At 43.6% G+C, this 72089-nt stretch overlaps 1 non-coding gene across 1 annotated transcript; it reads right to left on the minus strand.

Annotated features, from left to right (window-relative positions):
- Positions 1-29073: 29073 nt before the first annotated feature.
- LOC116988184 lies at positions 29074-29265 on the minus strand. Its single transcript, XR_004415884.1, has one exon. It is a non-coding gene; the product is annotated as a U2 spliceosomal RNA (small nuclear RNA).
- Positions 29266-72089: the final 42824 nt, after the last annotated feature.

Consider the following 72089-nt stretch of genomic DNA (forward strand, 5'->3'; position numbering starts at 1 on the left):
CGCCTACTATGCTTGGTCTCGCTGAAAAGAAGGCCACATCAGGAGCATCAAATGCAGTAGATGAGGTTACATATATGTCATGACATGATCAAAAAGGTCACAAATAACATCACGTATGATAATTACGTGTGCTATTATTGCATTTACCATTGGGGTTGGTGACTCAATGCAACATGGCACAGAAACAAGTACATATTACAAAAAATGGGCATAAAAATGTTCATCATAATGCAATGAATTGAAGCGATTTGACTGGGAATGGAGTAAGGACCCTGGAAGTAATTATTCTTTGTGCATTCACCATTCATCCCATTGGTCTCTGTGGGATCTTTCTCTGCACAAATTGCTGCCACATTTCACACATAACAAAAAAAAACTCACTTCAAAAAGATTGTGCAGTCATGAAGGATTTATATCAGTGATAGGCATTTTTTTCTTTCTTTGAATACCCCAGTCAAGTACTTGGACATGTCTTATGGTGCAGAATTAGGTTACTGTCAAACAATCAAATGCATTTAATGTAACAGCTGATTACCCAACTGGATAAAATAAAACAGGTGGACGTAGGAGTCATAACTGTAGTTAATTTAACTTGTGTATACACCAAAAATAAGCTAAGTCTGGACATTTAGGCCAGGGTACGGCTCCAAGAGCAGGGTTTTTATCCAGCTCAATCTAATTAGCTTAAAGCCTAGATGTTCCACTCTATTTTACTTGATCCATTCCTTCTAAATAGGTTAGTAATGACTTTATAGAAATGCTGATTGTGAGCTTAAGGTTAAAGTTCCTGACCTACTTGCTGTCAGGATGCGGTGAAATGACTAAGTGCATTTTGATTCCAGTTCTCCCTGGGTACTTGGCAAGCGGGTGTGGGGGTGTACAGAGGCCTGTGCCACTGCTCAATACTAACATTGACCGAAGGGGACAGAGAACGCCCAGTGAGGAAAGTACAACTGTTTTGCCTCACAAGAAATGTTTATGGCCCTGTCTCACGGAGCGAGTCCACCCACGAGTGATCCCGAGTTTAAAACAAATCAAACTCGTGGTAATCACGTAGAATTAATGTAGCGGGAACGTCGGAACTCGTGGACGTAACTTAGCGACTCGTAACGCTAACGGCAGGTACTCAGGAAACTTGTTAACTCGTGAAAATCTTTCAACATGATGAAAGATTTCCACGAGTCAAATTTACTCTTGCAGTAAAAATGTTTAACTTTTAAACTCGTTGTAAGAACGTAGTAGCCCGTGAGTTTACCGTAGTGACACGTGAGTGACACTTCCTTTCCCTCCCAACTCCAGTCCCGTCCCGACCCCTGGGACACTGAAGGGAGCGACAATCAACTGCCACGGATACAAATAATGTGATACACCAGAAAGGGCAGATGCTGGTTGACAAAAAGTGAACACACAGTGCTGGAGTAACACAAAGACGCAGCAGAATTTTGGAATCATCATCCCGTCACCCATTCCTTCTCTCCAGAGATGCTGCCTGTCCCGCTGAGTTAAAGAGTGCCCACGGTAGACTCACGTGTCACTACGGTAAACTCACGGGCTACTACGTTCTTACAATGAGTTTAAAAGTTTAAAATTTTTACCACAAGAGTAAATTTGACTCGTGGAAATCTTTCATCATGTTGAAATATTTTCACGAGTTAACAAGTTTTCCGAGTACCTGCCGTTAGCGTTACGAGTCGCTAAGTTACGTCCACGAGTTCCGACGTTCCCGCTACGTTAATTCTACGTGATTACCACAAGTTTGATTTGTTTTAAACTCGGGATCACTCGTGGGTGAACTCGCTCCGTGAAACAGGGGTTTTAGGTTAGTTAGTGCCAGCTATGGAACCGCAAGGTTTAAAATCTATCTTGCTCATTTACATTGTGCTCAACTTGCTGTTAAATTCTAAATCAGAGCTTCTGAATGTTGTTATAGAGTCCTTTCCAAATCTTCAGATGCACAAAGATCAGACAGAATGAACCTAAATATAAATATATTTTGGAGAAATTATTCTCTGCCCAGTATCTAAAGTAATTTCGCTGGTTGGACAGTGTAGAATTAGAAGGTATGGGAAGCTGAGAGGGGAAAGATGATGGTTACAAACCCCCAACATTGAAGAGGATGGGCTGGGTAAGATTATAGAAAAGTCAATAAATCTTAACCCAACCTGTCCTGAAACAGTTCTTCAGTTTTAACAGGCTGGCACAAAGTCTGTTGAATGGTAGAGTGAGCAACCTGCTTCTACAAAGTGATAACTCATTTAGATACAGTGAGGGAATCTTGGATTTGTCCTCTGTCCCAGGGACCAAGATTTGTGAATCCTGGCAGCTCAAGCCAGGCAGGGCAAGCAACATCGACAAATAAATGTCATTATAGCACTGGTTGCGGATGAGAAGAAGTGATGCTTTCTTACAGTGCTGTGGCTAAACTGCTTCATCCCACCTGATAAGATCCCATTCCTACACCCCCTTTAATCATTGACCATGTCTATGATCACCCATTCATTCACCATGATCATCCATCCCTACCCATAGTAATTCCTCCTCAGTATCTGATATCTTTTCTCATGATGACTGATGCCGCACAATCACCGACCCCTCCACCTTTAATAAAACATGGAAAAAAATACCGTCACTCAATGGATTTAAAAAATCGATGGAATTCTTGATTCCAATGTGTTGTTGTGCTGAACACCATGTGCCCTCCTGACTGAGACTGAAATAAATCATGGAATATTGGAATTGGATGAGAAGGTAGAATTGGATTTATTGAAAGGTGTATCTGGTTTAGCGCTGATTCCTTTTCCTGATTCTATTTTCTTACTCCTTTTCCAGAAGAAAGTTTATTGTGGCCACCAGAAGAAACGGAACACATTATCTGAAGCCATTCTTGTTCTTTCTTCAAACACTCTCTGGGGAACAGAAGCCAGTTTACTAGGTTCAGGAACCTCAGCTTCAGAGTCCTGTCTTTGGCGGTGCAATTTCAAGAAAGGTGCATGAAACGATATATAAGTTTAGATGTATCCTAAATATGTAGCATGCAGAGACGGAAAATAAGGATTCTCCAAAGGAGATACTCTAACAACATTTAATAAGTATCTGCATGTGCACTAGAATTACCAAGGCAGAGAAGACCAAGTGCTGGTAAATTTGTGTTGATTTGTGTTGAAGGTCAGCATGGCTGAAAGGCTTATTTCACATATATATATAGATGGAAATAAAAGCTGAATCTAGATGTACAGAGTCTCTGGCCCAGCACAGGTGAGTTGAGGACCAGAGGACATGGTTTAAGGTGAAAGGAAAAAGGTTTAAAATAAATCTGAGGGGTAACTTCTTCACACAAAGGGTGGTGGGTGTATGGAACCGAGCTGCCAGAGGAGGTAGTTGAGGCAGGGACTATCCCAACTTTTAAAAAACAGTGGAGGGATATGTAACTAGGACAGATTAGGAGGGATATGGACCAAACATGACAAGAAGGGATTAGTGTAGCTTTGACATGTTGGCCAGAGTGGGCAAGTTGGGCCGAAGGGCCTGTTTCCACGCAGTATCACTCCACGACTCTCTACGAGTCTGGAGGTAAAATGGGACTTTCTTTTAATTCAGCAAACATTTATGATTTGAAAAGCATTGCTTTAAGGACAGTGGGCCAGATTCAATAACATTGTCCTGAAGAGAAATGAATAAACTCTTGAAGAGGAAATACGATGGGGTCTTGGAGAAACAGCAAAGAATAGGATTAATTGAAGTTCTTTAAAAGAGCTGGCCAGACATGAGGGACAAAATGACCTCATGCTGCTCTGTATCGTTCTACAATTTTATGATTCTAAAAATCGAAAACAGCAGTCTTGAAGAAATGGATGCTGTAACTAAATAATTGTTACCAGCAGAACATTTTAGCGCAATGTCATGCAAATTAAAATAAGCTGCTGTTAGGTCCACAAGCTCACTACTCATCATATACCACAAGGTTTAGGAAATCCAAGTAGTCCTGATTTTGAAAGGAAACCCCTGCAGAGAAAGCGACTGACATTCCTGGCACTACTTTCACTGCTCTTGGTATCTTGGCCAACGTTCTTCTCCCCAAACACCCAGAGTAGATTAACAGGTCATAGTTCTCATCACCATTTCAGTGCTGTGTAGAAAATGCCCAACACATCTGCGTATGTGACAGGCATCATAGCTAATTTGTACAAGAAATGTTACGGGGCCTTTTCACTGGGCATATGGAGGCACAATAGAAAAGCACTCTTTTATCCGGCTGCTTTCAACCCACTCTCATGAAACAAAGTAAACTAAACTGTTCTGATGTACATTCACATTAGGGTCATCAACTTGTTTCACACCAGACAGGGAGACTGAAATCGAAGATTACTTGCTGCTCATGAAATTTTAATTGATGACATTGATATCTATCCAAGCCTCAATTTACTAGGTATGGAAGTAACATTATAAACCTTGACATATCACATTTTGAGATGATGATAAAGTTTTCCCAATTTATACATCAATAAAATCTGGTAAAATCAGATTAAGACAATGTCAAATCACATGAGATATACTTCCTTGTGTTTGTAACATTTTGCATCTCTATATTTGTTTCCATGAGATGTTCTGCTTACTTTCACACTTCTTCAACTTACACTATTGAATGTGAAATTCAACTAGGATTTGTTTAACCGCAGTTTCACGGAAGATAGGACTGTGACTTTGTTGGCACCAGATGCGTGGTGACTCTTGTGTATTGCCCAGGTGAAGTCTGCTGTATGATTTTATTAGGATGTATGCAAAACAAAGCATCTCACTGTACCTAGCTACATATGACAATAATGTATCATTGAGCCGATTCATCATTGAATTGTGTGCAATACCCTGCAAATTTACACCTTATTTTCCATCACGTTCCTTTTGGAATCATTGAAGCTGACAGGACGCATGTCCTGCCTCAGGAATGCCACATCAGACAGCTGCTTCAACCACTCAATGAATGGTGTTTACATCAGTCAGTCCGTTCCTTTTTCTCTCACCCCCATTCCCTAAAGCAATATTTATTTGCATTAAAAAAAAACAAGTGCCAGATCTGTCACACTATCTCAGAATAGGTGAAAAACAGATCAGCCATGATCAGATGGCAGAGCAGACTCGATGGGCTAAATGGCCTAATTCTACCTGTCTGACATGATCCTATGAATACCTGCCATTACAGTATCTTAAAGTATTCACATTCATCACATTTTGAGTAAAGTTACATTTATTGACCTAGTCTTGCTGTAACCTGGACTGTTGAGAAAATTTACCTGCGTTACTGAAGAGAAGTTATTTTAGAATGCCCACAAACTAATTTCCCTTCATTGAAATCAGCCAATATTCAATCAACGGACTTTTCACCAGAGTCCAATTACACTCATTTCAGTCTTTATGACCCACCATCAGGTTTAGTTAAAGCAATTTAGTTTTTCATCATGTTGACCAGCAAATAGCAGCCTGTCATTTCAAAGAATGGCTACAGCTAAGGAATGATTTACAAGGACTGACATCCCATAAATGAGCAGTCTCATGTGTTGGAATGCAGCTAACGGCAAGAAACTCTTACAGTGGGAGAATTAGACTGGCTATACATTGACAAGTGGTGTGAGCTCTGAGCAAAAAAAAAAAATTAAAATTGAATTAAAATTAGCTGACAGCTAATAGATGCTCAGAAAGCACAGGTGACATGTATTTCCCCTGCACTGTTTGTGTCATCATTCTCCCTTTGCCTTGCTTATAACATTGTCTTCATTTATTCCTCATCTATGAGCTTTCTGTTTGGTGGTTTCTGCACTATTTCTGACATCTTTCAAGAATAGCAAATTTGGCTGATTTCCTTCCCCCACAAACTAGTGTTTGAGTCAACTAAATAGCAAGAACAAGGAAAATGCCCAATACTTAGAATGGAATCATTTGGCAGTAGAGCTTAGTTAAGTTGGTTCAGAGATACAGCCCATCGGCCCATCAAGTCTGCGCTGACAAGAGATGCCCGCACACCATACAATCCTACACACAAGAGACAATTTACACATTTTACCGAAATCAATTAACTTACCAAACTGAACATCTTTGGAGTGTGGGAGGAAACTGGAGCTCCCGATGAAAAGCCACGCGGTCACAGGGAGAAGGTGCAAACTCCATACAGACAGCTCCCATAGTCAGGATCGAACCTGGGTCATTGGCGCAGCAAGGCAGCAGCTCTACCGCTGTGCCATTGTGCCACCATACCGCTCGTGAGTGCCATGAGGTGGAGAGCAAAGAGCAGCCAGCCCAACAACCAAAAGGAGACAGCAGCTAGGAACACCTCCGTAACTCCGGGAGGGTGCTGCAGACACTGTCTTCACCTCAGGCCCGGATTAGATCAGGTATTGTACTGGCAATGTATGACCAAGCATGGGATAGTCTGCTGGGAAGGAGGTACATCTAAGTCAAATTTGTGAAGCATAGGAGAGATTTTGAGTAAAGAAAGATTATTTGTTCACCATCTCAGGCCGTGCCAAATTGCTTTGGAAATGGCAATATATATTAAATATATTGTAATGTAGTAAATATAGCAGGTGATTAGTTTTCAACACTTAATTCCCACAATGGGTTAAGTGGCAAGATAATAAATGTTGTGTCTTTATTGATATAAGCCATGCCCACTGAGGCAGCTCTACTGCTCTTTACATGGTTCCATGTGATCTTTATGCTCAGCTAATGCGAGACAATATTCAAATGGAAGCTCTCCTGCCGATGTAGCACCCCCATCAGTGCACACTAAACCTCACACAGGAATGCACTCTCCTGTGTCTAGAGTGGAACTTGATTGTTCTAATCCAGTCTGCTCTCTGCTGTGCAGTTCATGGTATTTGGGGCATAGTCAGCAGGGGTGATGGGTAAATGCGTTTGGAATGAGCATCCGTAAAATAAGTTAGAATTTGAGTCATGACAAACAACTCACAACAATTCTGAACAAAGTGAATGAATAGATTTAACTTGTCTAAATGACCTAAAGTGTACTTTTTTACAACGTCTTCAATATTTCCATCATTGTTTTAGAATTATATTGCATGCTTCAGAACTTTGGAAATGCTGAACCCAGTTACAGTTTTTCATTCTTCCACTATTGTTGGGGAACAAGAGAAGAGTGTCAGAACATATTAGCCGATTTGACGCAACTTCCATTTTGTTCTGTCACATCTCATCACATTCCTTTCCACCATTTCCAGCGGAATCAGCAATGGAAATTTCAAAGGATTTCAGCTCCAGACAACTTTCACATTAGGAGAGGAAAGCAGGTGGAGCGAAATGAATAACTTTAGTAAATCTTGCATGAAAATATTCATCTTGTGTAACTGATGCATCGTCTTTTCCCCGAGGTTCAACAAATTCACTCCGTAACACCGCTTCACCCTCAAGAGGAAAAGTCAACAGCTGATTTTATTCACCTTTGCCCAGAGGAAATGCCTGTTCCTTGGGTGCAGAGGCAAAGGAAAACAACTGTAATGGAGATTGATTTTTTTCATGCTTCTTTATATTTAGACTGTGATCCTCAAGGGCACCCTTCATAGGAAAAGCAATTTTGATGGCAATATTGTAGAGGGAACAAATTATGTAGAAGTTGAAGAATACTGATCATTCAGAAGTGACCTGTTCTCCCCAGGGATATTCATCAACATAACCTATACTGAAAGAGATGACGCGCCTGGCTTTTCTATTTGACGACTTTAATATAAAGCATTGTAATGCAGAGTAGGGAACTGCCATTTCGGCGTAGCGTTTTTCTAAATTACAAATGTGGCTAGATTTCCAAAGTATTTATTTGGCTGTGAATCCTTTTGGGATGATTCAAGCCCATAAAAGTTTCCATATAAATGCAGGTGTTCCTTTCTTTTCCAATGTACAAGTTAGAGAGTCAACTGCTCTTCTCCCCTCAACAAGACCAATGTTGCTTTGACTTCCATCATCGGTATTGGTATCCAGCCCCATTCTCAGCCACTTGTGCAAGCACATTTTGAATAGCTGTCAGAGAGAAATCGCAGATTGCTCTTTTGGTGAACTATTGAAGGAAAGTTTAATGAATGCAGAATGGTTAAAAATACACTTGCATAGTTTAAGTTTTGCAAAAAAAATCTGGATTCTGTTCATCCCTCCAGTGTGACGTCTATGTAGAATGTAAACTCTCCCGTGCGATGCTGCACCGCGTTATAAGTAGCTTTGATTATTAATGCAGTTATCATGGAGTAGAAGATCCTTACCCCAGGTTTGTGTCTGAAGCACATTGCCCAATGAGAATGTGGAGGGAATATTTTTTTTAAGGATTAATGTTTTATTAATGTAAATGGGTGGCTGGTTGATGTTGGTTGGTGGCAAAAGGGTCTGTTTCCATGCTTCATCACTCCATAACTCATGGAAAAGGCAAAAGCATCATTTTCACTTCCCAAAGCAGTGTTCATCAGAATGTTGGCATCCACCAGCACCGTCGGGTATTAATTTCAATGCTACATTTAGAGGATTGGTCACAAATAACAATATTTGGGCTGACTCAAACAACGAAAATACATAATTTTTCTTCGAAGAACGCCCACTCCGATGTCTCCGATGAGTGGTCTACACTACACCCTCAGCAGCGCAATATTGCAATACCTCCAGACACCGTGCAGAACCTCCCACCCCACACACACTGAGGAAATTATTGAGAGTTCAACTTTGCATACTTCTCTCTTGTAATTCTCAATCTATTGCATTGTTTTCCAGGAGTGCATTGAAAATGGAGAGACAGACCATTCAGCCCAACCAATCTGTGTTGGAGAAAGCATTCAGATCAATTTATCTGTTCTATTGCCAAACCCCTCACACCCCCTTTCCTTCACCCTCCTTTGGGTGTGAATTCTGCAGCTTCACTACTCCATTTGCACGTCCTGAAATATCTAGGTTTTGGCCACATACTTTCACTGTTTCCAGCTACTCTGCAAAAGTGCTAGATTGCAAACTGTTGAAAGCAATGAAACAGAGCCTTGTAATAATTTGTGATCTCATGTAAAGCCAGAAGCTGCTGCACGCATTCCTTATAAAGGCAAAGAATAGCCTGTTCCTTTCCAATTATCCTCCAAGTCTCCAAGGCATCTGATGTGCATTTCACAACTGGAAAAGCACTGTCAGAGCCAGGGGCATCAGCGAGACTCCGAGCAGCTCTGAAAGCTCACAAGTACTCCCAGATTGTGTTCAGAAGCCCACAAAATTGCTCGGCGGAACATTAGGGATACATGCTCCTGAAGACAATATATATTCATCAATTCAAAGGAGGCAGATACAAGGCGAGCAATGATCAAACACTGACACACTTTCTCTATTGGCATAGTGTTAAGTCAATGCAGCTCATGTATTCTTGCCAACAGAGAAGCTGGAAACAGTAACACGCTATTCCTCAGCAGGCAGAAGAAAGGCACAGAATAAGAATCCAATTTTTAAGATAAGATAAATTCAACAAATAAGTATCCCTATATAATATTAAGATATTAATAAGCTGTGAAGATTCAGAGACTAGATATTATCTTACAGCAGGGGAGTTGACTTTGGGTTGGTGATGCTGTTTTGATGTAAGGTCCCTCAGTTCCAGCTGCATTTATTAATAATTGCCAGATTGTGAGGCTGGCTGCTGAGTTGGTAGCTGCCCTGAGAAGGGTCAGCAAATTGAATTGAATTGAATTGAATTCCTTTATTGTCATTCAGACCTTACGGTCTGAACGAAATTTCGTGCCTGCAGTCATACATACAATCATACAATAATAAACAACACTAAACACAAATTAACATCCACCACAGTGTATCCTCCAAGCACCTCCTCACTGTGGTGGAGGCAAAAATCTTAGGGCTGCAGTCTCTTCCCTCCTCTTCTCCCTCTGCGCTGAGGCGATTCCCCATCGGGCGATGGCACAAACAGTCCCGCGGCTCACCGAACCCCGCAAACGGGCCGGCTCAAACACCGCGGCCCGGGGTGGTCGAAGCTGCCGCCCTCCAGTCCAGTGGACGCAGCCGCTGGATCGCGGCTGAACCCCGGACTCAGGTCACCGCCGCCAGAACGCCGTCCCAGCCACCGGAGCACCGTTCCAGCGCCGAGCCGGATCGCCCTCACGGGAGTGCCATTCCACCTCGGGCTTGGCCGCTCCGACAGGAGCGCCATTCCACCCTCGAGCTGGGCCGCTCCGACGGGAGCGCCATTCCACCTCGGGCTGGGCCGCTCCGACGGGAGCGCCACAGCCCCTCATGGGAGAGTCTCAGCCCCTCGCCAGGCTGCCCTCACGGGAGCGTCACAGCCCCTCACGGGAGCACCGTTCCAGCCCCGAGCTGGGCCGCCCTCACGGGAGCGAGCCCAGGGTGAGTCCTGACTGGCTGCCTCCGGAGTCTCGAGGTCGCCAGCTCCGCCATTAGGCCTCAGCGCAGTCGGAGGCAGAGAAGGGGGATACGACAAAAAAGTTGCATTCCCCCGAAGGGAGAGACAGCAAGCCCCGTTTTCAACCCCCCCCCCCCCCACATAAACACAACCTAAAAACCAAAAACTTAACTAGACAAAACGAAAAGAAGCAACACAAAAAAGTAAAGACAAACGGACTGCAGGTGAGCCGCAGCCGTTCACCAGCGCCGCCACTTCCGGTTGGAGTTGGGAGACTGGGGAGGGAATGTAGAAGTTTGTAGATGTGAAGAGGGAGTGGCTGGGAAGAAAGATCAGAATTATGAGATGGAAATATTTGAAATAATAAATGTCAATGAAGAGATGAAAAGACAGAGGCATATATTTTATGAATATTTTGCTAATGTATGTACGTCTATTGAAGGGGATGCAGGAAGATTACATTCAAATTTGCCTTGTCCACAGAAGACAGAGGGTGGTTGGGCATGGGGTGTTCTTCTGACAGGAGGCCTCTGACCAGTGGTGTTCTGTGCAGATGGCACAGAAATTGGTGGAGTTGTGACCAGTAATAAGGGTTGTCAAAGGACAGCAAGATATAGATCAAATGAGAAGTGGCAGATGGAGTTTAATCTGGACAAGTATGAGGTGTGGCCTCCAAAGGAGGTCAAATGTAAGGGAAAAGTAGAGAGGCAAAGACCATTAAGTTTTAAAGGTCTCAAAGGTCTTTTATTGTCACATGTACCAATTAAGGTACAGTGATATGTGAATTACCATACAGTCACACGAAAAAAAGCAACAAGCAACACAAATACATAAAAGTTAACATATACATTCACCACAGCAGATTCCCCACATTCCTCACTGTGATGGATGGCAAACAAGTCAAAACTTCTTCCTCTTTATTTCTCCCACGGTTGGGGCAGTCGAACCATCCGGCGGTCGAAGCTCCTGCGTCGTGGTGAACGAAACTCCCACGTCGGGGTGATCGAAACTCCCACAAAAAATTGCATCTCCGTTGAATTTCGCGCAAACCCACCATCTCCCCCCCCCCCCCCCCCCCCCCCCCCTCCACATGCACACATAAAACAAGCTACATTTAACACATCTATCTATACTATTACTAAAACTCTCATCTTGACCACTTCCGGTCTGCGTTGTAATTAAATTTGCGCAAAAAACGATCCCCCATACCGCTACGACTTTATGCCACCTTACTCACCATTCTCCTCTGCTGCGTCAAATACATTTTGTTTTCCGATCGGTGAAATAGTACAAAAGTAATGGTTTAAAAATTGTAAAAACCGCCCCTTCTAAAACCCACTGTCAATAAGTCAGTGAGGAGAATAAAAGGCTGAAGGGGCGCAGTGTGTTGAGTAGCTCGCAGGGAGTCAGCAGCTCACAGATGGCTTCTGCGGCGACCAGCACGAGCAGCTGGTCGCCGCAGAGTTGATGAGTTGAACCGGAGTGGGACCGGGATCTACTGCGTGAGGCCGAATGCTGAAGGTGCGGGGTGAGCAGAGTACGAGCACCCCCCCTTCCCCACAGTTCACCTTCCCCCTCCAGCCCACTCCCTTCAGCTGCTACCCGCTCCCACCCACTGCTAACTGCTCTCCCCACTCCTCTCCCTCCCCCTCCTCTCCCCACTCCTCTCCCTCTCCCCCTCCTCTCCCCCTCCTCTCACCACTCCCCACCCTCTCCCCCTCCTCTCCTCCTCCTCTCCCACTCCTCTCCTCCCTCATCTCCCCACCTCCTCTCCCCCTCCTTTCCCCCCTCCTCTCCCCTCCTCTCTCCTCCCCCTCCTCTACCCTCTCGTCCCCTCCTCTCCTCCCCATCCCCCCATCCCCCTCCTCTTCCTCCTCTCACTCCTCTCCCCTACCCCCTCCTATCCCCCCACTCCTCTCCCCCTCCCCTCCTCTCCTCCCTCCCCCTCCCCCCCTCCCCCCTCCCCCTCCCCCTTCCTCCTCCTCTACCCCCCTCCCCCCTATCCCCCCTCCCCCTAATCTACACCACTCCCCCTCTCCCCCTCCTCTTCCCCCCTTCTCCCCCTCTCTCCCCCCTCCACCCCTCCCCTCTCCCCCTCTACCATCCCTCGTCTCCCCTCCCCCTCCCCTTCCACTCCATATTAGTATACCCCACATTCGTCTCACAGAGTCTTTATCCCTGGGTGAAAATGAGAAATACTACAGGGCATTGCTTCAAGGTGATAAACGTAGAGGTGATTTATGACTTTTTTTACACACAGAGTGGTAGAGTGCTAGTGAGGTGGTGGAAGCAGATATGATAGCAATGTCGAGAGGCATTTGCGACAGGCCTGGGTGCAGCACATATTGACTGTGCCGACAGATGGGATGAATGGCTTGATGGTAGGAAGAGACACAGTGGGCCGAGGAGCCTATAGCTGTGCTGTACTGTTTTATATTCTGTTTACTGCATGGAACTGTCCTCTGCGTTTCATGTAACAATTTAATATTCTCTATTCTTTCACTTCAGAATACTCAGGAACAAACTTCATGTAAAGTTTTATCTGCTTCTGGTAACCCCATGACTCCGTCTGCTGATGGCTTGTCTTGGTTGCCTATACTTCTGTCCGTAAACTTTCCCTTACTTTTGATCCGAGATTTGGCCACATAATCAGAGGTACTTCTTCGAAATATAATTTCATGATCTGATCTGAAAGATAACCACTTACCTCAATTTTTATCCCAGCTTGCACTGTAAGTTCCCACAGGAGAGATCTTTCACAGCTTTCACAGTCTTTGCCTGTTCAACTGTATTAAACAAAAAAAACATTTCTAAGCTTGTATAATAGGTGTAACAGGATTCCCACACAAAACCAAACCCAGCTGTCATTGCACAATTTTGGTGCATACCTACACAGGCAGCATCTCGATTGGAAACCTGGAGCTGTAAGCTTTAGATGCTAAACTCTATTGGCAACATGTCCACCCACACAGATTCTGTTCTGCAGCATCCTCTCATTGCATCCTCTTCAGGCTCACAATATAGGAACACGGAGCACTAGGAGGACATTCAGCCTGTTAAACGAAGTCAGGGAAAGAGCCCTCAAGTCGTGGCCCTGTTTTCACCAATGTTTTCACCGCTATGCACATGAAGCACAAGAAGCGCAAGACAGACACCATTGTATGCAGATGCTGAGAAGTGTGTTCAACTCTGGCTGAACAACTTCTAATCCTGTGTGAGGACTCGATAAGAAGAAGCCTATTAAATTAACTCATCCTTTCGGTGAGATTGACATTTAAACCCCATACCCTCCTCCGGCAAAAAATTATATTCTCGGAATTACTAGCATGAATAAAACTAACAACCACTGCTTTTTGCATTATGGACTTCTCGACTTGTACCACCCCATGTGCGATGAAGTGGCTAAGCTTTGCTGTCAATTGGTCAGTCACATATTATTGTGCAGTCTTAAGCCCCTGTCCCACTTAGGAAACCTGAACGGAAACCTCTGGAGACTTTGCGCCCACCCAAGGTTTCCGTGCAATTCCCGGAGGTTCCCGGAGGTTTTTGTCAGTCTCCCTAATGGTCGAAAGTGGTTTCCGCTTCTTCTATGTTCCAGTGATTATTTCAAAACATTCAAAACCAGCCGCGACTAAAAATAGGTTGCCGTTTTGAAAATCGGTAATTTTTTAGTTGAAGCCGGTTGCGATGCTAGTTGAAGGTGGTTTGCCAGAGGTTGCAGGTAGTGGAAGGTCTTACCTACTTCTATGTTCCGGAAGGTCTTACCTTCCACTACCTGCAACCTCCGGCAACCACCTGCAACCTCCGGCAACCACCTTCAACTAGCATCGCAACCGGCTTTGACTAAAAAATTACCGATTTTTTAAACGGCAACTTATTTTTAGTCACGGGCGGTTTTGAATTTTTTGAAATAATCGGCGGAACATAGAAGAAGCAGGAACCACTTTCGACCATTAAGGAGACTGACAAAAATCTCCGGGAACCTCCGGGAACCGCACAGAAACCTTGGGTGGGGCGCAAAGTCTCCAGAGGTTTCCGTTCAGGTTTCCTAAGTGGGGCAGGGGTATAACTAAACTCAACCACTTGCAAAGAGGTCTCTATTTACCCCATGCTGCCAATTTAAAGCTTTAAACATTTTAATCAAATCATCTGTAGACCTTCTCTACGGGCCTATCGTATCTAAGAACTTCTCAATTAGAGCATAGTTAACATTCTTGCCCCACTTCTAATATAATTCTCATTGGTTATGGTGCTGACACTGCATTATGTATGGATCTGACATTTTCTTCTCCCCTTTAAACCTCCTTAGTTATAACGTACAACATCCAATTTGTACTCAACTATTATTTCTGTCATCCATGTTTATGGAACTAAGTCATTTAGTCCTCCATGCTTCCTCGGTTTTCATTATATTAAGGTTCAGATTTATCCTACTTTGGTCCAAAAGACTGACTCCTCCCACAATTACACTGAAATGCACGAGTTTTGCCCACTCATTTGATCCACCTTTGTATTTTTATCCTTTTGGCTGTGCAACTCATCATATCACCAATCCGTGTGCTATTAACAGAATAGGATGTATGTCTACATTGAGCTCATTGGGCTGTTGTTGGGCAAGTTGTTCCCTCATGTGGAATGGTCCAAACAGCCAGTGAACTAATCATGTTATGCGGCTGCACATCATTATTCCCCCCTCGCAATTATGGAAAGTAGAAACATTACTATATTTTCCAATTCTATACCTTCATCTAAATTATACCTAATATCGTATTTTGAACTGAGGTAAGATGTTTCACTTCTAGTCTTGCCATTTGCCTTTGAAAGAAAGCAAAATGCTAACTTGGAATAGAAAAAAATGTAGAGCTGTGGAAAAGAGCCAGGAAATAGAATGAGTTGGAAAGCTCTTTCAAAGAACAGTCTTGAGCATGGACTGAATGGCCTCATCTATGGGGATGGATTTACAATTCTTGCTTTTCTGGCTTTTGATGACAAATAAAAGCAGAATATTCAGTGACTGCATCTTCTCTGCTCTGTGAGGTGTCGGTGTTAGGATCATCTGTCAGCTGTGATGCATGGTATGTTATAGCCTAGATGTTTTTGCCAGCTGAATCTGTAAGATTTGACAGTGTGGATTCATCTCATCAGAACTGGATATGAATAATAATAGTCTAGGTCAGCTTTTTTCCACCTTCAACCTGGAATGTGAGCAAAATTTGACATTTCACAATCCTTCTCAAACTACCTGAATTAATGGATAAAAATCAAACATCTTCAGAGGCTGAAAATCTGAAATAGAAACAAAAAATGCTGGAAACTACCAGCAGGTCAGTCAACATCTATAGGAAGAATCACAGAGTTGATATTTCAGGTTGAAGAACCTTTGACAGAATAGATGCTGCCTGATCATCTGAATGTTTCTGGCATTTTATGGTATTATACTTGAATGACTAAACATGGGTTTACAACATTGTTAAAAGCTGACGTTCAACGATTGCCAGCCTGAATTCCTGCTTATACCTGTTTATTGATTTTTTTTTTTGTTGGATCAGCTTGTGATGTGACAAGTGTTCTGGTCCCAACAGGGAATCTATTAAATTCCATTAAATGATCAAGAATATTAAAATAAAACTTGTCACTGTAATGGTGGTGAAGAAAATATGGGATCGTTGTAAAAAATAATTACATTCACTTTTGGCGCACAAGGAAGGAAATCTACCACCCTAACGAGGTCTGGCAGGTTTATGGGTCCTTATCAAAGAGGAGAGAATCAACACAAGGAATGTACCTACAGTACCTGAACTCATTAATCGACCAGTTTTAGTGCATCTTCCCATCACACTATTGGAAGGAATGACCGCTCTACGGCCTTGTGGAATCAAAGACATCTTTTTGTCCCTGTACGCCAATATCATTATGTTAAATTGATCTTGTTGTGTTTGTCACCTAGTGCAGATCTGTATTGTACCACATACTGTAACAGCACAGCCATTTACATTACTCTTTCAAGCCTTCAACCGCCTCTGCATTAGTCAAGGGTTTAAGAGAATATGTCAAGAGTGGGTCCAAGTATAATGAAAAATAACCAGACAAAGCTACAATGTTGGACTAAATGTTTGCTAAATAGCAAATGCATATCTAGACAATTCACAACCAACCTATCAGATCAAAGTTCTGCAGTCTTAGCCCAGCTAGTTTGACAGGGAGTTGGCAGTTAAGCAGGGAACCGTTGTAGAATGCTTCAGGAACATTCCCATATACATGATGGCAGTGTCCCAGTGTGCAAGTGACAAAGATAAGAGTAAAGTAATGAACATTGAACATACAACAGAAGAACAGGCCATTCGGCCAATAATGTCCATGCTGCAACCACCATAAAGGCCACAATCTAAGGTCTTGTCACCATTGGATACACAGGTTGGGTCCTCAGCAATAGCCTCTGGAACAAGTTATGTGTGTATTGTGTAAAGAAGAAACATGAATTACATCTATACATTGTTAGAGAATGCATTGATTTCATGGTACAATGGTAAATGTACATGGTACATGGACACATGGTAAAGAAAGGTGTATTCATTTTAATTGTTTTATATATTTTTATGAATATGAGAAATTAAAAAATTAGTTCACATCCAACCATGGCATCTGAGGATTTAACTTCAAATTTAAAAAAGAATCTGGATTTATAGTTTTTCAAAAATTAGTCTCAGGAATGGCAAAAATAGCAATAGTAGATTTCCCTAAAAGCCCACTAAGCTTCAGACAAAGAAATCTGCTGCTTACATGGTCTGGCCCAGGTAACCTGACTTGATTGACTCTTAAATACTTGCTAACTACTTGTTAACTACTTATTGTCAAAGACTAGAGGGAATACCTTTAAGGTCCGAGTGGGATAGTTTCACGGAGATATGCGGGACAAAATTATTTTACACACAGTGGTCGGTGCCTGCAACATACTGCTAGAGGCTGTAGTGAAGGCAGATCTGATAGTGGCATATAAAAGGCTTCTTCATAGGCACACACACATGCAGGAGATGGAGGAATATGGATCATGTATCAGCAGAGGAGATTTGTTCATCTCAGCATCATGTGTGGCACGGACACTGGGGCTCATAGGGCCAGTTCCTGTATTATACTGTTCTGTTTTATGTACTTTTATGGGCAATTAGAGATTTACATTATTTATCTGCTTGGCCAGTAATATAAACATTCCATGGACAAACCAATTTAGAAAATCCATCTCATCTTCCTCCAGTGATCTTCATCATCTTCAACTAATTAATTTCACTCCACATAATATGGAACACTGTTTATTATACAGGTGATGGAACTGGAAAACATGTCACGTGTAGCTGACTATCATCTTTACAGGGACAAGTAGAGGTGGGCATTAAATGCCAACCTTGCCAGCAATGCCCATCATACCTTGCAACAGAATGAAATCGACTAGTTAACATTGTTAATTATTATAAATTGCCTGACTGTTTCGGATCCCTGCACAAAAGTGTTTTTTTTTTTCTCTTCTAGATTCTTTAATGAAAGAATCAAGAGCTTCATCCCTATTTACTAGTCCAAAGTACCGTAATTATTCTCATGAGTCATCGGATTTCCTCTATTTTCTCTGATTCAGCTGTGGCTCAGCTGGTTGTGTTCTTGTCTCTGACTCGAGAGAAGTCTGGGTTCACTCCAGGGAAATAATTGCAAACACTGATGCACCACTAGAGCCTTGCATTGCCATGGGTGCCATGTCCTGGATTGGATGTTGAAGAGGCCCATGAATTTGTCAAATGGAAATAAAGGCACTAAATTTCAAAGGATTAAGGAAATAATTTCCAGTGTCCTGTCCAATGTGTATTCTTCAATAAACATCAATGAGAAGCACAAAATGACCTGGTTGTTGTCGCACTTTGTCTGTGAGATATTTCTATGTGCACATCGGTACTCATTTATCCTACATTACATCACTGACTACTCTTCAAAGGTACTAATCAGATGTAACATGTTTTTGGATGTTTTTCCACAGAAACTTTCATTTTGGTGATGGTTCTGTACTTAAAGTTAAATAAACTGCAGGGTGGAGTTGAGGAACAAAGGTGTGGACTAGTTGGTGGCACTTGCATAGATCCAGCATAGTTTCAATAGGCTGAATGGACTTGTTGTGCTGCTTGTTTCTAAGGTCATTCTGGGATGTAAATTCAATGTCAATTCCATAACTTAGTGAGCAAAATCCAATAAAAAACTAGAAGGTTTAAACTATGTTCAGTTAATTAATTCATCTCAGCTTTAAAGAGTTTGTTCAAATGTCTAACGAAAAACATTGGTAGAATTCAAGCCTCCTGCTTGACTTAATAGTAACGACCAATATGTTCTTTTGTGGCCACAGAATTTTATCTCAGAACTTATTGAGATACAATATTATAATAAGATACAAAGATTGCCATTTTTGTACAGAGTTTTAATTGACATCGCTGTGAGTTACAAGCAAGGTGGGGCATGTATCTGAATATACAACAAGCAATGAATTATACATTAGGTAGAATTACTTTACCCAGATAACAGAAGGTTACATTAAAGTTTGAGGAGGGATAACTAATAACAGAAACTACTAATTCCTCTCCTGATAAAATCTGGAAAAGTTCACCAGGAAAGAAAACACCATGAGTGAAGATTAGTCATGTACAAATTGTGTGTAGAAAATCACTGTCACAATTGTAATGTATCCATCCGCCTTGGTTGGCAGCGTGGGAAGCAATATTCCTTAGTTTGTCTGAATTAAAGCGAAGTCAGTACATGTAGCCACATTCAATAACGCTTTGTTTGGTGGCATTCTGTATTAGTTGAAGAGTGAAACAAAAATCAGATAATGTTAGAAATACGGATCAACAGCGAATCAACCAGCACCTTAAAGAAGAATGTGCAAGGCTATGTTGGCCACAGTCATCAGGTGAACTTTGCTTTCAGTTTCTCAGGTTTTATTTCAATGTCTTTGGTGAAATATCGACAAGATCTATTAAAGGTGAAATATCTTCAAGATCTATTCCCCATTCGGGCACATTGGACATTGAGCAGCACCCACTGCGAGCACGGGGAAGGTAACTATGGAACCCGCATCTGATTCCCTATCTAATTTTGAATAAATGGAAGACAAACATGTTTGAAATTGCCCAAACTTCTCTCCCAGGAACATACAACTGTAAAACAAGCCATCCCCTGTAATCCTGGTCACCAACAACCCAGCCCATTACATACGTGATGGTGAGTTGTCTCTCACAAGTAAACCATGCAACAAACAGAAGTAACACAGTGTGCAAGTGTGTTGTTCATTGTCGAAAGCATCTGATTGGAGAGGCTAGATCTTGGGCATCCCATACAAGAGATTAACAAATAATTCTTGCAACTCTAATTGGAGTCATACACTGTGGAAATGGCACTTTGACCAATCAAATCCACGCTGACCATCAAGGACACATTTATGAAATTCTTGCTTTGTACTGGCCCACATTTCCAACTAACACATGCCTACATAGTAGAGGCAGTTTACAGTGGCAATTAAAACTGACCTCCCCACACATCTTTGGCATGTGAGAGGAAATCGAAAACCCTGAAGACAACTCACACAGTCACAGTGAGAGCATGCAAACTCCACACAGAAAGCCCCAGAAGTCAGGTTTGAACTCGAATTGCTGGAGCTAAGTGGCTATATTTAAAAGGGAGTTAGATGTGACCCTTGTGGATAAAGGTATCAGGGGGTATGGAGAGAAGGCAGGTACAGGATACTGAGTTGGATGATCAGCCATGATCATATTGAATGGCGGTGCAGGCTCGAAGGGTCGAATGGCCTACTCCTGCACCTATTTTCTATGTTTCTACTAGTTGCACCACTGTATATTTTGTTCAATTTACAATGTGCTTCTAAAGGGCATGGTCAAACAAGACATGGGTCACATAAAACAATTTTAGGGTAGGTAACAAGCAAACATGGTTACAATAGGTTTTAAGGAATACCTTGAAGATGGAAGCAGAGGTTGTGGGGTGGAGGAGTTCAGCCTAATTCTGTGATTTAGGGTCTTGGCAGTCGAAGGTGTGGCTAGATGATGCAGTCATTAAACAGGGGAAATTGCAAGAGGCCTGAGTTTGTGGAACAAAGATATTTCTGACCAGCCAGCAACCTCCCTGCATTCTCATTTGCTGTCCAACTGTTGATGTTAGATTAGATTGTCTGAAAATGAAAATGTGACAGGGGTCTTGGAATGAAGAACGAGTGCGCACGGAGTGAATCCAAATTGGTACAAACAAGCTTGGAACTCAAAGTGAGAAATCCTTGCCTTTTCATGCAGGTGATGGCATTTTATGAGGTACACAATACATAACTCCTGGGCTTTTGGGAATTTTGCCAAATCACACAGCCATCTCATGCTGCTGATTAAATTGCTTCCTCTGTGGACAGCTGTTTAGTTTCTGTTCCCGATATCCCCGATGACCATCATAGAATTATTGCAAAGTGTGCAAGTTCAGCAAAGTAAAACGAGCCGTGATGTTGACAGCCACTGGTTCCCTCGTACATTGACTTCACAGATGTGGGCACTGCAACCTTTAGAACCTGACGCGAGTCAGCATAACCTGGACCAAAACTGTTAGCATTCCTCCATCTTCCTCAATTTAGTTTAGCTTAGTTTAGAGATACAGAGTGGAAACAGGCCCTTCGGCCCATCAAGTCCGCACCGACCTGCAATCCCGGTGCATTAACACCATCCTACACACTAGGGACAATTTATAATTTTTCCTAGCTAATTAAAACTACAAAACTATATGACTTTAAAGTGTAGGAGAAATCAAGAGCACCCAGAGAAAACCCACGCAGGTCACGGGGAGAATGTGCAAACTCCGTACAGACAGCACCCATAAAGTCAGGATGGAACCCGGGTCTCTGGCGCTGTAAGGCAGCAACTCTACTCCTGCACCACCATGGCACCCACGACAGCATAGATGTAGAGAAAACATAAGCTCTTTTAGTAGCAATCAAATTTCAGAGCCACAAATACAAATATAAAATCATCACTGATAAATCTAATTGGTAATTCAGCACTGTTCAGAGATGTAATAAAAGGAACTGCAGATGCTGGTTTATACTGAAGATAGACACAAAATGCTGGAGTAACTCAGCAGGTCAGGCAGTATCTCTGGAGAAAATAGCTAGGTGATGTTTCAGCTTGGGAGATGATTTGACTCTGGATCTTGTGAATAATCCACTTGAATAAGTAATTGAAGAAGCACATAGAGATGGAAATGAGAGGAATATGTAAAGGAGAATGGAATGGAAGTAATGATGACAAGGCAAATGAAAAGGTGGGGGAACAAGGCTAAAACAAACACCTCCGTCTGAAGAAGGGTTTCGGCCCGAAACGTCGCCTATTTCCTTCGCTCCATAGATGCTGCTGCACCCGCTGAGTTTCCCCAGCAATTTTGTGTACCTCCATAGATCAGTTGGACTGAGTTGCCAGCTCCTCTATTTTATATCCTGTGTGATTTTCAAAAGCATAAGGAGTTTCCATTAAAACCATGACAAAAACCACCATGAAAGTCTCCTCATCACCGAGGTGGCAACGGAAGGGAAAACATAGCCGGGAAGCTACATGGAAACATTTTTTTTCCCATGCAACCATTTCTTCTGTTTGCCATTTCCAAAGTAATTTTTAAGTGGTTCTCTAATTCCCAATCGAAATTGTGTTATAACTAATTAGGCCCATGTAATACAAGTAGCATTTCCTAATTCATCAATCTCATTATATCCAATTCACATTGTGGAAGCACATGTTCTAGCAGAACCATCTGTACAAAATTAATGGAACTCGCTATGCTTGCCCACACTTGGCTAAATGCTTAACTTTTACGAGTAATTCCTAGCTATTCACCATTTGACGCTTGGCTTTGCATACTCTGTTTAAATATGGGCTGCCAGCCTGTGTCCATGCAAGGCAGCAAGAGAATGCTGGAGGGCTTGAGATGGGGACATTTGCAGCTAGGGACCCTGTTAGGCGCTCCCCCCCGGTGAATGCTATGTACTTACCTGTGAGTGCAGGCCTCGTGGCTGTGAGTCTGGAATCAAGGGGTTAAAGGCTCCTGTACCCGATTGGCCAAGCTGCGTCAGGTGACGGGTGACTCATCTGAAGCTTAAATACCAGAGTCTCCCAGGATTCTCTCTCTTCTTCGTCGACCCTGACTTGTGAGCAGACTGCTGGTGTGAGCTGCGGAAGGCCTGGCCACATAGCATAGAACTTTGTGTACTTTCACCATTACTTGTTAACAAATATTGAATTGGGACGGATAAGGGCTGACCTTAGTGTTTTTGTGTATTTTGTTTCAGGGCTATATCTCTTTAGGCAGGTTTTAGAGTCTCCGGTTCGACGGTCCATCACGTGGCTGGCTGGAGCACTTAAATTGTTTGTCAGTCCATCCATATCCCTGACTGGGTTGTTTGAATCAGGTTTGGGTTTTGTGTTCCATTGAATAATTAAAACTATTTTTGAACTTGAACCTGGTTTTTGAATTATGTTACGCGGCTCTGAAGTACCTGCATTCAGGAATCGTAACAGACCCCATGCATCTGGTCCTATGGACGTAACAGAGGGAGATAACTGAATAAGAAGGTAGTGGGTAGGGAGGAGGGGTGGATGGGAGAATAATGGTAGAGATGACAAGCACAATCAGGGATTGGGTGAAGTCGGAGTGATTGGACATCAAAAGTTAAGCATTGAGAGGGACTACAAGATTTAACAGCAGGGACATCGCCCATTCAAGAGGATTGGATAGTGAACATTTTTTATGGTAGCTTTGCATATCTTATTATTCCTGACCCACAAACAGCGCACAAACATTTTATTTTTAACTTATTCTCCCTACATCCTTTCTTGTTCTGCCACTCACTTACGTACTAAGAGCAATTATCTCACTGTATATGTGGGATGTGGGAGGAATCCAAAGCACTTGGAGGAAACTGATGTGGCCGCAGGGAGAACTTGCAAATTTCACACAGGCCAAGTTCTCAAAGGGAACAGCATAGTGGACAACTGTTAGAACTGCTGCCTCACAGCGCCAGAGACCTGTGTTCAATCCTAACCTCAGGTGCTGTCTGTGTAGAATTTGCACATTCTTTTTTATTATTATTTATTTATTTATATATTATTATTTTTTTGAAATAAGTACAATTATGTGGTACCACAGTACCTAATACTTGTTGACATATTATATTTCATATACAACTTCTTATTTTTTAATTTAATAATAAAGCAGGAATAAGGAAGAAAAGAGTCGAAAAGAGGAGATTGACATAAATTCTCACTGTGACCATGTGGGTTTTTTTCCATGTGCTCCAGTTTCCTTTATAACCCAAAGATATGCAGGTTTTTAGGATAAATGGCCTCTGTAAATTCCACTTAGTTGGCCGAAGGGTCTGTTTCCATACTGCATCTCTAAAACTAAAACAAATCAGGCTGAAGCTAGACAAATGCACAGTACCAACTCTACATAAACGCTAGACCCGATGGCTACTAGATGCATCACTATGCTGCCCATTCATCTTTTCTTTCCAACCATGCTACACCTCCCTCCCTTCAAGTAACTCTTGCATCCCTTCTTTCTCTGTGTCCCTTTCCCACTCATGTCGTACTAGCTTCAAAGTCGTCTTGTTGAGTCTCATTATCTGTAACTCGTTTTCACCCAGCCCACAGCTAACAATGTCTCTTATCATACTGCTACTTTTATACATACGAACTTTTATCATAGCCTGCTAATTTTTTACATATCTTTTATTAATTTGTTCTATATCACTGTCCATATCTCTCGCTTCCCTTTCCCCTGAATCTCAGTCTGAAGAAGGGTCTCTACCCAACACGTCAACTACCCCTTTTCTCCACAGATGCCATCAGTCTGAAGAAGGGTTTCGGCCCGAAACGTCGCCTATTTCCTTCGCTCCATAGATGCTGCTGCACCCGCTGAGTTTCTCCAGCATTTTTGTGTACCTTCGATCTTCCAGCATCTGCAGTTCCTTCTTGAACACATGCTATCTGACCCGCTGAGTTACTCCAGCTTTCTGTGCCTATCTTCGGTGTAAACCAGCATCTGCAGTTCCTTCGTGCACATAAAATGTGACAGTGCCTGATGTTAAAGAAGTTTCAGGAGCACCTAAGTTTCAGGAATGAGTTCCAGCATTGCCGGTATGACTGAGGTTTCATTTGTTCAAAATCAGGTTAATCCAGTGAGAGTAATGTTCGCACAGAACTCATCAGTAGCACAAATAAAGAAGCAACACCAGATTTGTGAATGACTTCTTCTAATCTACAAAGTTAATTAAACCTTCATAGTGAAATATAACCACAACTAAGGCCATATTATCATGGCCATACCCTGAATAAAGTCTATCCAAATAGCCCCTGAAAAAATTGATTGGCTAAAATGGAAATATAAACTATATCTGAAGTTTGGAATTAAATAAGTAAGTCATCTGCCTACCGTGATAAAAAGGTCTACCCAAAGGAGCTCAGAGGGCTGATTAAAACAAAATAAATGAATTCAGTACCAATCTCATGCCTAAGTGGCGGTCACGGTGGCGCAGCGGTAGAGTTGCTGCCATACAGCAAATGCAGCGCCGGAGACCCGGGTTCGATCCCGACTACGGGTGCTGTCTGTACGGAGTTTTACGTTCTCCCCGTGACCTGTATGGGTTTTCTCCGACACATTCCAAAAACGTATAGGTTTGTAGGTTAATTGGCTTGGTAAAGGTAAGAATTGTCATTGTCCCTAGTGTGTGTAGGTCTGTTTCCACGCTGTATCTCTAAACTAAAAGTATCAAGCTTAGCATTTGTTAATAAGCCAGAAATGATGATCGATATCAACCCCTGCAGAATTAGAGAGGAGGAATATATGGCTACAACTGAGAAATATTACCAGATTTAAACCAAGACAAAGTACTCAATGGCCTGAAAGTAAATTTGCAACTTGGCAAGTAATCTTGAATGAAAAGAGCTCCCATTGTATCGCATTTAATTCTCCTTTTTGGCAGGTACAGATTGGCATATTTGCCTTCAATGTGTTTCAATATTTGTTGCATTTCAACACAAGGCCAGCAATAGAATTTAAAAAAAAGGCTTGCCTTTTTTGTCATCTCTCATGACCTCATGACCCAAAGGATTCTTCGGCCAGCCATCAGTGTTTTATTTTCTGTGGTTGCAGGCACCACAAAAACAGCTGTGCGGAGAGATGATGTTAGAGGGGGCAGTGAATCTCTCTAAGCTGAACTAAAGAACAGAAAAGGGGCAACCACACTTTTTGGAAGTCCACTCTTTGGACCTCCAAACTGTCAAGAACAATAGAAGAGCAAGTTTGGAGGTTAATCTCTGACAAGTGGAAATGGAAAGGGCAACAATAATGGGATATTTCAGTAACTACTAAATTAATGGAACACCAACACAATACAATAGTAAGATGAATACGATGAGGGATTACGTGAAGACCCCGCCAGCACGCGTGCGCGACATTCTTCAAAGCAGCGGTGTGGAATCACAGAAAATAGTAATTGAAGTAAACATAGTTGACCTTTATAATTGAGGGCGGGAGCGGAGGGCACGTAATCCCTCATCGTAACTCCTCATAAAATAAAGATAAAACTTCAAACTGGTAAATTCTCGTTTAATCTTACTATTTTACTTCGGAGTCACGTGAGTGACTACGTGAAGAATTTAAAGCTATATGATTTCAAGCCGTGGAACAGTCCATGCTTCACTCACTGCCGAAGTCATTCAAGGGAGGAAGTGTGTTATTGTATTCAGACATGCATCCAATTCAGGCAATAACAATTTATTTTAACAAAATAATCCACCCTAGGGCTAAATATATTGCAGAATTCAAACTTGATTCTGCAATACCGTAGGTTTGTTTATTGGCTTATTATAAAGAATTGGAAGGTCTTTCTCTTGACCATCCTGCTGTAGCCAGGATATGGTCCATAGGCACTTCCTTGTCTCTAGCTGCCGGTGTTGCTGTTGCCCTCGTGGATAGAAACTTAAGATGTCAGTATCCACCCCAGCAGCTCCCAAGCCTGTCTGAGCCATCTAGCGATGGTTAGTGCTGATACCCGGCCATTAGGTTGTTTATGGCTGCCCATAGTGCTAATTTACTTCCTCTTAAGTTTTAGTAGTTTTAAGGTATAATAGTAAGATTAAACGAGAACTTACCAGTTTGAAGTTTGATCTGTATTTTATGAGGAGTTACGATGAGGGATTACGTGAAGAACCCGCTCAGTGCGCAGGCGCGGCATACTTCCAAGCAGCGGTGTGGAATCACAGATAGACACAGTTATTTGAAGTAAACATAGTAAAGATAAGGAGACATCAATTTATTAGTTTGATCCATATAATGAGGGTGGGAGCGGAGGGCACGTAATCCCTCATCGTAACTCCTCATAAAATACAGATCAAACTTCAAACTGGTAAGTTCTCGTTTAATCTTACTATTTTACTTCGGAGTCACGTGAGTGACTACGTGAAGACTTCAAAGCTCTGTGATTTCAAACCGTGTAACAGTTCATACTTCACTCGCTGCCGAAGTTATTCGAGGGAGGAAGTATGTTATCGTAATCAACCATGAATCTGTTTGTAAAAACAATAATGGTGTTATTAACAATAAGACCAATTGCTCCCCCGGGCTTAAATTATATATTTTTTGCAGATTCTTTTTCTGCAAACGATACAGGTTCTGTCAGTGGTTTGTTATAAAAGTTTGGAACGTATACTCCCTAGACCACCCTGCAGTAGCGAGGATGTGGTCCATAGGCTCGTCCATCCTCTTAGTTACTGACGTGGAAGCTGTCCTGGTGGAATAAGATTTTATACACGTTAGTATTTACTCCAGCAACTCCCAGTACCTGCTTGAGCCACTAGAGATAGTTTAGCTCGTCACCCGACCATGAGGTTTCCTGTGGCTGACCCATAAGGCTTTTTCCTCTCCCTTGGTATTCCTTATTGTGTCGATCTCTAAGTGGGTCATGACACATAAAACGTGGTTCAGGTGGGTATGCCCGGAATTTCATGACTGGACCTGATGTTCCTGGTCTGTTCTGTTTGGCCAACCCTTGAATGGGCATGTGACACTATCTGGTGTTATAACCATGTTGTCCCATCGCAGTAGATGGGAGAGCTGGCTCTTTGTGTTGATGTAAGGCCACCAGCATGTCCATCTTCAGGGTAGGCTGTTCCAGGGTGAGTGACCTGGCTGGTGATCATCCCCTAAGGTATGTCAGGATTTCACTGACATCCCAATTTGGGTGTACCTATTTCTGGGGAATGGATTGATATACCTCTCCTGTATCTGATCACCAGTGAGCGGTACCCAAGTTGAGTAGGCTGACAGAACATGTCCTTCATTGTGGTGAAGACCTGCCAGGAGCTCCAGTACAGTTTTTGTTATAGTTGAATGTGTAATTCCTGTTTTGGAAAACAGTGTACCATTTCTTGATGCTCCTCAGGTATGTTCCCTAGGTAATTTCAGCAAATATTTTTGGTTTAAATGTATGTTTACAGTATTTAGCTCACCTGATAGGTGAGTTACTGATGGTCAAACATGTTTGACGACATACGGTTTCCAATTGTTAATAAATTGTCACCTAATATTGATGTTCTCCGCCCAAGTGGTTTGGTATATGCCACCACTGTGATGTTGTTATCTTATAAACGAACATGCAAATTTGGTGGATTACTGAGCAAATGCTTCACTAGAATTAAGTAAGTTAATATATAACATGTTTAAGTCAATTCATATTGGCATTAAGTATTACAAGCTCAGTAACACATCAGGACTTGGTCCACTGTAATTTGCGTAGTACCCGACTGATGAAGCCATAGTACCTATTGAAGAGGTAGAAGGGAAGGAAAACATAGAGATTAGGTTCCCCCCACCCCTCAATACGCGGGAATGTCTCCATTTCCGCTGCCTTGAGATTGGTTTCATGTGACGTAAGTTAGTACGTGGTGATTTAATTGGATATAAGGAATCGATATCTGGTGTCCATATTGCTTAGTAATTTCAGCAAATATTTTTGGTTTAAATGTATGTTTACAGTATTTAGCTCACCTGATAGGTGAGTTACTGATGGTCAAACATGTTTGACGACATACGGTTTCCAATTGTTAATAAATTGTCACCTAATATTGATGTTCTCCGCCCAAGTGGTTTGGTATATGCCACCACTGTGATGTTGTTATCTTATAAACGAACATGCAAATTTGGTGGATTACTGAGCAAATGCTTCACTAGAATTAAGTAAGTTAATATATAACATGTTTAAGTCAATTCATATTGGCATTAAGTATTACAAGCTCAGTAACACATCAGGACACATAAGATGTTACTCAAAACAGGTGGAAGTGTACAAACATAATCCTTCCTGCCGATAAATTCCATGATAGCACTACAGATTAATCCATTTGCCCCCATATTACAGGTATGGAGATAGTTTTGAACACTAGTATCTCAGCTCATAGGAAAGGTACAAAGTTCAGTAGCTGGTAATGCTGCTATATCCCAATTACTTTGCCACGTAGTTGATTGGTGGTTAATGCACCATGACTGATAGTCTTAATGAATACCAGATAACAAAGTTGTGGATGGTCAACGTAAATATCTGGATATATATTTTGTGCACCGTTCCCAGAGGCACTGCAATACTGGGTCAATGCGTGGAGTGGACGGAGCAAGCCCCTATTCCATCTCCCTGTTCCAAATTTCAATTTAATATATGGTCCCTAGATAAGGGACGTATCAGATTATTAAACTGATAAGAACAGATACTACACTTGATCTTAGCCAAAAGGCCGAGAAGCGATGCAGCTAAAGCTGTATCCAAGGATAGTTTGTCGTTAATATGTAGACATGCCATGACGGAATGTTTCTAAGTGTCAGGGCTAGTTGATTCTGGATAACTTTGACTTAAATGCCGCAACGCTCATCATGGTTACTCCATCCAGGTAATTGCGGTATATCCGAAACTTATATGAGAAGGTACTGAATAATGTGCATCTTCAAGGTCGATGTCTACCATAAAGTATCCTTGGATCCATGGTAGTAGTTACAAATCCCATGAATGGGTATACCTGGTGAAATACTCAAGTGGTTTATCAACGATGGTGCGACATTCATCATCGTGGGAGGGTAGACCCCTTGGGGTGCTTGCTGAATTGGTGGCAAGATATTAATTCTATTCCCCTTGTATTTATTTTTTGGTATATAACTACCAAGAGTGATAGCTTCCTAACCAGGCGTGATTCACCCACCCCTTGTTAGTACAACCCTTAACCTTTATGTGATGGTAGGAACCATACTTATCTGTCTTCATTGTTGTATTCTTCGGTTTCTGGTTCCTTGTTCTTGTAGGGATGATGTTTGTTGGGGGGTGGCGCATTTTCCCTGGGGCCTGCTCTGGGCCGTGGCCTAAAATGCTACGGGTTTGGCATGCAGGCCCTGAGCTTTCACCAGTACCATGAGGTAGACGCACCTGGTGGACACGTAGAGGTACTGCTGTCTGGTTTAGTGTGGTGCTCATTCCAGACTCTTCCCTCTTGTGCCGAATAGTTTGAACACTTCGTCCAGTTTTTTAGGACTGGTTTGGTAAGTGCCAGGTAGCAGGATCTGTGCTTGTGAGGTCGGCGTTCTCATAGTCCTGTTAATTTCATAGATTGAGGGCAGGTTTGTGAGTTCATTTGAGAAGTTATGAGGTATACCGTTGAACAGTAGGGTCAGGTGTTTTGCCATACTACCCTGCCCTTCTGGAATGAGCAGGTGGATATGATAGCCGACGTCAGGGTACCAAATGCATTTTTTAAATATTTAGGTTAAATGCGCTGCTCAATGTATCCCCCAATAATGGCGGGCACTTTGAGTAAATGCAATTTAGGGGAGGCGTGATAAAACCAACGCCTCATGGCTACCTGTCTTGGAGAGGTTTTCTGGAAAAGACAGGTAGTAAGCTGGCCATCAGTTGAGACTGAAAAGCCATCTCGCTAGTGGTGGAGCCACATAGCGGCCACACCCAGCACCTCTTCCTGATCCTGTACCTCAAGCATACTCCCGATTTTGTTCAGCCAGTGACCCCTCTTCATGACCAGCCCAGCCCCTGGTCACCCCAAAGCTAACCACACTAAGGAGGAAGCGATGGGCAGTGCCTAGGCACTGTGGAGGGTGTGCCTGAACCCTCCAGCGAGACTGCCCCTCACGTAGCGTGTCTCGCAGGAGCTCCTGCTCCAGGAGCCGCTCCAGCGGCTCAGGCGGCTGTCTCTCTCCCATGAGGGTGAAGAGACGTCCCCTCCGACAAGTCGGAAGCCACCGGCCGGATGCCTCTTCGGATGGCTGAACATCCAGCCCGCAGCTCAGGCACTAGCGGGACTGGCCTCGGCGCGGTGTGGGGATAGCGGAGCGCCCGGTAAATGTTCCTACCGCCTTCTTCTAGAGCTTTTGTGCCTTGTAGAAGCGAGAGCGCCCCTCAAGCAGCGCGTCTCGCAGGCACCTGCTCCGAGAGCCGCTCCAGCAGCTCAGGCGGCTCTCTCTCCCCCCGTGCGGGTGGAGAGATGTCCCGTCCCAAATTGGGAACACCTGCCGGATGCCTCTTCGGGTGGCTATACATCCAGCCCGCTATCGGACTGGGCTCGGCACGGTGTCGGGGAATTACGGAACACCGGGTCGCTCCTACCGCCTGTTGCTGCCCCCCTTCCCCCCGACGGAAAACGTTCCTCCTCGAACGGGGGACAGTTTTGTTGCAGAGCCTTTTTCTCTGCCTGTAAAACACAAGCAGAAAAAGGGGCTCCCCTGTAAAAGAAAACCCGACCTCAGGATACTCACCTGACGGTCCGTTTCATCTGTTGCGGGAGCGCCTAACTCCCGCTGCCGCTGTTGCACTGCTGGCGTAATGCCGCGCCTGCGCACTGAGCGGGTTCTTCACGTAGTCACTCACGTGACTCCGAAGTAAAATAGAAGGTGTGTCATTACACATAGTCGGGTGTCAGTTGGGTATATCTGGAATTCCAAATTTTGTCCTGATGATCATGGTCTATCTTGTTTAACAAGCTCTAATATGCGAATATCTTTTCTGGAGATGCCATCATTTATCCCAATCTCAGTTTATGTAGAAACTGGACCCCTAGAGCTGAGACCAGTACTATCAGCATGCTGTTTTTAAATGTCAGTCCCCCCCCCGCCAGGGACATTGCTGGTGCCCCTAGCAATGTAGTACAACACTGACGTCCCAGATCTGGGAGTACTTCCCTCTAGGAGGGTTGGTGTTGAAAATAATCCTCATAAGTTTGACAACTAGAGGGTGAGATCCCATGGAGAGTTGTCGTGGCGCCTGCCACCAGCAAGCTGACAGGGCACTCCTGCACAATTATAGTACTGCAGCTCAGTCCTTCATCTACATGAAGGCTGGATAGGAATTCCCAGGAAGTTGGTGGTTGTAGCTGTATTATACGCTACACCAGTCCTTGTTGGTTCTTGATAGGCCGCCGTGATCAAGCTCATGGTCCTGTCCGCCAGCCCGGATCTAGCATGGTGGACTATGATTCAGAGACTATGTCCGAGACCACAGGGATCCATGGCTGTGTAGGCCAATCAGGTACTTTCAAGACACTTGATGTTGAGTCCATATGTGTTTTTGCTTAGGATCCGACTGATGAGGCAGGAGGGAAAAACATTGTAAACAATTATTCCGCATTAAGTGAGTAACGTCCATTGCTGCTGCCCCAAGTGTGGTTCACAAGCGGCATATGTTGGTAACTGGTGATTGGGTCTAGATGCAAATGGATCGATATCTGGTGTCCCTCTTTTGGTAATATCAGCGACTTTTTTGTGGTCCAACAGCCATTCGGTGCTGTCATTGAATTTTCATGACCTGGTGTGTGGCTCAGTATTGAGCTTACCTGGTTGGTAAGTTTGCTGATAGCTAAATATGTATGTTAACACACCATAGCCAAATATATTGGCCAGATTGACACATGGTATCGATCTTTTCTCCCATATGATTAATATATGCCACCACTGTGATATTATCAATTCGTAGGCGGACATGCAGATGGTGCATTGTTAGCAGTAGGCTTTTAGCCCATAAAACGCACCCAACACCAGTGTTTTTAGTAATTAATTATTTTGTAGGTTTATCCAAGTCTGCTTTACTCTTTGGCAATGTTACAGACATATGGATAACGTTAATTGTAAATCCTAGAAAGTCCAGTTGTGGATGCCATCGACATAGATTTATCTGGATGGAGATGATCTATGTTTGGTAGCTAAAACTGCTGATTTAGCTAGATCCAGGGTTTTTTCCCCACAAATGATATATCATCAAGATATGCCATGACAATATGTTTTTGTTTCTAATATTGCCAAGGCCCGTTTTAATATCTTGGTGAAAAGTCTTGGGGCTGAAGTTAGGCCATTAGGCAACGCTATGCCCTGCCATAGTTGCCCCATCCAGTTAAATTTTAGGTATCGACAATGATCCTTCCATGTCTCCCAAAACAAGTGTAATATTCCCCCTGTTAGTACAGGTCATACACCTTTGTGTTCTGGAAGGAACCAGATCCACCTACTTACCTGTTCAAAAGGGAACTGCAGATGCTGGAATATCGAAGGTATACAAAATTGCTGGGGAAACTCAGCGGGTGCAGCAGCATCTATGGAGCGAAGGAAATAGGCGACGTTTCGGGCCGAAACCCTTCTTCAGACTGATGGGGGGTGGGGGGGGGAGAAAGAAGGAAAAGGGGAGGAGGAGGAGGAGGAGCCCGAGAGCGGGCGGATGGGAGGGTGGGAGGAGACAGCTAGAGGGTTAAGGAAGGGGAGGAGACAGCAAGGGCTAGCAAACTTTTTAAAACAGAGCCGGGACTTTATGAGGGGGGTTCCACGAGGAGGGGGTGCGTTGGAGACGGGAAAAGGGGTCATCATTGGGGGGCGAGGACTCCTTCCCATGGAAGTGCGCTGTGAGGCGGAGACGACGGTAGAAGCGCTCCAAGTCATGGTGGGCGCGGAACTCATTGAGATGGGGACGGAGGGGGACAAAGGTAAGACCTCTGCTGAGGACAGACCGTTGGGTGGGGGAGAGGGGGAGGTCGGGGGGGATGGTGAACACCCGGCAGGGGTGGGAGTTGGGGCCAGAGGAAGGCAGGTGGGTAGACTGGGGACGGGGCGATGTGTGGGGGGGGGTGATATGCCCTTGCTGTCTCCTCCCCTTCCTTAACCCTCTAGCTGTCTCCTCCCACCCTCCCATCCGCCCGCCCTCGGGCTCCTCCTCCTCCTCCCCTTTTCCTTCTTTCTCCCCCCCCCCCACCCCCCATCAGTCTGAAGAAGGGTTTCGGCCCGAAACGTCGCCTATTTCCTTCGCTCCATAGATGCTGCTGCACCCGATGAGTTTCCCCAGCAATTTTGTGTACCACCTACTTACCTAGTTGCCGGTGGTATGTCCCTTTCTTCAATTTCTGCCTCTTCTGCGGAAGAGGCGCCGGAGTGCGGGGTTGGCACGTTTTCCATGAGGGTCGCTCTGGGCCTTGGCCTAAAAGGACCTTCGTGGTGCTGCGCGGCCATCATGCCTTCACCAGCGTCCTGGTGTTGATACCTGCTGGTGGATGCATAGGGGTGCTGTCATTGCTGATGACGCTGTTATGAGCCCGACGGCTTTAATCTCTTTGTCGAGCTTTTCTCTGTACTATCGTCTGGGCGAGCAACCAACGATATGCCCTCTGTCAGAAGTTTTGAAAACTTCTGTAGTTTGACCTCCTGGGTTTTTGTATCAGTCCCACTGTACCCCCAGATCGCATTGTTTGCTGCAGGCATTTTTAAAATTAAGTAAAGTTCACAGGAGGCCTATACTTATGCGTAATTTTGTTGCCTGTTCCTGCAGAAGATGGAAGTACAGGTAGTCGATGCTGGCCGCCAGCCTGGTCTGTAATGGTACTTCTCGTTGATCCATAATTTTGGTGATCACTCCCTGTTGTTCGGCACGGACTAGAGGGGTCGAGATGGCCTGTTTCCGTGCTGTAATTGTTATATAGTAGCTCCTTAGGATTCTGCACCCCATGCACACTGCCGTTTTTTTCAGCCACGTCCCCTTCTTCCGGACCAGCCCAGCCCTGGTCCACAATGCATTCCTCTATCGAGGGAGATGCATTGTTTTATAGCCCTCGATAAGGTGCTGTTGTGGGAGTGCGAAGACTCCCATAGTGAGCTTGCTCCATCTCCCGGAGCAAGTCACGGGCGGACCTCTGCTGCAATCGGGCAGCGCGCCTCTTCGGCCGGACTCAGATGAGTATGATCGGCTGGGCTGAATCCTGCTGGGCATTGCCTCCAGCCTGCTGCGCTGCTTTGAGTTGTATGACTCATGGCGCTGGATTCAGCGTGGAGTTGGTAAGTGGACCTTAGTAACCACGCCAACGGTCACTTTCACTGCCCTTAGGCAGTGCGTCCTTCTGGCCGGACTCCCTGAGTCTATCGGCCGTACTGACTCCTGCCTGCCTGCAGCCCGCTGTGTTGTTTCCAGGTATACAGCTCGCGGTGCTGGGCTCAGCCTGCGCCGGTCGTACCCGGCTGTCAGCTGCCGGAACCTTCCCGGTTCCCCGCAGCCTGCGGTCCTTGAACCGCTGGGCATCCGTGGTTGTTGGCTGCCGTGACCTATCTGTTTCCCCCGCAGCCTGCGGTCCTGAGGCCGCTGGGCGTCCGTGGTGTCGGCTGCTGGGACCTACCTGGCTCCCCGCGGCAGCCTGCGTTCCTGGAGCCGCTGGACGTCTCTGATGTCGGCTGCCGGGACCTACCTGGCTCCCCGCGGCAGCCTGCAGTCCTGGAGCCGCTGGACGTCTCTGGTGTCGGCTGCCGGGACCTACCTGGTTCCCCGCAGCCTGCTGTCCTGGAGCCGCTGGTAGCTCGTGGCTGTCGGCTGCCGGGAACTGCCTGGATCCCCGCGGCAGCCTGCGGTCCAGGTCCGTTTTTTCTTCCCCTTGACCAACGTGCTGTAACATAAAGCACAGCAAGGGGAAGAATACAACTTCAGTTTTTCCTTACCTGTGTAGGTCCGTTTGAATTTTTCCTGCGGGACGCTCCACCCCCGCCCGTTGCTGTTGCACTGCGTGAGATGCAATGGCGCGCACGCGTGCTGGCGGGGTCTTCACGTAGTCACTCACGTGACTCTGAAGTAAAATAGGGGCAGGAGTAGGTCACTTGGCTACTCAAACCTGCCTCACCATTCAACATGATCATGGCTGATCTACCACAGGTAGATCAATTGCTCTTCTGTGCCAGTTCCCCATGGCCTTAATCCCCTAATTCCCAAATCAGTATTAAAAGATACTAGACCAAGTGCAGACCCATTGGGTCTGTTTCCCCAACGGCGTTTGCGGGTGGGGTGGGGGGGGGTTGGGGGGGGCTGCGGAAACACACTCACATTAACCACACCCCAAACACACAGGTGTGGGGAGGGGGGTGAGAAGAGGGGAAGGAGGGGAGAGGAGGAGGAGGAAAAGGGGCAGATTTGGGAGGGAAAGGAGAGCGGGGTAGGGGGTGAGAGAGGGGGATGGGGAGAGAGATGTGTGGGAGGGATGGGGAGGGAGGGGAGGAGGGAGGGAGGGGGAGAGGTGTGGGGTGAGAGGGTAGAAAGAGTGGGGAGGGAGAGTGGAGGGGGTAGGGGGAGAGAAGTGGAAGCGTGGGGTGGGAGGGGTAGGGGGAGTGGTGGAAGATGGACAGAGGGATAGGGGATGGGGGCGGGGGGAGATGGAAGGGGGTGGGGTAGAGAGTGAATGGGGTGGGGGAGAGAGGGATGGGTGGGAGAGGGAGAGGGGTGAAGAGAGGGAAACATAGAATCATAAGATTCTATAAGATCACCCCTCAATCTTCTAAATTCTAGCGAGTACAAGCCGAGGGGTGAGGAGAGGGAAACATAGAAACAAAAGATTCTATAAGATCACCCCTCAATCTTCTAAATTCTAGCTAGTACAAGCCGAGTCTATCCAGTCTTTCTTCATATGAAAGTCCTGACATCCCAGGAACCAGTCTGGTGAACCATCTCTGTACTCCCTCTATGGCAAAAATATCTTTGGGCATTGGGCATTGTGACATCACACGATGACACGGTCACCAGGGGCTGGGGCTGGTGCAAAGGCATATGTAAATGGATCCATCCCGATTGGACATCTGCGAGCATTGGGCATTGTGACATCACACGATGGGAACGAATCAAAAGGCAGAAAGGCAGCCGGACTGCAGGCACACAGTTTTATATATTAACTAGACCAAGTGCAGACCCGTTGGGTCTGTTTCCCCAACGGCGTTTGCGGGTGGGGTGGGGGGGGGTTGGGGGGGGGGGGGCTGCGGCAACACACTCACATTAACCACACCCCAAACACACAGGTGGGGGGAGGGGGGTGAGAAGAGGGAAGGAGGGGAGAGGAGGAGGAGGAAAAGGGGCAGATTTGGGAGGGAAAGGAGAGCGGGGTAGGGGGTGAGAGAGGGGGATGGGGAGAGAGATGTGTGGAAGGGGAGGGATGGGGAGGGAGGGGAGGAGGGAGGGAGGGGGAGAGGTGTGGGGTGAGAGGGTAGAAAGAGTGGGGAGGGAGAGTGGAGGGGGTAGGGGGAGAGAAGTGGAAGCGTGGGGTGGGAGGGGTAGGGGGAGTGGTGGAAGAGGAACAGAGGGATAGGGGATGGGGGCGGGGGGAGATGGAAGGGGGTGGGGTAGAGAGTGAACGGGATGGGGAGAGAGGGATGGGTGGGAGAGGGAGAGGGGTGAAGAGAGGGAAATATAGAAACATAAGATTCTATAAGATCACCCCTCAATCTTCTAAATTCTAGCGAGTACAAGCCGAGGGGTGAGGAGAGGGAAACATAGAAACATAAGATTCTATAAGATCACCCCTCAATCTTCTAAATTCTAGCGAGTACAAGCCGAGTCTATCCAGTCTTTCTTCATATGAAAGTCCTGACATCCCAGGAACCAGTCTGGTGAACCTTCTCTGTACTCCCTCTATGGCAAAAATGTCTTTGGGCATTGGGCATTGTGACATCACACGATGACACGGTCACCAGGGGCTGGGGCTTGTGCAAAGGCATATGTAAATGATTCCATCCCGATTGGACATCTGCGAGCATTGGGCATTGTGACATCACACGATGGGAACGAATCAAAAGGCAGAAAGGCAGCCGGACTGCAGGCACACAGTTTTATATAATAGATAGATAGATAGATAGATAGATAGATAGATAGATAGATAGATAGATAGATAGATAGATAGATAGATAGATAGATAGATAGATAGATAGATAGATACACAGAACCTATAACATAGAACAGTACAGCACAAGAACAGGCCCTTTGGCCCACAATATATGAGCCATACATGATGCCAAGGTCATCTCTTATCTGCCTATACAAAATCCATATCCCTCCATTCCCTGCATATCCATATGCCTATCTAAAAGCCTCTTAATTGCCATTACCATATCTGCCTCAATCACCAACACTGGCAGCATGTTTCAGGCACCCATCACTCTCTGTGTAAAAAAGTTGCCCCACACATCTCCTTTAAACTTTTCCCCTCTCACCTTTAAGCTATGCCCTCTTGTGTTTGCTTTTTCCATCATGGAGAAAAAGGTTCTGACTGCCTACCCTATCCATGCCTCTCATAATTTTATATACCATATAGATGAAATGGAATTCCAAATCTGCAATCAAAAGATTTTTGTTTAAGACAAGATATTGCCATCCCAACCAGTGAAGGAAGAGTGGAACAATTTTGGATTTAGTTTAGATGAAGGTGGGGGACCAATTTTGGATTTAGTTCAGAGAATTAAGCTAGATTGGTTATTAGTATATCAGTAAGAGGCCATTTTATGATAGTGACTATTATTTAATTACAGCAAGATAGAATTAGAATGAAGGCTCTGAACTGTGGAAAGGCAAATTTCCAGTTCACTTTTTCTTTATTATTTCAAGAAGGGATGCAAGGTAAATATGTTCCCAGAAAAAAAGAAAATCCAGAAGCCCCTAGATGATAAAAGGAATACAGAACAAGATGGGACCAAAAATATGTTTTCTGTCTAACACTGAAAACTCAATAAGCCGAGAATTGTATTAAAATCCCAACAGTGACTGGTTGAATTTTGGTGGTGGGCAAATTATCGGATTTAATCCTGAATGACAGTATTGAACAAAGTAGAGATTAATCAAAGATAGTCAAAGATATATTCATGGAACGTTGTTTCTGACTAACTTGAGGCTGTAACAAAGGGGTCAATGATCGAAGTGTCTTTGATGTCATTTATATGTATTTTAGCAAGACTTTTGAAATGATTCCTTATGGCAGGCTGATCAAAATAGTAAAGCCCATGGGATCCAAGGGAGAGTGGTAAATTAAATCCTATCTGGCTCTGTGGCAGGGAATGAAAAGTAATGGTTAACAGGTACATTTGTAATTGGAGCCATTGCAACAGGGTTCAGTACTCACTCCCTTGCTGTTTGTTATATCAATGAACTGGGCTTTTATGAAATGCATAGAATTGGGCGTGTGGATGCCAGTGAGCAAGAAACACTTAAACTGAAGGAAAATTTCAACAGACCCATCAGTTGAGCAAAAAAGCCACAAGTGGACCTCAATCCATAAAAGTTTGAGGTGGTACACAAAAATGCTGGAGAAACTCAGCGGGTGCAGCAGCATCTATGGAGCGAAGGAAATAGGCTGAGTTTGAGGTGGTACATTTAGCAAGGTGTAACAAGCCATTTGAATTCACAAACAAATTGGGCAATGCTGAGATACGTGGGAGAACAGAAGAATCTTGGACTTTATAAATACAGATTCTTAAATGTAGCAGATCAAGGTTTATATGAAAACATATTGGATGCTTTCCTTTATTAGATGAGGCTTAAATATAAGTGCAAGGAGGTCGTGCTTGAACTGTGTCCAACTCTAATTAGGCCACAGGTTGAGTACTCATTACAGAACAACCTGGTTGCATTGCAGAAAATGCAGAAGAGATGAATGAGGATTTTGCCAGAGCTCTGAGGAAGGATTGAAATTGTTCGGGTCTTTTGAACAGAGGTGGCAGAGGTCAGGTTAAATTCAAGAATATGAGATTAGGAGGGAGACAGAGCAAATGCGATGGATCTACCTTCTTTAATGGATGGGTCAATAACAAGGAAACAGGGATTAAATGTAGATGGCAGAAGGATTAGAATGGTGATGAAGAAAGGTTTTTCAAACTGTGGGTGGTCGGAGTCCATAATTCACGACCCTGAAAGGTAGCCGAGGCAGAATCTTCCACATTTTTAAAAAGTATTTAAAAAGCCATGACCTGTGGAGCTACAGAATGATCGCTGGAAGGGTGGTTTACACTGTTTATTTTCAATTGGTACAGATACAATGGGTGAAATGGACTTTTTGTGTCTTCAAATTTCCTATGGTCATAAAAAACACTGGAGTGAACTTGTATATAGCATGGACCACATGCAGTAACAAGATAATGATAAAATTCTACTTCTTGGAGTGGGTTATTAATAAATATCACTTGGAACACGAGATACTTTACTAGAATGTTGCCTGGGTTTCAGCAACTAAGTTACAGAGAAAGGTTGAACAAGTTAGGGCTTTATTCTTTGGAGCGCAGAAGGTTAAGGGGGGACTTGATAGAGGTTTTTAAAATGATGAGAGGGATAGACAGAGTTGACGTGGAAAAGCTTTTCCCACTGAGAGTAGGGAAGATTCAAACAAGGGGACATGACTTGAGAATTAAGGGACTGAAGTTTAGGGGTAACATGAGGGGGAACTTCTTTACTCAGAGAGTGGTAGCTGTGTGGAATGAGCTTCCAATGAAGGTGGTGGAGGCAGGTTCGTTTTTATCATTTAAAAATAAATTGGATAGTTATATGGATGGGAAAGGAATGGAGGGTTATGGTCTGAGCGCAGGTATATGGGACTAGGGGAGACTATGTGTTCGGCACGGACTAGAGGGGTCGAGATGGCCTGTTTCCGTGCTGTAATTGTTATATGTTATATGTTATATATGTTATAACTCCCTTACGTTTCTTCCACAGAAGGGCTTTAACGATGCACAAGGTTAAAATTACATTCTGGAAATAACATAACTCTGATGGAAACACTAGAGACCATTCAGAAAGATATAACACAACAAAAATAAGCGAAATTATGACTCCACAGACAAGATTCATTGAAAATGTCATTATAAATCCAAACCCATGTGCAAATAAAACAGTTTTACAGGTCTGAGAGAAATGCTGTAGATTGTTACTGCCTTAAAATGTGAATAAGGGACAGGCCTGATCATCCCCCAGACACATCAATAATTTCAGCATGATGTACTCTCTTTAACCTGAGTTATTTATGGAGGCCATAAGTCATGACCTTTTGATTTAATTTCTGGTGTCAGTTAATTAAAGCAAGGTGTGCTTAATGATGACATCATCACATCCTCAAACTTTGATTGCATTTGGGTAAACCATTGCAGTTTATACTAAATACCTAATTCATGGTGCTTCAATAAAAATGGACATATGTCTCAAAACAGGCAAAGCATGCCATGTGCAAGATTTATACCAGATGCAAATGAGTCCAAACAAAACACAATAAGAGACAAATCAAATCAAGCATCTTATCGCCAACAGACTAGAATTAATGTTTACTTTTGGTGAGGATCGTCTAATCAACATCAATGAATATTCAGCTAAATTTATAATGCAGATAACTGTTGGTACTTCAAAATAAGTAACAAAAGAATATTCTCGGTTTTTGGCCCTATTATCTGACTGTTCAATGCCCTACATCGTAAATGAATTAAGACCTCATTAAAATGGGAAGCAGGACATAATTGATGCAATTACAATTGTTGTGTATGGGATACCAGTGGGTTTGCTCCATAGTCAGTGTAAGGTGACCCACGTCTATTGTTGCCAAGGAAAGATTTATTTTCAAATGATGAACCATTTCCTGTGGGTCAGTGTGCAAACAACAATTACTGCCTGTGCAGAAAGCAGTTACCCACAGGTCACACCTTATCTTGAAAGGGGAATAACCATAAGAACAATTTCACAAAGCGAGGCTGTCCCAAGCTCACAATGTGTTTTTTTTGGAATTAACAGTGGAAATGTGGGAGATGCTCCTGGAATTTCTGTCAGTTGGCAGTACTCTCATCCAGATCAGGAACTGAGAGTATACGCAGCAGTACTTAAGACATAATCACACGAGATATATTAGGGTGTGTCTAAGAGAGTAAAATGTGTAGGAAGGAACTGCAGATGCTGGTTTACACCGAAGATAGACACAAAATGCTGGAGTAACTCAGCGAGCCAAGCAGCATCTCTGGAACGAAGAAACGGGTGATGTTTTGGGTCAAATAGTGATCTGACCCATAACGTCACACATTCCTTCTCTCCAGAGATGCTGCCTGCTAAGTTACTCCAGCATTTGTGTCTATCTTGGGTCTAAGAAGGTCCTGTATTGTTAGATGCTGTCTATCTTTCAGAAAATACCTGGAGCTGTTTACCACTCTAGCTATGACAGTGTCTTGGAAGCTGTTTTCTGTCATCACCCAACATCCCACCATCCCACCCCTGCACGTACATTGCCCACCCTCTTCACCCCTCATCACTCAACCATGACCTTCATCACTCATTCATTAATTGGATGTTTATGGAGCCTAGTGGTGCACAGATCAGGCGCCATGTTCCCATACAGAAAGGGCATTGCACGCAGGATATAATTAATCAATTGTAAAGTGTTTAGAGACATCCTGAGAACACATTCTTACTTCAAGACCAAATGTTTTTAAGTTGTTCTATACACACGATAGAGACCATGAGAAAACAGCATTCTTAAAAACATACAATTCAACTGTGGATATACAGTGGCTTGCAAAAGTATTCATACCCCTTGAACTTTTCCACATTTTGTCACGTTACAACCACAAACGTAAATGTATTTTATTGGGATTTTATGTGATAGACCAACACAAAGTGGTGCATAATTGTGAAGTGGAAGGAAAATGATACATGGTTTTCAAATTTTTTTACAAATAAAAAACTGAAAAGTGTGGCGTGCAAAAGTATTCAGCCCCCCTGAGTCAATACTTTGTAGAACCACCTTTCGCTGCAATTACAGCTGCAAGTCTTTTGAGGTATGTCTCTACCAGCTTTGCACATCTAAAGACTGAAATTTTTGCCCATTCTTCTTTGCAAAATAGCTCAAGCTCAATCAGATTGGATGTAGAGCATCTGTGAACAGCAATTTTCAAGTCTTGCCAGAGATTCTCAATTGGATTTAGGTCTGGACTTTGACTGGGCCATTCTAACACATAAATATGCTTTGATCTAAACCATTCCATTGTTGCTCTGGCTGTATGTTTAGGGTCGTTGTCCTGCTGGAAGGTGAACCTCCGCCCCAGTCTCAAGTCTTTTGCAGACTTTAACAGGTTTTCTTCCAAGATTGCCCTGTATTTGGCTCCATCCATCTTCCCATCAACTCTGACCAGCTTCCCTGTCCCTGCTGAAGAAAAGCATCCCCACAGCATTATGCTGCCACCACCATGTTTCACAGTGGGGATGGTGTGTTCAGGGTGATGTGCAGTGTTAGTTTTCCGCCACACATAGCGTTTTGCATTTAGGCCAAAAACTTCAATTTTGGTCTCATCTGACCAGAGCACCTTCCTCCACGTTTGCTGTGTCCCCCACATGGCTTGTGGCAAATTGCAAACGGGACTTCTTATGGCTTTTTTTCAACAATGGCTTTCTTCTTGCCACTCTTCCATAAAGGCCCGATTTGTGGAGTGCACGACTAATAGTTGTCCTGTGGACAGATTCTCCCACCTGAGCTGTGGATCTCTGCAGCTCCTCCAGAGTTACCATGGGCCTCTTGGCTGCTTCTCTGATCAATGCTCTCCTTGCCCGGCCTGTCAGTTTAGGTGGACGGCCATGTCTTGGTAGGTTTGCAGTTGTGCCATACTTTCCATTTTCGGATGATGGATTGAACAGTGCTCCGTGAGATGTTCAAAGCTTGGGATATTTTTTATAACCTAACCCTGCTTTAAACCTCTCCACAACTTTATCCCTGACCTGTCTGGTGTGTTCCTTGGGCTTCATGATGCTGTTTGTTCACTAATGTTCTCTAACAAACGTCTGAGGCCTTCACAGAACAGTTGTATTTATACTGAGATTAGATTACACACAAGTGGACTCTATTTACTAATTAGGTGACTTCTGAAGGCAATTGGTTGCACTGGATTTTATTTAGGGGTATCAGAGTAAAGGGGGCTGAATACTTTTGCACGCCACACTTTTCAGTATTTTATTTGTAAAAAAATTTGAAAACCCTGTATCATTTTCCTTCCACTTCACAATTATGCGCCACATTGTGTTGGTCTGTCACATAAAATCCCAATAAAATACATTTACGTTAGTGGTTGTAACGTGACAAAATGTGGAAAAGTTCAAGGGGTATGAATACTTTTGCAAGCCACTGTATAAGCTCACACTTCTTAAATTATAATGAATCATCAAGATAGAATGAGGTGCTCTCACAGTGAATTGCTTGTCAGGCATTATACATCAGTACACATGAGGAATAGTTGCTTGGCCAATGCGGTGGAGTATTAGAACATAATTCCCTTAAGGCGCTGATTAATCCCATAATTCCCACTTTCACGACCTAATTCATGACCTTTTTTGCTCGTGGACATTTTCCATCAGGGTAGAAAAACACCCTGACCTACTTGATGTCACGAGTACCTACAACTAGCATCACGACCTACCTACGACCTACCTACGACCTCCTACGGATCGTGACGACCATGCTGCGAGTATGAGTCAAGGGCAAACTCGGCAGAGGTCGTGCATTAGGTCGTGAAAGTGGGACAAGCCCTTTAATTAATGTGCAGCTGTTATCTTCAAGGCACAGATAGTGAATCATGAGCTTCAAGAACAGAAATCCATTGCTGTGGGCATACAATTGAAACAGATTTTTAGAGTAGTCATAAACAAACTGTTTCAGGATGAATTAATGCCTTCATTATGTTGGGATGGAATAGAGGAGATGCAAGGAAAATAAAACCTGATTGGGTAATTGTTTTCTGATTCTTAAGGTGTAATGTGGGAAATGTGTTCTTTATTAAATAATCGCCTCATCAGGAAGATAGTCAGAGACAGCGATAAGCAACTGGTGTAGGAAGGAACTGCAGATGCTGGTTTAAACCGAAGATAGACACAAAAAGCTGGGGGAACTCAGCGGGACAGGCAGCATCGCTGGAGAGAAGGAATGGGTGACGTTTCGAGTCAAGACCCTTCTTCAGACTATTTCACATAGGGTCTCGACGCGACACATCACCCATTCCTTCTCTCCAGAGATGCTGCCAGTCCCGCTGAGATACTGCAGCTTTTTGTGTCCATCTTCCGTAAGCAACTGGTGCCCATTTGCTTCACTAATGTTCTTCGGGAGAGGAAATCTGCCAATCCCTATCTACTGTGTCCTTGACTCAACACCTAAATGTTTTTTATTCTTAACTAACTTCTCAACTCAGGAGCAATAAAGAATGGGCAAAGTGCAGTGATATTGACATCCTCACAGATATCCAATGACTGGTTAAATTACTCAAGAGTCAAGAGTGTTTAATTGTCATATGTACCAAAACAGAACAATGAGATTCTTACTTGCAGCAGCACAACGGATTTGTAAACACAGTACTCAATAGATAGCATAATAAACTAAAAAAGTGCAATAAATTAAAAAAAAAGAATATAGTGCAAAACAAAACCAAGCCTGAAGAAATTTCTTTCCATTTCTTCATTTTCTTTTCTTTCTCCATTTACTTTCAAGTCAAGTCAAGTTTATTTGTCACATACACATACGAGATGTGCAGTGAAATGATAGTGGCAATGCTCGCGGACTTTTGTGCAAAAGACAAACAACAAAACAACCAAACAAACTCTAAACACAATCATAACACACATTGAATCATTTCACCTTGCTTAGCTATTTACATGTATTAATTTTTCAATTTTAGTTTGCAAAATAAACTGTTACTGAAACCATCAACTTTTATCCATTAAACAAATAAATACTCCTCAAAGGAAAAATTCCTACAACGTGGCTTCAAGAAAAAATGATAAACAACAAAAAAAACGAAGGAATTATTGTCCCACGATACTGTCCAAAGGGTGAATTTGGCAGATTAAGCTCAGGGATCTTTTAACAAGCAATAATCATTCAAGTGACAGGACTGCCTGAGGAAATGATCTGTCACTCATATCTATCCATCAGGTTACAGTTATTAATACAGAGCTAATGTCATTCATAATTTAAAGCCCTGCTTTCCATTCATTTCATCTGATTGATAATGGATGTCAGAGGTTACAGTGCAAAGGTGGAATGCACAAAATGTTTGCTTTTGAATAATTTTGTGCATGACTATCAAAGCTACACATGACCATACTACTCAAGATTATTTTTTTATCTTGAATATTTTTGGAGTCCTTGAGTCTTCGATTCATACAGCACAGTGATGGCCCTTCTGCCCAACTTGTCCACGCTGACCAAGATGCTCCATCTAAGTTAGTCGCATTTGTCCTCATTTGTCCCACATCCCTTTAAACCATTCCTATCCAAATATGTGTCCAAATGTCTTTTAAATGCTGCTAAAGTACCTGCCTCAACTACTTCCTCTGGCAACTCATACTATATACCCACCATCCTCTGTGTGAGAAGGTTGCCCCTCAGGTTGCTATTAAATCTGTTCCGTCTCTCCTTAAACCAATATCCTCTAATTTCTGATTCCTGGGGGGATTCCAGCGAGATATAGATTGGCTGCAGAAATAGGCGGATAAATAACAGATGGAGTTTAACCCGAGCAAGTGCAAGGTGTTGCATTTTGGGAGGTTTGAATGTAAGGAGAGAGTATAGTTAATGGCAAGATCCTTAATAGCATGGATGAGCAGAGGAATCTTGGAGTCCAGGTTCATAGCTCAGTAAAGATGGCAGTACAAGTTGATAGTGCAGTCAAGAAGGCATATGGTATGCTTGCCTTCATTGCTACGGGAATTGACAATAAGACAGGAAGTTGTGATACAGCTCTATAGGATTTTGGTTAGGCCATATTGGGAGTATTGAGTGCAGTTCTGGTTGCCCCATTATAGTAAAGATGTGGAAGCTTTAGAGAGGGTGCAGAGGAGGTTTGCCAAAATGCTGCCTGGATTACAGGGTTTCAACTAAAGGGAAAGGTTGGATCGATTTGGATTGTTTTCTCTGGAATGTCGGAAGTTGAGAAGAAACTTGTTGGAAGTGTATAAAATTATGAAAGGCATGGATAAGGTAGAGAGTCAGAACCATTTTCCCAGAGTGGAAATGTCCAACACTAGAGAGCATAACTATAAGGTGAGAGGGAGAATGTTTAATGGAGATGTGCGGAGGTAAGTTTTTTTACACAGAAGGTGGTGGTAGGCTGGAACACATTGCCAGGGGTGGTGGTGGAGGCAGTTAGGATAGTGGCATGCAAAACCATGCTGACTATCCTCAATCAACTCCTGTCTTTCCAAATGCATGTGCATGTTATCCCTCAGAGTCCTCTCCAATAACTTTCCTATCACAGATATTAGGTTGAAGATAGACACAAAAAGCGGGAGCAGCTCAGCAGGTTGGACAGCATCTCTGGAGAAAAGGAATATATGACCCGTCGAGACCCTTCTTCAGACTGAGATTCAGGGGAAAGGGAAACGAGAGATATAGACGATGTTGCAAAGAAATATAGAACAAATGAATGAAAGATATACAAGTTAATATTCTACATATGCAATAATACCCTTTTATCTGCACACATTCCATCTTCTGAAATGCTTAGGCGAGCATGGGAAGATGAATTGGGTTTACTAATCTCAAAGGATAGTTGGGAGGAAAGCCTTTTATACATATATTACTGCTCTCTTAACGTTAGGCACTCCCTGATACAATATAAAATACTGCACAGACTCTACTATTCAAAGTCCGAATTGAACAAGATCTTCCTAAATGTCTCTCCTATTTGTGATAAATGTCTCCTTCAAGAAGTGACTACAACCCATTGTTTTGCTTCCTGTACAAAGTTACAAAACTTCTGGAGGGGAATATTTGATACCTTTTCCAAAATACTTAAAATTAAATTGGACCCAAATATAAAACTGATCATATTAGGCATGTCAGAGGCCTGCTCTAAGCTAACGATATTTCAAAGACGTTTCCTCAATTACAGCCTAATAATGGCGAAAAAATTAATACTTACATTTTGGAAACAGACAATAGTCCCCACAGTAAAGATGTGGATTACAGATATGTCCGAGACACTACACTTGGAAAACATTAGGCTTGTCTTGGTGGAAAAACTGATCAATTTCTTAAGACATGGATACCCTTTACTGAATTTTTACAACAACAGAATGGTTAAACACAAATTTAAATATAAATCCGATGCCATGATGGGAGAGGGGGGGAAAGGTATAACTCCATCTTTTCTTTTCTTATTTCCTTTTCTCTCTTCTGCACTGCTTTGGTAGCTTATGGGTCTTTTTCCTGCTCTTTTCTATTTCATCTCTTCATTCTTTTTTTTCTTCTTCTTTCTTTGTTTTCCTTTCTTATATTTTAATTTAGGTTATAAGGATAAAAATGAAGCTGTACAATAATTGTATAATTGTTATGCCGATCGTCTTATCCTTGTACAATTGCTTCTAATTTAAAAATACAAAAAACAAAAAAACAATGAAAGAAATGCAAAAAAGTAACGATGATATAGGAAACAGGCCACTGTTAGCTGTGTGTTACGTGAGAACGTTACAGAAAATGAGACTCAACAAGACGGAGTGACTTGGGTGGGGGAGGGATGGAGAGAGAGGGGGGATGCAAGGGTTACTTGAAGTTAGAGAAATCAATATTCATATCACTGGATTGTAAGTTGCCCAAGCAAAATATGTGATGCTGTTCCTCCAATTTACATTTGGCCTCACTCTGACAGTGGAGGAGACCTAGGACAGAAAGGACAATGTGGGAGTGGGAAGGGGAATTAAAATGTTTGGCAACCAGGAGATCAGGAAGGCAGTGGCGGACTGGCCAGGGAGTCAGCTTGCCCAATGTCAAGTGGGCCCCTGATGAAGTGGGCCCCCTTTGTTTCCTGGCAACCAGTATTTTTAGACCCAGTCTGCCAGTGCAGGTAGGTCCAGGTGGACGGAGTGAAGGAGTTCAGCCAAACGAATGCCCAGTCTACATTTGACCTTTCTGTCCTTTTGATTTCTCTAGCTGACATTAGTTGCAGGTGCCAGTGTAAAGTCCAGACAGACTTCAACGCTAATTCCCAACCCCATGAAATTTCATTGCATTAGGTTAAATATGAAAGTAAATCATGGTCAAGCAAAAACGGAAATCTTTTTCTCATCATAGAAACATAGAAACATAGAAATTAGGTGCAGGAGTAGGCCATTCGGCCCTTCGAGCCTGCACCGCCATTCAATATGATCATGGCTGATCATCCAACTCAGTATCCCGTATCTGCCTTCTCTCCATACCCTCTGATCCCCTTAGCCACAAGGGCCACATCTAACTCCCTCTTAAATATAGCCAATGAACTGGCCTCGACTACCCTCTGTGGCAGAGAGTTCCAGAGATTCACCACTCTCTGTGTGAAAAAAGTTCTTCTCATCTTGGTTTTAAAGGATTTCCCCCTTATCCTTAAGCTGTGACCCCTTGTCCTGGACTTCCCCAACATCGGGAGCAATCTTCCTGCATCTAGCCTGTCCAACCCCTTAAGAATTTTGTAAGTTTCTATAAGATCCCCTCTCAATCTCCTAAATTCTAGAGAGTATAAACCAAGTCTATCCAGTCTTTCTTCATAAGACAGTCCTGACATCCCAGGAATCAGTCTGGTGAACCTTCTCTGCACTCCCTCTATGGCAATAATGTCCTTCCTCAGATTTGGAGACCAAAACTGTACGCAATACTCCAGGTGTGGTCTCACCAAGACCCTGTACAACTGCAGTAGAACCTCCCTGCTCCTATACTCAAATCCTTTTGCTATGAAAGCTAACATACCATTCGCTTTCTTCACTGCCTGCTGCACCTGCATGCCTACTTTCAATGACTGGTGTACCTTGACACCCAGGTCTCGCTGCATCTCCCCTTTTCCTAGTCGGCCACCATTTAGATAATAGTCTGCTTTCCTGTTTTTGCCACCAAAATGGATAACCTCACATTTATCCACATTATACTGCATCTGCCAAACATTTGCCCACTCACCCAGCCTATCCAAGTCACCTTGCAGTCTCCTAGCATCCTCCTCACAGCTAACACTGCCCCCCAGCTTAGTGTCATCCGCAAACTTGGAGATATTGCCTTTAATTCCCTCATCCAGATCATTAATATATATTGTAAATAGCTGGGGTCCCAGCACTGAGCCTTGCGGTACCCCACTAGTCACTGCCTGCCATTGTGAAAAGGACCCGTTTACTCCTACTCTTTGCTTCCTGTTTGCCAGCCAGTTCTTTATCCACATCAATACTGAACCCCCAATGCCATGTGCTTTAAGTTTGTATACTAATCTCTTATGTGGGACCTTGTCGAAAGCCTTCTGGAAGTCCAGATACACCACATCCACTGGTTCTCCCCATCCACGCTACTAGTTACATCCTCGAAAAATTCTATAAGATTCGTCAGACATGATTTACCTTTTGTAAATCCATGCTGACTTTGTCCAATGAATTCACCATTTTCCAAATGTGCTGCTATCCTATCTTTAATAACTGACTCTAGCAGTTTCCCCACTACCGATGTTAGACTAACTGGTCTGTAATTCCACATTTTCTCTCTCCCTCCCTTCTTAAAATGTGGGGTTACGTTTGCTACCCGCCAATCCTCAGCAACTACTCCAGAATCTAAAGAGTTTTGAAAGATTATTACTAATGCATCCACTATTTCTGGAGCTACTTCCTTAAGTACTCTGGGATGCAGCCTATCTGGCCCTGGGGATTTATCGGCCTTTAATCCATTCAATTTATCCAACACCACTTCCCGGCTAACCTGGATTTCACTCAATTCCTCCAACTCCTTTGACCCCTACTACTATTTCCGGCAGATTATTTATGTCTTCCTTAGTGAAGACGGAACCAAAGTAGTTATTCAATTGGTCCGCCATATCCTTGTTCCCCATGATCAACTCACCTGTTTCTGACTGCAAGGGACCTACATTTGTTTTAACTAATCTCTTTCTTTTCACATATCTATAAAAACTTTTGCAGTCAGTTTTTATGTTCCCTGCCAGTTTTCTTTCATAATCTATTTTTCCTTCCCTAATTAACATCTTTGTCCTCCTCTGCTGGTCTCTGAATTTCTCCCAGTCCTCTGGTATGCTGCTTTTTCTAGCTAATTTGTACGCATCATCCTTCGCTTTGATACTATCCCTGATTTCCCTTGTTATCCACAGATGCACTACCTTCCCTGATTTATTCTTTTGCCAAACTGGAATGAACAGTTTTTGTAGTTCATCCATGCAGTCTTTAAATGTCTTCCATTGCATATCCACCGTCAACCCTTTTAGAATTAATTGCCAGTCAATCTTGGCCAATTCACGTCTCATACCCTCAAAGTTACCTTTCTTTAAGTTCAGAACCATTGTTTCTGAATTAACAATGTCACTCTCCATCCTAATGAAGAACTCAACCATATTATGGTCACTCTTGCCCAAGGGGGCACGTACAACAAGACTGCTAACTAACCCTTCCTCATTACTCAATACCCAGTCTAAAATAGCCTGCTCTCTCGTTGGTTCCTCTACATGTTGATTTAGATAACTATCCCGCATACATTCCAATAAATCCTCTACCTCAGCACCCCTGCCAATTTGATTCACCCAATCTATATGTAGATTGAAGTCACCCATTATTACGGTTTTGCCTTTGTCGCACGCATTTCTAATTTCCTGTTTGATACCATCTCCAACTTCACTACTACTGTTAGGTGGCCTGTACACAACACCCACGAGCGTTTTCTGCCCCTTAGTGTTTCGCAGCTCTACCCATACCGATTCCACATCCTCCAAACTAATGTCCTTCCTTTCCATTGCGTTAATCTCCTCTCTAATCAGCAATGCTACCCCACCTCCTTTTCCTTTCTCTCTATCCCTCCTGAATATTGAATATCCCTGGATGTTCAGCTCCCAGCCTTGGTCACCCTGGAGCCATGTCTCCGTGATCCCAACTATATCATAGTCATTAATAGCTATCTGCACATTCAACTCATCCACCTTATTACGAATGCTCCTTGCATTGAGACACAAAGCCTTCAGGCTTGTTTTTACAACACTCTTACCCCTTATACAATTATGTTGAAAAGTGGCCCTTTTTGATTTTTGCCCTGGATTTGTCTGCCTGCCACTTTTACTTTTCACCTTGCTACCTATTGCTTCTACCCTCATTTTACACCCCTCTGTCTCTACGCTCACACATTTAAGAAACCCTTTCCCTTTAACTCCATCCTCCACTATCCCATTCGACACCCCACCCCCCTTATTCAGTTTAAAACCACCCGTGTAGCAGTGGCAAACCTGCCTGCCAGAATGCTGGTCCCACACCTGTTAAGATGCAATCCGTCCCTTTTGTACAGTTTCCCCTTACCCCAAAACAGATCGCAGTGATCTAAGAATCTAAATCCCTGCCCCGTGCACCAGTTCGACAGCCACACGTTCAGGTCCCGTATCTCCCTGTTCCTGATCTCGCCAGCACGAGGAACTGGAAGCAAACTGGAGATAACAACCCTGGATCATCACCTATCATCCTCCCTCAGCTGATTTGTCAGTCATCCTCCATCATGAAGCGCTGACAGTAGTGAGGGTACAGATTATACTTTGGATAGGCAACTTCATTACCACTGACTTAAGTAGCTGAGTCCTGTAGGACACAGGTGCTAAACTGAGTATGAGGCAGGTAGTTAGAGATAAACCTTTGACCCTTAAACTGACCAGTTTTCCATGGCAGATGCATCTCCCTACAAAAGCTTTGGTCAATGTACACACAGTCCTTGTATAGACCAAGTCCTCTCTTCACACTGAAATACCCTTGATTGTGGTGTGTGGCACTCCAGGTATTTACATGGGATAGACTCATAGAGGACAAATAGCTTAGAACTGGGCAACTGAACATCAGCAACAGCAACAGCGACACACACACACACACGCAATCCATAACCACAAGGCCTAGCATATCCCTCATGCTACCCTTACTATCAAGCCAAGGGTAGAACAGTTCCAGTAAGTGTGTTTGGATGGGCCTACTAGGAGCAGTACCAGGTATAACGAAGCTGCAAGATACCTGATGCAAAACTCAGGTTCTTACTGATTCAGATCGAAGTCCAATAGTCCTGCTACCTCTTGTCATGAATGTTAGTGGACAATTATGCAACTAATAGGAGTTGGAGAAGATTCCAAGAACATCTCTATCATCAATGGTGGTAAAGCCCAGCCTATGAACGCAATAGACAAGGCTGAAGCATCCACAGCCATGTTCAGCCAAGCTCCTGAAAATAAGAAAATAGAAGCAGGACTAGGCCATTCTGCACCCCAGCCTTGCACTGCTGTTCAAGGTTATCAAGACTGATCTGCCCCAGGTTTCATCTCCTCCTCAATGACAATTCCCTGTAGCCATCATGTCCCCAACTGCAGATGCTGTAGACTGTTTTTATTTCAGGTCTACAGCATCTGCAGCTATTTTTCCCTTCAAGTTATCACACTGATTAGAGTAAAGGGCACGTCACAAAGATCAATAATAATGACCCAAGGGTCGTTGTGGCTGCATGACCTCTCACCTGTGCTGTCAGTATATCTGCTGCTATATGTAAGCCTGTTGTCAGGCTCGGAAAATGTGGCGTCAATAAAACATTACAAAGTAACTTTGGTAAAACTCAGAGACAACTGCAGCATTAATAATGTGGGAGCTGACACTTTATAGCATCAGAAGGCTGCTACTGAAGTCACATCATTTTAATCTCAGCGGCAGATTAACTGGAAATAAATATTCGCTGGAAATCACAGTCCATAAATTTATAAAGGCAGGGAGACAGCTGAATTGTATTTCAACAGTCAGTTAATGAAATCCAGAGAATATATAGCCCAAATAGAGACAGCGTTTGAAAGTTAATGGCCGGCTGTACAACAAAACAAGAGAAAGAACATTGAACATAACACAGGATGATAAGAGAGTCACTTATTGAATATCAGGATTAAGTGGGGTTAGGTAAATGTGGATTACATGCATTAGTCGATGACCTTAGAGAACTTCACCAAGGCTTTGGGTGTTTGATAAACTGATCTTCTTTGTTGAAATGATTGTTTTAGCATTCCATTGCAGGTTGATGGGATTAAATTCCCACTGGTGTTTTGAAGGATGACAACAGCGTTCCACAGGGAGAACTCCAGCTGTCACTACGGGCCAGAATGTAATGGATTTGCATTCTGTTATTCTGTGGTTTACATATAAACTGATCCAGAAGGGAAGACAGAACACTTGTTAGCCTGAAATTACCTTTTTAAACTCTATGCTTCAGACCCTTAAATTACTTTTGTGCAGGAATATACTTCACAAACTTGAATTACTTCTCAGCAAATGTTTCATTCCCTGATGTAATCATTCGTTGGATAAATGCTGTGCAACAAAATGCTTCTGCTGTTAACCCTTACACCAACTGTACTCCACAGAGAATACCTTTCACTGATTAGTATTTGAATTTGCATTGTTATCTGTATGCAATGTGTTAGTTAATAAAAAATAATCTGATTCAACATTTTTCATCAGACTCACAATATAAAATTTGATCAGCAAAAAATGGCTGATCATTGCACAGCTCGGAAATATGCAGAAAGTCCCAAACTGGTTACTCAGCCATGCTTGTCCAGTCTACCCAGGGGGTGCAACTGATTAGGCCATTGCAAGTTACCTTTAAGTCAAATATAAGGTAAATGACACGTTCTCACACACACGATTTCAAACCTTCTCACATTATCTTGATATCTCTAAGAATTTAAGATTATTTTCCAACATCTGAAGACTAATATTCAGAACTCCTAAACAAAAGAGATATAATATTTTCCATTCTTATTGAACACTTACTTCAAGTATATGTGCGTGTGTGTGTATATATAACCATATAACCATATAACCATATAACAATTACAGCACGGAAACAGGCCATCTCGACCCCTCTAGTCCGTGCCGAACACATAATCTCCCCTAGTCCCATATACCTGCGCTCAGACCATAACCCTCCATTCCTTTCCCATCCATATAACTATCCAATTTATTTTTAAATGATAAAAACGAACCTGCCTCCACCACCTTAACTGGAAGCTCATTCCACACAGCTATATATATGTGTGATATATATATCATTGGAGTCAGATAGAAAAAGGAAGGTGACTGACAGTCAAGGAACAGAACCTGTTACAGATTTTGTGGGAAGAGGTGATGTGATGTGTGGAAGTGTTTGCTGCATGATTGTTGAGATCATTGGGCAGGACATCATATGTAAAAAGCAAATATCTCCAGGAAGATATCCACCCAGTGTTGGCAATCCGGAACTTGGCTGGTTGTGTTCCAGTGAGTCCCTGCAGGATGCTCATGTGTTTGGGCATGAATAAGACAAAGATGAGTTATCAGACCAGACGTAAAGAATGTAAAATTGGACTAAGGGCAACAGACACATATGGAGACATATCCTGACATGATTTAAAGGAAGTGTAGACAGAGGTAAAACAAACAAAAATAATTGTCATACTTTAGTGGTTCACATCATATTAATAAAGCATGTTTATTCAACTAGTCTTTTTCAGTGAAAAGGATGAAAAATGAATCACTGGACTATATATAGATGCAAATATCACTGTGATTCATTTCACCCAGTATCCATAGTCATTTAGGGCAAGTGGACCGGACTTCACCAACAAGCACCAAGACCTCTTTGGCTGGCAGTGAGAGAGGGCCTCTCCATCAGATCCTTCCTCTAGAGTCAGAGCATCGTTTCCAATGTACATTACTCTCGAGATGACTGCAATGAAGATGAGACAATCGTCTACCTCCTTGTGGACTGTGCATTTGCCAAGAAGGGGTGACACAGTGGTGCAGCGGTAGAGTTGCTGCCTTACAGCGCCAGGGACCCAGGTTCATTTCTGACTATGGGTGCTGTCTGTAACGAGTGTGTACATTCTCTCTGTAATCACGTGGGTTTTCTTCGGGTGCTCCAGTTTCCTGCTACACTCCAAAGATTTGTAGGTTTGGAGGCTTTGGTAAAATTGGCTTTGGTAAAGTTGTAAATTGTTCCTAGTGTCTAGGATAGCGCTGGTGTACGGGATGATCACTGATCTGCAGAAGGGTGGGCTGAAGGGCTTGTTTCCATACTGTATCTCTATAGTCTAAAGGTCCAGAAAAGGATGCAAGGTTCTTCCTGAACAGCTGTATGACATAAGATTCTCTGATCTAAGAGCTGTTCCCAGATATAGCCGAAGACAAATATAAAGTACCACTGGAAGACCATCAACTTAGTGAAAGTCATACTTTGGTCTCTCCGAAACCCATTGTCCATAAAGGAATACTGCCGCCTTGCACATTCCAGGCTGTAGGCCTACATGCTACGGTCTGCACTCCAGTTTAGTACGTCAATGCAAATGCATTGTAGGTAGGGATCGCAGTTTAAGATCCTGCAACCGCTGACGATTGAGAGGTGGAGTCCTGTGTCGCCTCCCCGCAAATACTAAAAGGGTGAATTGCTCAGAGACCACGTCAGTGCCATTGGTGCTTTGTACATAGAATGTATTAACTTGATAACACTACAAATGTATAGACTTGACAATACCATGAATATATAAACAGGATGACACTATGAATGTAAAGGATGTCGTCAAGAATGTCAAGTTTTGTATTCCGTGCATATAATTTTCATGGATAAAATTTATTTTTGACATTGAGTAAGTCATTGACTGTTAAAAGTGTTATATTCTATAATCGTTTTAGTTGTGGAGGCCAAGTCAATGAATATTTTTAAGGCAGGAATTGATAGAGTCTTGATTAGCAGGTGTGTCAGGGGTTATGGGGAGATGGCAGGAGAATGGGTTTGAGAGGGAACGATAGATCAGACATGATTAGATTTGATGGGTCGAATGGCCTAATTCTGCTCCTGTCACATATATTATATGAAATAGTAAGATTAAACGAGAACTTACTAGTTTGAAGTTTGATCTTTATTTTATGAGGAGTAACGTTGAGGGATTACGTGAAGACCCCGTCCAGTACGCATGCGTGTCAATCTTCAAAGCAGCGGTGTGAAATCACAGAAAACAGTTGTTGAACTGAACATAGTAAGATAAGAGAACCATAATACCTGTTGAACTTTATGATAGAGGGCTGGGAGCGGAGGGCACGTAATCCCTCAACGTTGCTCCTCATAAAATAAAGATCAAACTTCAAACTGGTAAATTCTCGTTTAATCTTACTATTTTACTTTGGAGTCACGTGAGTGACTACGTGAAGATTTTAAAGCTCTGTTATTTCATGCCGTCGAACCGAGTCCAGGCGTCATACACTGCATCAGAAGGCCAATGATGAGTGAACATTAAGAATGCATTCAGACATGACATTGACATAGATATAGACATGTTGATGCTATTAATGAATAATAGTGGCAATAGTAACCTCCCTCAACCTGGAGGAAGTATGAATCATACCTAACATAGAGTTGGCAAATACCCCTGATCTGGCAATAGGTTTATTCTGAATATTTGGACAGATCAATAGTTTGACCATCCTGCAACCGCTAGGATGTGGTCCATCCCTGCTGCTGAGGTATAGCGGTCCTGGTGGAGTGAGACTCAATGTCAATGTACACTCCTGTATATGCCAGAACCATATAACCATCTGGAGAAGGTTCATAGTGATTCCTTCTAACAAGATTTTATGTAACTAATAATATTGCTGTCAGTCTATAAAGCTCTTAGGAACCTTGACATACTGGTGTAAATGCGTGATCACACGCAACCCAAGGTCCATGGGATATGCAACTCTAGTTTGGTCTTGTGTCCCTGTCTAATCTGCTTGATTAATCATAAACAAAACATGTTATTATAGCCCGTAGATATGATCATCCTAACCAGTGTTGCAATGACTGGACCCATAGCGCTGAACTCAGGGCCATGGCGTAATCACTAGTACGTGAGTATGACCATGGGCTGGGATGTTGCTGGTGCCCATCGGTGAAGTGACATAGTACAATGTTAACAACCCATGTCTCTGTGTCCCTAGGCCTGGGAGGTTTTAAGTTGACGATACCTTCATTCTCTGGATATCAGAGGGTGAGACCGGACAGAGTGGTTTATGTACTCATCAACCAAATGATTAGGAGGTACTTAAGGCACAGTAATGGAATAGTAACTTAATGTTATAATCCCATAAAACTGAATTTTAATGTGTCCGAGACTGGTGTTTCCCCTCCGTCCCGACTTAGCCCCGGACTTTTAGCAGGATCTCTAAGTAGAGGTTCCTGCAAGAAGATTTTAAAACTTGAAAGTATTTAAAAAAACTTACCTCAGGTCTGTTGCTGGCAGGAGATTCACATTCCCCTGCCAGTCGTCACGCAATGCGATAGACGATATGGGCACGCATGCGTACTGGACGGGGTCTTCACGTAGTCACTCACGTGACTCCGAAGTAAAATAGAAACACTGTGATCCCACTACAGATTGGTCTCCAGTAAAGTTTGAAAGTCGGGGAATAGTAAAGTTTGAACTGGAATAAAAGGAATGCAGATTATTAACTTCAAACACATAGACTGAAACTGGAAGAGTTTAAAGTAGATCAGCTCATATTTGTATTTCATAGCAAAAAGGGTTATAAATGTGTTGAGAAAATTAACCTCAGCATTCCTATCTAACAAAGCAAAAAAACCTGCTACATTAGTAATCTGGCTCTACAATTTCAGCTGGAAAGGATGATTACAATTTCTTTGGCCTTTTTTTTAAAAAAAACACCCTGCAAATTCAGCAATGCTGATGTGGAATTTACGGATTTGGACCATTTATCTTGCCTTAGCCAGTCTTAGAAAATTGTTTCCACCTGTATTAGGGGCCCATATATAGATGCGTGTATCATGGGGATTGATTGTAGGATTTGGCAATGAAGCAGAGAATGGAACAAAAATGTGCAGAAAATCTTCAGAAACAAAGGAAAGCATTTCAAACAATAGAAACAGGATTACATGGAAATTGAAAGAAAGAACTTTCATTTTTAGAGCAACCTTCATCAGCTTGTAACATTGCATGCCACTTTATAGCCAATTAAGTTGTTTTATTCCCTGAAGCATGCCATTGTACTTTAGAAAACATTACAAATGTGCATATTGCAAGCTTATATGACGACATAATCCATTTTCATGCTGATGGTGAGGGATCAATGCCGGACAGAATATCAGGTAAATATCAAAATATACGGTACCTGCTGCTCTTTGAAATAGTGCCAAGGGACCATTTTAAGGTCAAGGTTTATCATCTCATCTGAGAAAGCCATCTGGAATGATGGCCGTCCGAAGCAATCGCACCCCCCTTTTTTCCCCCCAGAGTAAGAAGAAATCCCCAGAATTTTTTTTAAATCGGAGCACAATCAGCGTTTCCACTTTGTTGGAAATCGCCCGAAATTCTGGCTCCGGCCGCTGGGGGAGAAACAAATGGGCCCATCCGTGCCTGTGCAGTTGGGAAAGCGACACAAAATGGCGCCGTCTATCCGCGCGTGCGCAGTGGGCCCATTGGACTGCCATTTGGATTTCACCCATGCCTCGCGTCTACTCCAGGTAAGTTGTGGAAGGGGGGGTGCGGTGTCGCGGTGTCTGCCCGCCCGGTCCAATGTTTCCATCCGCGGCACCGGAGCCTCGCCATCGGCCAGCCTGGCGACCAGGAGACCGTCCTCCCGTCGCCGGGCGGGAGCAGCTGTGACCCCAACACCAGACGCCGCTGCGGCGAGGCCCAAACAATTCTTCCGCCCGCACCACCCCCGTTCATCCCTGCCACCCCCCCCCCCCCCCCCGCTCATCCCAGCCACCACAATGTAATGGTGAATTTTGTGATTGGGTTCGGGAACTGTCAATAGCTATAATCTAATCAAGATTCAAGGGAGTTTACTGTCATGTGTCCCAGATAAGACAATGACATTCTTGCTCGAACTTCTTTCGAGCATGACGGAGAGTTACATAGACCTGCTAGGACCATGTGTCGACCATGCTGCGAGTTTGAGTCGAGTGCAAACTCTTCTAAACTCGCAAATTAGGTCCCCGCAGTGGGACAGGCCCTTTAGTTGATCCAGTGCTGGACTCTGTGTTTTACTGACCACCAATCGAGGCCCACCTGCCCCGCCACCCGCTCAAGTACGCCGCCCGCACACCTCCCGCAGCTGGACTCCCTCTCTCTCTCCCCCACCTCTCTCTCTCCCCCACCTCTCTCTCTCCCCCACCTCTCTCTCTCCCCCTCCTCTCTCTCTTCCCCCTCCTCTCTCTCTTCCCCCTCCTCTCTCTCTCCCCCTCCGGTCTCTCTCTCCCCCCTCCTGTCTCTCTCTCCCCCCCCCTCTCTCTCTCTCCCCCACCTCTCTCTGTTTCTCTCTCCATCCCCCACCCCCTTCTCTTCTCTCTCTCCCCACCTCTCTCTCTCTCCCTCTGCCTCTGCCTCCGCCTCTCTCTCTCTCCCCTCTCTCTCGTCTCTCTCTCTCTCTGCATCTCTCTCTCTCTCTTCTCTCTCACTCTCTCTTCTCTCTCTCTCGTCAGTCTCATCATATCTCTCTCTCTCTCTCTCTCTCTCTCTCTCTCCCTCTCTCTCTCTCTCTTCTCTCTCTCCTCTCTCTCTCCCCCCCTCTCTCGGTCTCTCTCGATCACTCTCTCTCCCTCCCCTAGCTCATCTCCGTCTCAGCAAGTGGGTCTCCGGCTCTCTCTCTCTCTCTTGGCCATCTATCTCTCCTCGTCATCGTCCTAGTCATCTCGGTCATCTACTCTCGCATCGCTCTGGTGGAGAGTCTCTTCTCTCTCTCCTCTCCACCTCTCTCGCTCTCGCATCATCTCTCTCTCTCCCTCACCCTCTCCTGTTCCGCATCTCCCGGTTCTCTCCCTCCCCTGTTCCTCTCCCCTCCCTCTCCCCCCTCCCCCCTCCCTCTCTCTCTCCCTCCCGCCCTCTCTCATTACCTCCTCCTCCCCCCCTCCCTCTCTAGACGTCCTGGGTTGGGGCTTCTCATGATGGCGTTGGGAATAGAAAATAATACTTACAATTGACAGGGGGTATTAGCGCTGTCGGGAGAGTTGTGTTCTGTTACTGCTTATGCCCTGGGTCTCTATCTCCCCCCACCTCTCTCTCTCTCTCCCCTCTCTCTTGGTCTAGTTCTCCTTAATTCTACCACAACCAAAGAAGAAGCTGCTAAAGCTATTGCCAACCTCTCAGATGCTCAGAAGCTGTACCTTATATAGAATCACTTTAAACTGGGTCCAACATACAAATATTGTGCCTTCTATAAGAATGGGTGCTGGCGAAGATTTAACCCTGACTGGTTACGAGCATACCCCTGGCTTGTATATAGCGATCATGTGGATGGCGTCTTTTTCCTACATAGAAACATAGAAAATAGGTGCAGGAGTAGGCCATGCGGCCCTTCGAGCCTGCACCGCCATTCAATATCATCATGGCTGATCATCCAACTCAGTATCCTGTACCTGCCTTCTCTCCATACCCCCTGATCCCCTAGCCACAAGGGCCACATCTAACTCCCTCTTAAATATAGCCAATGAACTGGCCTCAACTACCTTCTGTGGCAGAGAGTTGCAGAGATTCACCACTCTCTGTGTGAAAAATGTTTTTCTCATCTCGGTCCTAAAGGATTTCCCCTCTATCCTTAAGCTGTGACCCCCTTGTCCTGGACTTCCCGAACATCGGGAACAATCTTCCTGCATCTAGCCTGTCCAACCCCTTAAGAATTTTGTACGTTTCTATAAGATCCCCCCTCAATCTCCTAAATTCTAGCGAGTACAAACCGAGTCTATCCAGTCTTTTTTCATATGAAAGTCCTGACGTCCCAGGAATCAGTCTGGTGAACCTTCTCTGCACTCCCTCTGTGGCAATAATGTCCTTCCTCAGATTTGGAGACCAAAACTGTACGCAATACTCCAGGTGTGGTCTCACCAACACCCTGTACAGCTGCAGTAGAACCTCCCTGCTCCTATACTCAAATCCTTTTGCTATGAATGCTAACATACCATTCGCTTTCTTCACTGCCTGCTGCACCTGCATGCCTACTTTCAATGACTGGTGTACCATGACACCCAGGTCTCGTTGCATCTCCCCTTTTCCTAATCGGCCACCATTTAGATAATAGTCTGCTTTCCTGTTTTTGCCACCAAAGTGGATAACCTCACATTTATCCACATTATACTGCATCTGCCATGCATTTGCCCACTCACCCAGCCTATCCAAGTCACCTTACAGCCTCCTAGCATCCTCCTCCCAGCTAACACTGCCCCCAACAACAGGAAATCACGTGTCGTCAAGTCAAGGTAAGTCAAGTCTATTTGTCACATACACATACAAGATGTGCAGTAAAATGAAAGTGGCAATGCCTGCGGATTGTGCAAAACAACAGAACAGGTGCTCCTGAATGTATTTTGCCATTTATCACTACTTCTACTAATGCAAGGGCATTCGTTGGCCTTGCCCTGTAAACCAACTCTGGTTCCGCAAATCCTGTCATGCCACCCCCCTTTTTGAAAAGCTTCGTACGGGCCTGGGAATGGTACCCGAGTTAACAACCTTCCAGAGTTAGAGGCAACGGGGCTGTCACTGAGGCTTAGAAAACAGCCAACCAACACAATGAAATGAGGAAACAACAAATTGCTGGAAGAACTCAAAGAGTCAGGCAGCATCTGTGGAGGGAAATTAACGGTCGATGTTATGGATCGAGATCCTACATCATAACTGAGAGTGTAATAGGAGAAGGGGAGGTATGGGCCATTAGGTGATAGGTAAAAGTGGGTGGAGTTAGCAATAATGGGCAGATGGAACCAGGTGTGGGAGGGAGATGACGGAGGTTAGGAGACAAAGGCAGATGAGTGATAGGGAGAAACAGCTAAGTCAAGAATAAAATATAAAAAAGGGGTGAAAGGAGCCAGGTGGGGAGGGTTTAGGGTTGGGGGGTGGGGGGTGGGTAGTGAAGGTAGAGAAGATACTGAAGGGTGAAATGGAGGCACAAGAGGTGCAAGTGCTAGAGTCCCATCGTGAAATTGGTTGATAAAATATGGCAGCAGGATCTTGACCGGTTGGGCAGGTGAGCTGAGGAATGGTTGATGGAATTTAACACAGAGAAATGTGAGGTGCATTTGGAAAGTCTAACATGGGCAGGACCCATACAGTGAATTGTAGGGCACTGGGGGTGTGGTCGAGGACAGGTATCTTGGAGTGCAGGTACATAGTTCCTTGAAAGTAGTGTCACAGCTGGAAAGGGTGGTCAAAAGGCTTTCTGCATATTGGCCTTATCGGTCAGAGTATTGAGTATAGCAATTGGGAGGTCATGCTGGAGGTCATGCTACGATGTTGGTGAGGATACATTCAGAGTATTGTGTTCAGTCTTGGTCATTATGTGATAGGAAAGGTGTCAAGCTGAAAAGGGTGCAGATATGATTTCCTTGGAGCCCAGGAGGATGAGGGGTGATCTTATAGAGGTGTACAAGGTAATGTGAGGAACAGATTGGGTAACCCGACACGTCATCTATCCATGTAAATTTCTTGATTAGTATGGGTGTCAGAGGTTATGGGGAGAAGGCAGGAGAATGGGGTTAGGAGGGAGAGATAGATCAGCCAAGTTTGAATGGAGTAGACTTGATGGGCCAAATGGCCTAATTCTACCACTATCCCCTTTGATCTTATGATCCTCCAAAAATGCCATCTGATTTATTGAGTTATTCCAGCACTTTGTAATGTTTTGATCTTTTGAATGTCGTTCCATTTCCTTTCTGGCAATATACCTACTCTGCTCATAAACTATCTCCTTATTGAAGAGTTAAGGCGGTCACGTTGGCGCAGCAGTAGAGTTGCTGTCTTACATCGAATGCAGCTCCGGAGACGCGGGTTCATTCCCGACTAAGGGTGCTGTCTGTCTGTACTGAGTTTGTACGTTCTCCCCGTGACCTGCATGGGTTTTCTCACAGATCTTCGGTTTCCTCCCACACTCCAAAGACGTACAGGTTTGTACGTTAATTGGCTTGGTAAATGTAAAAATTGTCCCTAGTGGGTTTAGGATAGTGTTAATATGCGCGGATTGCTTATCCGGGTGCAGACCCGGTGGGCCGAAGGGCCTGTTTCCACGCTGTATCTCTAAATTAAACTAAACTAAACTAGATTTGTTTATTTTACACCAGGGTGCAATGAAATTTCTTGTTCACATAAAAACCATAGAGTAAACCATATACATACAGTAACGATAAATACAACAATAAATCAAATTGTTCAATCTCCATTTAGTTTAGGAATTGTTGATTCCCTTCAATCTGTACCATATCCCTTTACAACCCACTGGAGTAAGCTCTTTCCGTGAAGTATTTTTATGCTTGATTGTAACTTGTCTTATTTCATAACTGTTCTAAATCTAACAATATGTTGATCATATATCACTGAATACTTCCAATGAAATATGCTTCATTCCCTATGAGCTCCATTGCCCAAGAGCAGGTCTAGTATTTCGTCTTTCCTTGTGGGTCTAGAAATATTGCCAACAAAAAACACTCTAAGAACGTCTCCACATACCTCCCCCACAACTCTCTTTGTCCTTTATACTGCTATTCCCCAGTTGTTAATGAGTAATTTAGCAGTAAATGTGTTGATGTCTTTCCAATTGCATTTGTAAATTACAGGTGATATTTTCAGCATGATTTGCAATGCTTTCCTTATTGGGTAGCTCGTTAGTATTGATGTTGCATGTCATGCCCATGTTTGTTGGAAGTGTGCAACATTAATGCTTGAGGGTACTAATTTAATGCATTGCACCAGTAAATCAAGCAACAGATATTCACAAAGTTAAAGCTGGAGTTCACATGGGATAGAAAACTCACCCGCCATGTTTTATAGAGATCCTCAAAGACTGATTTAGAGAGTGATGCAGTGTGGAAACAGGCCCTTCAGTTCACTGAGTCCATGACAACCATTGATCACCCGTACACTTGTTCTGTTACCCCACTTTCGCATCCTACATACTAAGGGCAATTTACAGAAGCCAATAAACCTCCAAACCTGCATGTCTTTGGAATGTGGAAGGAGACCAAAGCATGCCGAGAAATCCCACGTGGTCACAGGGAGAACATACAAACTCCGCACAGACAGCACCCATAATCAGGATCAAACCCAGATCTTTGGCACTCTGAGGCAGTAGCTCTACCACTGTGCCACTTTGCCACCCTCACAGTGATGGTGGGTGAGTGGAACTCTTTGGAATAATTTGTCTTTGGAATAATTTGTTGCTGGGGCTCCTTTTCCTCAGGAAAATGGGGCATTGGTGGTCATGTCACTGGGCCTCCAGTGCAACAGGGAAAAGCAGCACAGAGCCATGAGAAGAGGCAGGAGGAGGGGAAGATATGGGTCTGACTTGGAGTGATGGCATTGCCAGATTATACCAGATCCACATATAATATATTTTCTTTCCCAGGATCTTTAGAAACTAAGCTACTGCCAAAAGCGATTGCACATGTTATTGTGTCATTCAGCAATCACTATGCCCATCCTAATAATGCACAACGCCAGGCTATTGGCTGGTTGTTGGGGACAAGGTCTACTTTTATCTGGTTTAATACTCTAGTCAGTGCTACAACAGAAAGTGTGATGTTAGTGGGGAAAAGGCAGTGTGAAGAATCTATTCCTGAGGTTTTGGCTTCAAGTGTTCAGCCACCTGAACCTGACCACATGGGCGTTTTTACCAACCAGAAAGACAAAAAATACAAGGATAGGGCCATCTTGAGGGGAGAATGGTCTCATGAAAGATCTTCAACCCTAAATATCAGCTATGTTTCTCTTTCTACAAATGTTGAAATTTTTTTTGCATTATTTCACAACATTTGTATATTTGATGGACTATTAAATTAAATTATTCCGTAATCAATGAGTTATGAAAATGTAACAGTTTAGAATAAAGATCATCGACCTGAAACATTAACTCCGTTTATCTTCCCACAGATATTGCCCGACTCGCAATTTTTGTTTTTATTTCAGATTTCTGGGATCCACTATTTTTCTTTATCGGTTCATTCGATGCTACTCCATCCGAGGGAGATGGGTGAGAGGCATATTAATTACGATCAAACTGACATCTTGCATTACAAAGGATCTTTGACGTGAACTGCCGACTCCACCTGACCAAACAATCATATGGCAGACAGCAGTGGGTGACCGATGGAGGTGCTTTCACTACAACAGGGGGAATGATGACACTCTGCTGTTTTTGTGGAGTTTTAATCCAAGGGTGATTAAATAAAATTGTGTAATATTATGAAGATACGGATGGAAACAGTTTGAATCCAGTGACTGAGCAGTTTGGCAGAAGAGAGTTGCAGATGCAATGTTAAATGTAATGGATCAGGAAACTGAATGAAAGCACCAGAGTTCCACAAGACTGTTGAAGATAGGGCTGCTCTCAAATCAACATTTAATATTTAATGAGATGGCTGGTTAAAAGAAAAGGAGGGGTGAGGATATTGGAAGAGGACACATGGGATTGGGATTATTTAAGGATAGGAATTTCATTTCTGCTTTCTTGGCACACTTTGGAGCCCCATAACAAATTCTCCAGCCTCCAGCCCAGGATAAACTGACAGGGAATTAGTGGCTGGGAGTGCATCATTTGACTTCATAAGTTCTCAGCATGAAATAGAAGAACAGAAATTGAGTTCTTAATCCCTGGGTGCATTAACCCAAACTAGTCCAAGTTGCTTAATTTCTGGCATGTTCTCACATACCTTCCTGCAGAGCAGATGTGAGGTGATTATCCCTAATGTTTTTCCCTCAGCCAAAGTCACCAAAAATGACAGAATGTATGGTCACTCTCACATTTCTGCTAACGTTGCTTTGCTGGGCACAAACTGGCCTCCATTTTACCCGCATTACAACTTCCAGACCACTTGCCTGGCTGTAACGTAGATTACCTCAGTTCCTCACCCTAAATGAAATGCCCTATTCATCATGGGAGGGTTAATTCCGCACTGCGGTTCTTGTACTAGGTTCCTGTTGGCAGCTTTTCTCCTGACAGAAATGCTTTATAGATGGTCTTTACCCCTTTCCCCTGCATCTCCACGGTTCATCCACTAAAGTTAAGGGATAGGTAGGACAGGGTGGTGAAACAGAAGCAGCAGCCCCCCCCCCACCAAAATTATGACCATCTGTTTAGTACTCCTAAGAGTTCCATTTTATTAGTGCATATTATTTGACTTGCCAACGAATTCTCCAAATTTGACCCGGAGTTTCCAGGAAGTTACCAGGGGACCTCTGGATCAACTCCAGGTCTGGGAATATTTTGGGTCTCACAAGCAGAAAGATCCCTGAAGCGTGCGTGGTAGTTTGTATGATTCCTGTGGAGAGGGATTGAACAACCGGGCCGTGTGGGAAACAGGGCAATGAACCCCTGATCTACTATGCACAGCACAAGTTGGGTGGAAACACCACAGTTTCACAGCTCACAAAACTTTACTTGAAATCTCATTATCATTGTCATTTATATTTCAACTATAATTATATTATAATAATTGTTTTAATATATGACGTCATATTCTAAGGATCTAAAATCCTTGAAATTAAAATTGGTTGGCTTTATTCTTGTATTTTCAGGAATATTTAAAAATAATTTAAATAATTAAAAGAATTAGTTAGAAGTGCTCAATTGAGGCTGAACATGAGTCAAACCTCTTTGGTCAGGCCTGTACTCAGCATGGTAGCCAACAAACATGATTCGTGGGACAGCTACATCGCAGCTGTGGCAAGAGATTGATAGATATGGACGCGACCACATGCCCAAGACAAACATCAGTGCAAAGGGAACTACAGACAATGGTGAGCAATGTTCATTAATTTCTCCTGGAGAAAGGAATGCAACATCTTTATCTGGTCAGGCCTACAGAATTTTCATACAAAGTTTATTTTTGGTTTGAAAATGCAACATAGAACCAGGCCCTTCAGCCCACCGAGTTCACACTGAGTTCACCGAGATCACCCATTCACATTAGTTCTTTTTTATCCCAAATTTGCACCCACCCCCTGCACATTAGGGGCAATTTACAGGCGCAGATTAACCTACAAACCCGCACTTGTTTTGGACATGGAAGGAAACCGCGGCACCTGAAGGAAACCCATGCGGTCACTGGGAGAATGTGCAAACTAGATGGACTTCGCACCCAAAGGTCAGGATTGAACCCAGGTTTCTGGCGCTGCAAACCAGCAGCTCCAGCAAGTATATTACTGGCTTACTCCATAAGTAATTATACACTGAAGTTAGTTGGATCTTTCTGGATGTGGAACGACTGACATATAACAACAAGCAGTGACGGAGGTCTAAATACGACGGCTCATTAAAAGAGCCAGCATCAGCACAATTGGTCAAATGGCCCCATTCTGTATATTACATTTAAATGATATTACGAGTTATGACATTTACTGAAAGTGAGCCAAGGCAGGATATTCAGCTTTCCCCCCAGCCTCAAGTCTCCACCCTCCCCCACGCTCCCCACCTCCACAATGAGACGGAACGGGAATAAATTAAGGCATTCTCCTGGCAACGCAGTCTCATTACAACATCATCACGACCTAATAAAGCACCTCAAACGTCAAATGACAATTTTTGATTACAGCTATAAATAAAGGAGATATGGATTTGAGTCTAAAGCTTTGAAAAGCTATTGCTCCTTTGGGGTCTTCATCATTGCGATTGTATAAGCACAAAATCCAGCCTTCACAGGGACTATCCCATTGAATTTATATTGAGAAACATAAAATGGAAGCATTAATTTTAAGCATGTTTAAGTAGTTTATAATGCAAGCATTAGTGACCCCAGAAAACGAGGAAGAGATTTGGTTGCCGTGGAAAATGTACTTGTATCGTGATGTGTGAGTATCTCGTACCAGATTAACTTCAAATGTGTGCCCAAACATGTTCATAGAGATTGTAGTACCAGCCATCATCAACTATGCTGTTTAACATGCTGTAAAGGTCAGGGTGGAATATGGGAATTGGTAGCCTCAGCTGCTGTCAACAGTCACAAAATGCTGGAGTAACCCAGCGGGTCAGACAGCATCTCTGGAGAAAAGGAATAGCTGATTATTCGGGTCAAGACACTTCTTCAGACCGAGAGTTAGGAGAAAGGGAAATGAGATATATAGACGGTGATGTAGAGAGATATAGAACAAATTAATGAAAGATATGCAAAAAAGTAACGATGATGAAAGAAACAGGCCATTGTTAGCTGTGTGTTAGATGAGAATGAGTTACAGACAATGAGACTTAACAAGATGACTTTGAAGCTGGTACGACATGGATGGGGCTGGGATGGAGAGACAGGGAGGGTGCAAGGGTTACTTGAAGGCATGTCGGCACCTCTCATTGGAAAATGGTAGTTTCCACCAATAATTGTAAGAAGTCGCTTTTACAGCTTTGGGAAGGCAGGGGAAGGAAATGACCAAATATCCCAATTTTCACACCATGTCAGATTTTGCGAGGCAAGAAAGGCAAGAGAGGACATCTGTATACAAGTACCAGGGAAGCACTCCACATTTATCAGAAAATGCCATTGGTTAAAGATGGCTAAAGAAGAAGAGCCTGAATGTACTGCCAGATTAAAAATATTGACCTTACCCCTAAGAGCTACATAGGTTGCGCCATTTAACAATAACCTCTAATAATTACAACTCCTGAAATGATCCCATATCCAGCACATCCTCACACACCACTACCCCCACATCTCACAGTTCACACACACTGTCAGCCATTCAATCGGGGGTGATACATTATCCAGCATTCTACCGCACACTCACCAACACAAATTCTTCTCATGCTGGTAAAGGTAGCAACAAATGACCAGCTTGAAAACTGTATGAAATGCCGAGAACATTGGAGTGGCCACCAAAAATCTGTGACCTATGGCAGCACAAATGTTTTTGAAGATGATAGTGTATTCCAATTTCTCATATCCCACACTCCCTTCATCCCTTAGTTCTTACTAGTCCCCTATAATAGTAAGATTAAACGAGAACTTACCAGTTTGAAGTTTGATCTGTATTTTATGAGGAGTTACGATGAGGGATTACGTGAAGAGCCCGCTCAACACGTATGCGCGGCATACTTCAAAGCAGCGGTGTGGAATCACAGATAGACACAGTTATTGAAGTAAACATAGTAAAGACAAGGAGACATCAGTTTATCAGTTTGACCCATATTATTGAGGGTGGGAGCGGAGGGCACGTAATCCCTCATCGTAACTCCTCATAAAATACAGATCAAACTTCAAACTGGTAAGTTCTCGTTTAATCTTACTATTTTACTTCGGAGTCATGTGAGTGACTACGTGAAGACTTCAAAGCTCTGTGATTTCAAACCGTGTAACAGGTATTACTTCACGCACTGCCGAAGCCCTTGAGGGAGGAAGTGTGTTATCGTAATCAACCAATGAATCTGTTTGTAGAAAAACACAATGGTATGTTTTAACAATAACAACAAAGAAATTAAATTGCTCCCCTGGGCTTAAATTAATATTTGCAGTCTGTAAAATCTTTTCTGCAAATAAAACAGGTTTTGCCAACGGCTTATTATAAAATTTCTGAACGGTCTTTCCCCTGACCATCCTGCTGTAGCCAGGATGTGGTCTATAGGCACGTCCATTCTTTTAGCCGTCGACGTGGATGCTGCCCTGGTGGAATGAGATTTGTACATGTTAGTGTTTATCCCAGCAGCTTTTAGCACCTGCTTGAGCCATCTCGCAATGGTTTGGCTTGTCACCCGACCATAAGGTTTTTTATGACTGACCCACAAGGCTTTTCATCTCCCTCGAATATTTTTGGTTGTGTCTATGTAGGATAGTAGGTGGGTCATGGCACATAACCGTGGTTCTGGCGGGAATTCCACGACTGGATTAGGTGTTCCTGGTCTGCTCTGTTTGATCATTCCCTGGATAACGACAGAGATCTGGTCTGGAGCTGTGAGCATGGTGTCCAGTCGCAATAGGTGTAGTGACTGGACCCTCTGTGCAGATACAAGTGCCATCAACATGAGTGTTTTGAGCATAGATAGATCCAGGTTGAGGGATCTGGCTGGTGGCCATCCCCTGAGGTATGTCAGGACCACACTGACATCCCATATATGAGTGTACCTTGGTCTAGGGGGTTAGAGTTGTAAATACCCTTCATTAGTTTGACCACCAGCGGGTGGGACCCCATGGCCTGTTGTCCTGGAGCTGGTTTTAAATAGACAGGCAGGGCACTTCTAGCTGTGTTGATGGCTCTGTAGCTGAGTCCTTCATCGTGGTGAAGGTTCGCCAGGAATTCCAGTACGTTGGTAACTGTAGCGGTTGAGTAGGTGGTCCCTGTATCCAAGCAGTACTTCTCCCATTTTTTGATACTGGACAAGTGCTGATTTTTAGTGGATGTTCGGAGGGATGCTGACATGGTGTCGACGGTTTGTTCTGATAATCCCAGTCCCAGAAGTGGTTTGACCAGAATCTGCAACCCAGGAGTTTGATTTTTTCATGGCACGGGTGGCTTGTGCCCGACACTGGGTGTTAATAACTCTGGGTCCCTGGGGAATACCATCGGAGTTTCAACAACCATGTCATGGAGTATTGGGAACCATGGCTGCATAGGCCAGTCGGGTACTATCAAAATACCTGAAGCAGAGTCCATTTGTATTGTGCGTAGTCCCCGACTGATGAGGCAGAAGGGAGGAAATGCATAGAAGAAGAATTTCCCCAATCCAGCGCGAACGTATCTACCGCTGCTGCCTCAGGGTCTGGTTCCCAAGCGACATATATAGGTACCTGGTGATTTAGCCTTGATGCAAATAAATTGATATCTGGCGTGCCATATTGCTTGATAACTTTTGCAAATTTTTTGGGGATTAACATCCATTCGATGTTGTCATTAAATTTACGTGACCTGGTGTCTGCCACTGTATTTAGCTTACCTGGCAGGTAAGTTGCAGATAGCCAAATATGTCTTTCGACACACCATTGCCAAATTGTGTTGACCAACTTGTCGCATGATACCGATTTTATGCCGCCCATATGGTTAATGTAGGCCACCACCGTAGTATCTATTTGTAACCGTACATGCAAGTGATGCATATTTGTGCATATGCTTTTAAACCATAAAAGTCACCCAACATCTTTAGATAATTAATGCCCAGTGTAAGTGGTAACGATGACTGGGTTAGTCCATCTACTACTTGTGCTGGATATAGAGTTAGTTGCTCCCCAACCTTGAGCACTGGCATCTGTTTGGATAACTAACGTAGGGTTAGTGATGATAATAGGGCTGAAACTATGCCAAACGTTTTTTGCCCACCACTGTAGTTCTGATATTGCTTCAGTGGGTAACTTTATGACACAATCAT

This window comes from Amblyraja radiata, chromosome 26, assembly GCF_010909765.2.
Source record: "Amblyraja radiata isolate CabotCenter1 chromosome 26, sAmbRad1.1.pri, whole genome shotgun sequence".
Lineage (NCBI taxonomy): Eukaryota > Metazoa > Chordata > Chondrichthyes > Rajiformes > Rajidae > Amblyraja > Amblyraja radiata.